The sequence below is a fragment of the Sus scrofa genome, chromosome 16, assembly GCF_054392235.1.
Source record: "Sus scrofa isolate SSC_HxYL_T2T_F1_AM1 chromosome 16, Sscrofa_HxYL_maternal_Yorkshire_Landrace_v2.0, whole genome shotgun sequence".
Taxonomy (NCBI): Eukaryota; Metazoa; Chordata; class Mammalia; order Artiodactyla; family Suidae; genus Sus; species Sus scrofa.
The window spans coordinates 64,821,806-64,874,961 of record NC_139398.1 but is presented as its reverse complement, the minus strand read 5'-3'; the positions used below and the strand labels follow the sequence as shown (position 1 = coordinate 64,874,961).

General features: G+C 53.6%; 1 protein-coding gene across 2 annotated transcripts; it reads left to right on the top strand.

Annotated features, from left to right (window-relative positions):
• Positions 1 to 6,258: 6,258 nt before the first annotated feature.
• FGF18 (fibroblast growth factor 18) lies at positions 6,259 to 41,736 on the top strand. 2 transcript variants are annotated; one of them, XM_003134056.6, is made up of 5 exons: positions 6,259 to 7,309; positions 7,478 to 7,514; positions 22,309 to 22,489; positions 33,874 to 33,980; positions 41,068 to 41,736. In XM_003134056.6, exons 1-5 carry the CDS (start codon positions 7,278 to 7,280, stop codon positions 41,332 to 41,334), a joined length of 624 nt encoding a protein of 207 aa, XP_003134104.1. In that variant the 5' UTR covers positions 6,259 to 7,277; the 3' UTR covers positions 41,335 to 41,736. The 2 variants fall into 2 exon arrangements, with proteins under 2 accessions (XP_003134104.1, XP_013846114.1); XM_013990660.3 differs by having other exon boundaries at positions 7,163 to 7,309; positions 33,879 to 33,980.
• Positions 41,737 to 53,156: the final 11,420 nt, after the last annotated feature.

Here is a 53,156-nt window from a genome sequence, read left to right as displayed (position 1 = left end):
TGGCTTTTCTCAGTTTAGACGAGATAGTACATAACATTTGGTAGGGAGGTTAATTGATTGCATGGAGTGGTTACATGAGGACTTTAGGAACTAATCCTGAGGACCTGTTTATCTTTTACCAAGATACAGTGGCATGATGGGGCTGGATTCCTGTTCCTCTGGTTTTGCTATGATATATCCTCCAGTAGTTTGCTCATACAAGGGAAGAGCATTTTGAGTTTTTGCATATCTGAAAACATCTTTTTTGATGTCAGGTTATGTGCTGCTTTGTAGGCTGAGTTTAAGTGCATCTCTTTTGGCCTAGTCTTTTCTGTCTTTGTATATTTTTTATGCAACCAGTTTTTCTGAGAGCTAATTAAGATTGCTTTATTGCTAGTATCCTGGAATTTTATAAGGTGTCTTGTCTGGTTCTGGGCCATCTCCTGCGAAGATTTAGTAGCTTCCAAATGCTTCTACTTGGTTCTTTGGGGAATGTAGTATCTAAAGTCTGAAGAAACTTTCTCATCCCATTCATTGTTTATTAGTTTCCTACACCTCTAGCCTGCTTATCTTTTATATTAATTAGGAGGGTGGTACTGGCTGACTGTTCCAGATACTTTGATGGGGGTTTTCCAGAGTAAAACTTATTTTTGGAGGGTGAGGAATAATGGTGTATTAGCCAGTAGTATCTCAGTTTTCAGGTGTTAGGTACCTCTTCTAGTCATTTCGTGGATGACTTCTAGTGGATTTCATCATTGATAAGTTTCTTCTCATCGGCCTTCTCTATTGTAGCCTGTAGCATGGGGAAGTCACTGGGCCAAGGATCAAACCTTTTCTACAGCAGTGACAAGGCAGGAACCTCAGTTACTAGGCCACCAGGGAACTACTTATATCTTTACTGTAATGGAAGCTCAGTAGGAGATAGAAAATGTTCTTTGACTGGAAAGGATGTTTTTGTTGTACCTTTGATTTTTTGAAAAATCACCTGCTTTAAATTGATAGGACAAGCCCAAATCACATAACCATCCTACATTTTAATTAGAAAGTTGCTGTGTTTAAATAATGCCACAGGGAACCTATGTATGTTGTAAGTTGAGTCCTTTCTTCCCTAGTGTTGGAGTATGTGATGTCGGAGTGATAATTGTTAGCAGAAGTTACTTAATAACATAATCAGAAATAGAAATATACGTTCTTCATAATGTCTTTTTAAGAAATTCTTTTGCATAATGTCTTGAAATTTAAGTCAATTTTTGAGTTCCTTTATGTAGAAGTTAATTTTGGTTTACTTGATAAGGCTTTTATGTGGCAAGAAACCTGAAAGGGACCTCTAACCGTCTGAGAGCAAGTAATTGGCCTTACTCTTTGTCCAGTTTCTTAGCTCATTAAATAGAGCTAATCAAATGCAGATAGGGCTTGGGTTTTGGAAGGGCAGGAATTAGATGATTTCTCTGTGGCTCAAATCATTAAGATATGAGCCAACTAAATATGATAGTAATTTGAAATCTGAACTGCTTCTAGGGTTGTGACTTGCCTTTGTATGGTACACACTATTAGGTGAGATTGGCCATAGTTAGATCAATATTGGTTTAGTTGAAAACGATTAGGATAACCTACCATGGAAAACACTTTTTATTTTTATTTTTAAAGCTTTTTTGGAGTTTTATGAGACCAATAAAACAATTGCTTTTCCATTGTTCCTACTATTACTCATTGATTTAAAGTAGAGGGAGCTGTAAGAAAAGCTGGTTTATTTGTTTGGGAATTAAAATGCTTTTAGCAGGAATAGTAATTGGTTTAGGTGTGTCTGGAGCTTGAGTCTTTCTTGTTGAGGGAATAACTTCAACTTAAGCTAGTCTGTTGCATATGTTGCCTTGATGGCTTAGTCCTCTGTAACAACACCATGTGTTACTCTACAGACTTTTTTTTTTTTTTCAATCCCATTATTGCCTCCACTTGTGCCTAACTTTGGAAAACTTTTCAGAGCAGAGGTTGATGTCTTAGCAACCCTGAAAGTAGCTATTTCGAGTGTAAGTATCCTAAATTCAGATTTTCATACAGTGGTATTTCAATCCACTGTTGGCTACATCTTTTGGCCAACGGACTCCCCTTCACACTGCTACTAACATCAGACTCCAGTAAGTAGGAAGTAAGAATGGCATTTAGAGACCACAGCCTGGGTGGGAGTGAGGCTCATAATCCTGAGCTCAGGAATTGTTAGCAGACTTTATCTGGGGATGATTAGATCAGACCCCTTTGGAAAAGCAAGAGGAACACTAATAAGCACTAGGAGGACAGAGATAGACTTGTCAGCGTTTGCAGGAAGCTTCTCTCCATTTAGTATCTTAATCACATGCGGTTAAGCCATGAGGAAGAACTCTATACACAGGTAGGTACCTAAGGCCTGAAACAGCACAAGGTAGGTTAGTAAAGTAAGGCCTTTTGGGGGGTGCAGATCCGGCTGTCTGAATTAGTGGGTAGTGCAAATAGTGGTTGATGGGATAAGGGCTTTTTGTCTTTTTAGGGCTGTAGCCATAGCACATGGAAGTTCCCAGGCTAGGGGTTGAATCGGTGCTACAGCTGCCTGCCTACACCACAGCCACAGCAATGCTATATCAGAGCTGTATCTGACCTATACCACAGCTCACGGCAACGCTGGATCCTTAACCCACTGAGCAAAGCCAGGGATGAAACCTGCAACCTCATGGTTCCTAGTTGGGTTTGTTACCACTGAGCCATGATGGGAACTCCCTGGAATAAGGTTTCTAATGGTGTGTCTTAAAGCTTGCAGAAGCTACTAGCTTGAGGCAATGGGCCGGGGCGGGGGGGATGTGTTAAGAGTCACGCCAAAAAAAGTTGGTCTGGGCTGTGGAGATGCAGGGTTATAAATAAAGTTCAGAAAGTCTAAGCCTATTTCCCAGGCAGATCTTAACCAAAGAACCAGTTGCTCCCTGACACATAAACTTGTTAGTAGATCCACCGTTTTTTAGAAACTAAGCTTTTTTTCATAGGGAAGTTCCCAGTCCAGGGATTGAACCTGTGCCACAGCAGTGACTACGCTGGATCCTTAACCCTCTGAGCTACCAAGGAACTCCTGTCATACATTTTAATGCTGTGAAAATACCAAGAGCTGGTTTCCAGACCATTTTCAAGCTGCATCTGTGATAAGGGTCTAGAGTAATGAACAATAAAAAAAGGTTAACCCCTCCAGGGTTTGCCTTCCATTGGGCAAGCAGCATACATTCTCAGCTCCCCTTAGGACAACCAGAGATTTTGCAGATGAGAATCTGCTCAGAAAACAATTTGCTCAAACCTAGAGCTGGCAATTGAACGTAGGTATGCCGTCTCCGAAGCCAAACTAGCACACAGCCACCTGGCCTCAGCTGCTGTGCTTGGACTGATACCATTTTTGTTTTCCTTACTGCTGCTGTTGCACCATTTCAATGTATCACCTGCAGTAAATAAGCTTTTCAAAAAGTAAACTGGAATTTGACCCTTAGTTTCGAAGCCTTTGATAAATTGCCAGGTGGGTATATCCACTGTTGAGTACTACTTGGAGTAATACTGATAAGAGCAACAAGGGATGAGGATAAATCTCAAACAGGCTAAGTCAAAGAAGCCAGACACAAAAGAACATGCACTATGATTCCATTTCTGTGAAACTAGAATCGTGCCAGCAGGTTAATGAGGATTTGAGACTAGTGATGGATATGGGGAGGTTGCTTGAGAAAGGTGTCTACATAATTACATTTGTCAAACTCCAAGTACTCTTAGAGGAGATGCTTTTAAGTATTACATAACTAGTGTCTAAAAAGGCCTTTGAGAGCTACCTGTTGGCTTCTGACAGGTGCCATTACCTGTTTTCACCTTCTTGCCACTCTTGGTTAATTAACCCTGCCTGTCATCTAGCTTTTTCCTGCTTGTAGGCAATTGACAATTTATGCCTAGAATATTTTGCATGGCTTGGCTTTCCCATCTTTGGGTCTTAACCTAAATAGGTCTTTTCTATCCTGTTGGTTTCCTTCAAAGTATTAGTTTGAACTTATCTCTTGGCTTATTTGCCTACTGCCCATCTTCCTTAGTAGAGGTAAAGTGCTTTGTAAAAGCAGAAACCTTGTTAGTCTGCATCCAGGGCCTGACACAAAAAATGACTACATAGTGACTACCAAATGAGTGACCCTATTAAGTGCTATGTGAACATGTCAAATTCAAATAGAAAAGGCTCATTTAAGAAGATTCATCTGGGAGTTCCTGTCGTGACTCAGTAGTAAGGAACCCAACTAACATCCATGAGGACCTCTTTCAGTGGGTTAAGAAGCTGGTGTTGGCATGAGCAGACTTAGATCTTTCTGTGGCTGCGGCATAGGCTGGTGGCTACAGCTCCAATTCAACCCCTAGCCTGGGAACTTGCATATGTCGCGAGTGCAGCCCTTGAAACACCCTCAAAAAAAAAAAAAAAAAACTCACCTGCATGGTAAATTGATGGGTTTGAAGGTGTGAATGATGGAGAAAAGGGAAATGACAGGATTTGGAGTCAAAAGAGATTCTCAACCATAAATTGAGAGTGATCCTACCTTCCAACTTCATGAAATTGTGGAAAAGAAAAAAAAGTGATAATAACCTGGAAAACAATTGGGATTATTAATGACAGCTAAAACATTTGGCACCTTCATTGTGCGCCAGACTCACAACACAACTATTGTTACTTTTCTTAGCCATGGTTTGTCGATGAGGAAGCAGTTACTGAAATTGATGAGTAAATGTTGGAAGCAATACTCAAAACCAGGGCCTCTTTTTTTTTTTTTTTTTCCTGGCTGCACCCACAGCCAAGTTCCTGCACCACAGCTGTGGCCATACGGGATCCTTGTGCCAAAAGGGGACTTCCCAGGACCTTTGGGTTTATACTGTTGCTCAGAATTTCTCTTGACTGGACATTTGGATCAATCTTATTGGGGTGATGGCTTTATTTGTGAAAAACACTATCTGAGTCTTGAAAAAAATTGCAAGCATTTTAGAACATAATTATACACCCATTCCATTCAAAAGTAATAGAAAATAGCAGTAGTATAGGAAACTGGAAGTATGGTTCTTAGCCAGGAGATACTTCAAACACCCCACTTTCGTAAGCCAAAACCACCTCTTGAATGTTCTGTCAGAGGGCTTTATAAAGCAAGCTCAAGGATGGTGGTGATGTCTCAGGCCCCAAGGGCAGCATTTCTATGCCTGTTTTGTGGTTGGTCATCACATCCTGTCTTACCAGTTCTGGCAATGAGAATGTCTAAGTTCAGTCCAGTGCTTCACACAACTTTCTCCATCACTCAGCACTTGGTTTTAAAAAGGTTTTCTACACTTGTGTTCAATGCGGAAACAGGCTATCTTTAAGATAGCTTCAGCTTTGAAAGGGAACTTAAAATAGCTTGCAGGGTGGCCTGATAATCAGAACAATTGCTGATATTTCATTTTCCATGACTCTAGGAAGTAGCACTGTTTGACAGGGCCTACCTTAGTTTTGCTGGAAGTGAAATGGGGATAGCAACCCTAGCCAATGGTGCAAGAAGGTTCTTAACCAAATAGTCTGATTCCTGCGTTTTGCCTTTTGAGCTTGTTCAGTTTCTTTCATGCTATGACTGTTTCCCTTAGTATCAATCAGGCCAAGCAGAGCCTGGCTGCCTGGAGCTATAGACGGTGTGAAGCAGTTGCCTGAGACAAGAACACCCAAATTTTGAGGTTGGTGGGAAGGACAGGAGTCATGCCTCTGAAGAGATAGAGGCGGTTAGGCGAGATGTCCTCAGAAGGGACCTGATTAAGAGTCAAAACGATCAGTATACAAGGAGTAACGAATCTCAGTCTGGAGGCCAGAAGAGGGCCTGCAGTGGTCGCTGACCAGAGTCCTGCTGGCTCCTCCCGGGCCTGCACAGCCCGACTGGGCTGGGCTGCAGCGAAACTTCAGGACCGCTAGGTGGCAGCCGTGCGTTTCCAAAGCTGTCTCGCCTACTGGAGAGCCCAGCTGGGATCCGACCCGGGAGCTCAAGGTGGGGGGGGGGGGGAGATGCGTAACAGACGCCCTGGAGACCCTCTCCCCCTCAACGGCAGGGACAGAGACTGGAAGAGGGCTCACTTGGGTTGGCCAGCCGCCCGAGAGGGTGTCTGGGACACACCACGATCCTGCGTGGACTCAAAGGGCGGGTAAAAGAGACCCCCCCTTAAACGGAGCCGCCCCGAGGGCTGGGCCTGACCCGCCCCCTCCCGGCTCCCCACTCAAGCGCTGGTTGGTGTGAGTGAGTGCGACTAGCGAATGTGGGCGCATGAAGACGTTCCGCACCTAACTGCGTTCTTGGGGACCGCTGCCTGTCCAATTCCGGCAGCGTTGCTCCGTGGCGCGGGTCATTGCGCCCAGACACAGAATTCCGACGGCTTCCAGCGCTCACCAGCTCCAGCCTCGCGGGCTCTGCCCCTTCGGAGCTGCTGGTCCCGTCGCCGAGAGTCTGAGCGCCTCCCTCCAACCCAGGGCCGCCAGGAGAAGGAGGAGGCGGCAGAGGAGAGGCCGCGGCAGGCAGGCAAGCAGGCAGAGCCGCCTTTGATGTGGGCGCGGCGCACCCAGGCGAGCTGAGCGCCCGTCCGGCCGCGCCCCGAGGGGGGAGCCCCCGGGCCCCGCATCCTCATTGTGCCGGCTCGGGCCCGGGCCCGCCCCCGGCCCCCCGCCCCCTCGCCGCCCGCGCGTAGAAAACGCCCCGGCCGCCGCCAGTGGTGGGAGGCGGCGATGCGCACGGCCGGAGAGACTCGGAGGAGGAGACATGAGCCGGCGGGCGCCCAGACGGAGCGGCCGTGACGCGTTCGTGCTGCAGCCGCGCGCCCCGGCCCCAGAACGCTGACCCCTGGCCCCGCGCAGTCCCGCGCCCCATCCGGAGAGCACGCCCCAGCTTCCAGCCCCGCCGTGCATGCTGCCCCCGGAGTGAGCCTGTCAGCCAGCCTCCCGCGGACGCCCGGACGGACGGCCAGCCGGCAGTGAGCAAGCTTCTTCGCACCGGCCGGTGCCTCCTGCACAGCGGCGGCCGCCCCGCAGCCCCCGCGCCAGCCCGGAGGGCGCAGCGCTCGGGAGGAGCCGCGCGGGGCGCTGATGCCGCAGGGCGCGCCGCGGAGCGCCCCGGAGCAGCAGAGTCTGCAGCAGCAGCAGCCGGCGAGGAGGGAGCAGCAGCAGCGGCGGCGGCGGCGGCGGAGGCGGCGGAGGCGCCCGGTCCCGGCCGCGCGAAGCGGACATGTGCAGGCTGGGCTAGGAGCCGCCGCCTCCCTCCCTCCCAGCGATGTATTCAGCGCCCTCCGCCTGCACTTGCCTGTAAGCGCCCGCTCGCGGGGCTGCCCACCCTGCCTGGCAGTCTGTCGGTGTGCCTGTGGTTCTGTCTGCCTGCCCAGCCGTTTCTCCGACTTTCCGACTGCATATCTGTCTGTACCTAGGTCCCCCTCCTTCCAGTCTCACTGACGGCCTCTCCATCTCTCTCCGCAGGTGTTTACACTTCCTGCTGTTGTGCTTCCAGGTACAGGTACGTGGGCTCCTGACTCTGACCTCTCCCCCACCCCCGCAACTGCCTCGCGGTACGTGTCGACCCCCCTCCTCCGGGCCGCGCCCCCTCCCTGCGCCCCACCCCTCCTGGGCGCCGAGCCCAGTGCACCTGTTCCCAGGGCGCGGAAGGGCGGCTCCGCACGCGCCCAGCGCAGGAGGGGGGACCGGCCAAGGGCAAGGGGCTCTGCTGTGGGACTCAGGCTGGCGCGGGCTGGCGGGGCTACGGCTGGGAGGAGATCCCCGGAGCCGGCGGGCTCAGACGCTGCAATGTGCCCGGTTCTAGGCCCCCCGGCTCGCAGCGGGTGAGGAGTTAGGACGTAGGGATTTTCTCTGCCAACCGTCCCTTAACATCTCCGCTCGCTCTTCTAAACAAAAAGGCTCCTTTCAGACGAGTGGATTTGAAGTCCAGGGAGAAAGCTTCAGTTGTAAATTACTCTGTGGTTTCAAAGGCGTTTGCAGCATTGAGAGGCAGAGGGAGAGAGAGAGAGAGACAGAGAGACAGAGAGAGAGACAGAGACAGAGAGAAAGGGAAAGAGACAGAAAGAGGAGAGGCTCGGGTGAGAGGAGCAGAGCAGGGTGCCTGGGCCGAGGGACCACTGCCTGCGAGGCGGCTCCGGAACGGCCGCGCTCCGCACACCCTTGCCCAAGGTGGGGCAGCCCTCAGCTGGTTCCTCGCCTCACTCCCCGCTTGCTCGCTCTCCTGAATCAGAAGAGGGCTTGGCGCTCGGCCTGGAAAGCACTTGCTAAAATCTGATCTGTTACTTCAGCAGCTTTCAGACTCGGGAAGGTCTTGGCACGAAGACAGTTGGAACACTTGGGCTTCCAAAGCCCTGGAAATGAAGGAAACGCGTTGGGGTGGGGGGAAGAGAAGAGGGGCTGAGGGAGCGACTTCAGCCCCGATTAGAACCAGACCAGGCTGCCTCAGTTTGGGGGGGATGGGGGGTGCAAAGGGAAAGGGAATAGGAAGTGCCAGCTGCCCTAGCCCCCCATCCACTTAGAGCTCTGTGGGAGGGGCCCTAGGAGGAGCTGGACTGGGGCCAAAAGAGATTATCTGCCCCTTCCCCCTCTGGGTTGAAGGCAGGTGTCCTCACAGGGTTAGAGAGGATGCTTAGGCTTTAGCTTTCTGCATTTGGGAGGTGCCCAGGGAGAGCACAGAGCAGGAAAAATGTGATTCTCCTAGGTGTGCGTGTTGAGTGCTGTTGAGACTCTGCGGTCTCTTAGAGCCGGTGGTGGTGGTGGCGGCGGCGGATCTGCTTATCTCCCCTCCCGCTGCTGCCCAACAGGATGGGCACTGAGCTAGTCGGGGCTGGGGGCTGGACAGACGGATGAGTTCTTTCCCTCTTTTGGCCAGGCTGGGGTCCCCAGTGACTCTTTGAATCAATACCACTGGAGTCAGTAACTTAAGACTGGCTGTTTGCCAAAGCAGATGTGACCCTGTATGTGGCGGGGGCGGGGTGGGGAATGGCTGGTGTCAGAGAGGCCAGTGCCAGGCATGGTTTGCAGCTGAGTCCCCAAGCAGAGAGCAGACCCCAGGGTCACTCCGGGGCACTGTGTTTGTCCCACCAGGGTGAGAGCTCTTTTTCTGTGTGCTGAGCCTCAGGGTGGGGACGATGAAATGGGCATGAAGTAGAGCCTTGGCTTTGGACCTTGTTGCCTGCTGCCTCTTGGTCCTTGAAGTGGGGCCCTGGAGGGCTGCTGTGTGGTCTTTGTGTTCTCTGGGGGAATGCGAGGGAGGACTTTGCATCCCACCTCCCCGTTCTGGCCAGAGCTAGAGCCAGCCTCTCGGGGAGAGAGCTGGGTGGTCTCCGTCTGGGTGAGGGGGTCCATCTGGCTTAGGTCTTCCAGCAGGTGAAGGAAGGCTCCTCTCCCCTTCTCCTACCCCCCTCTTCCTTTGCAGCCTTTCCCCTTCCAAACTGCCTTCGGACTGACCAATGTTTTTAACTCAAGGTCTTTGCACCCTTCAAATATCTAAGGATGGGATGCTGGGGGGAGGGGTGGTTCCTGAGACACTTGAGGGCAAAATGGTGCCCAAATGTACTGCGGCGGGGAAAGGGTTTCTAGGCTCCCCATAGAGTTTTGAAAGCACCTGTGATTGCTGAAAGATAAAGCAGCGCTACCCTAAGGGTTATAGGCAACATTGGCACCATCAAGTCCCCCTTCATACTCTAGGGACAAGGTGGAGTGGTCATTGGAGGCGAGGATGAGGGGGTGGGACCCCCGTGTGTGTGCTAGTTGCAGGAGGTCCCACCCCGGGGTCTGCTTTCCACTGTGGTGTTGGACCGATACTGGGAGAGCAGCTACTTCCTTTAAGGGTGCGTTTGGAGGGTGGCAGTGAGAGCGCCTGTGGTGATCAGGGCCCGGGGGGGGGGTGCTCTCTGCCCCATGGGGGGAGCTCAGGGCTTTGGCATCCTGAGGGCTGGGCCTGAACCCCAGCCTCATCTTTTCCTATCAGTAGACCTAGCTTCCTCATTTGTGACAGGGGTGGCCCTGAGGCGGAAATGGTCCATGATAGGTGTGGAAGAGGTTTCTCGAATTCTCAGCCCCCTGGGAGGGCGCCTTGCTGTGCTGGGAACTCTGTACACCTGTGCCCTTCCTTCCCCCACCTCCATGTTTTGGGAAACTGGTCCAGTCCTCGCAACAAAGTTTCTGGGCTCCTCCCCTCTTCCCATCCATCCCCAGCCACCAAGCCCTGAACGGGCCCCCTGGCCCCAGCCACATTTCCCTGAGCACAGTCAATGCCAGACACAGCCCTCCCACCCCCATGTGGCGAGCCCCGCCCTTTTGCATCCGCAACCCCCTGGGAGTGGGAAGCTGGGAATTTAATAAAATCCCTTCTCCACACGACTTGGGACACCGTGGATATCTCAAATCGGAAGAATTTTAAAAATTTCCAAGGGGAGCAACCGGCGTGACCAGTAAATTGCTTTTCTGCACTTGGCTGAGCGCTGACAATGACACCGGGCTGGGCCTTTCACACAGCTCACCCGGCACCTGCCTGACATTGTTCCTGCCGCCAGGCTCGGCTAGGTCCTGGCCTTCCCCAGACAGGCCGGGCGTGAGGCAGGCCAGGGCAGGGGGGCTTCCACCGGCCCCTTGTCCATCCCTCCCACAGCGCTGCTTCCTCCCTCCCTGCGAGCCTTGTTCAAGTTTGGAAGTTTCCTTCCACACCCCCCTTGCCTGACCCCCCACACCTGGGCTCTTCAGGTTTAAAGCCTTCCTTCAGGCTGGCCAGGATGGGAAGCTAGAGACAGAGTCCTTTGGGACTTGAGGAGGACAGAAAGCGGTTCTCTTGGCTCTTTTCATTTCTTTTCTTTCCTTTTTTTTTTCTTTAGGGCTGCAAGTGTGGCATATGGAAGTTCCCAGGCTAGGGGTCGAATCGGAGTTACAGCTGCCGACCTACACCACAGCTCACGGCAACGCCGGATCCTTAACCCACTGAGCGAGGCCAGGAATTGAACCTGCGTCCTCATGGATACTAGTCAGGTTCTTTTCCACTGAGCCGCAAGGGGAACTCTGGCTTGTTTAATTTCTTAAAGCAGCGACTCATCCATCCATCTGTCCAGTCAGGTATTCAGTCAACAGATACTTGCTGGGGGCCTACTTCTTGCTGGCCCTTGAATAAGACTAGTCTATTCCCGGCCTCAAGGAGCTGCCAGTCTAGAGAGGGAGAGTTCTAGATAAACAGGGGTTCTTCAGTCCCCTCTCCCCACACTGCGGGGTGTCCAGAAGCAGGGAGCATCCTTCTGACAGAGGAGGAAACCAAGGCTGGGGAGACGGGACCTTTTATTTGGAGAAAAAGTGCTGCTTATAAGAAGTTCACAATGGCTCTTGCGTCTGGAGGCTGATGGCTCTTTTTCTACCATTCTGCAAGGGAGACTGCAGGGGGAGGGGATAAGAGTCCCGATTCACAGGTGGAGAAACTGAGGCACAGAGTGGAGAAGGGATTTGTTCTAGGCCATGGGTAAAGACTCAAGACTCTGAAATCGAGATCTTTTATTCCTCCCACGCCAGGCAGACTTTTTCAGAAATACTGAAATTATTCAGAAAGAATGCTGAGGAGAAGCCTCAAGAGCCAGGCTTTGGGTCCTTGGTGAGAGATCCAGTGGGATCCTCATGATAGGCCCGTGTGGTAGGGGATGCTCAGAGGCCAGGTGGGCGTCTCTGTGGTTGAGGGCTCTGACTTGGTGTCTGCAGGCCCTAATCTGCCTGGAATATTCTGGTCTGAAAGGGTTTCGGAGCCAGAGGTGGGTGTTTTGGGTGGGTGGGGGCCTGGGGGATCCAGCGCTCTTCTCCCAGCTTCTTTCTCAGCATGGGGGGAGGGAGGAGGGGAGTGTCACCCGCGTCCCACAAGTGTCACCTGTTCTGAGACCAAGAGGTGGACTTTGAAAATGTCTTGCAGTCAGCCTGGCCAGTGTCCTGCAGGCTCTGGGCAGTGTGTCAGGGCCATGGCGCTGCCTCTTCCCTGCCCTGGGCAGCCATGAGGGCACAGTGGGCCCCCAAAGGGAAATGGAAGGGGACAGGGAGGACACTCCTTTTGATTCTGACTTTGACCTACAGCAGGGAAGTTGTTGGCATGGGAAATTAGGGTGCAGATGGGTCATGCTCACAACTATACTGGAAGCTACCGCCAGGTATTACTGTCTCATTGTGTGACTGACACGTTCTCACAGCATCTGGGTGGTGCCTCACAACCGGCCTGGAATTAGGGAATTCTACAGGAGGAAGAAAGTAAGGTTCAGAGGCATGAAATAATCTGCCTTTGGTCACACAGCGAGAGAGAGACAGAGTGGGTTTCCACTCTAAGGGGCCTAACCTGGGACCCAGGCTCATTAAAGGCTCTAGAGTCTGCTGGCCTAGTTCAAATAGTCACTCTGTCTTGTCTTGGCTGTGTGACCGTAGACAAGTTACTTGACCTCTCTGGGTCTCAACTTCTGCATGTATAAAATGGGAAGAAAACAACCAACGAAACAGTCCCTACTTCCCAAGGGCATGGAGCAGGGGAGGGCGCAGCGCCCAGTCGTTCGAAGTCTTGTCTGCATTTCAAGACCTAGTCCCTGTGCCTCTTGCTCTGGGAGGGCCTGCCCTGCCCCCCGTCAGCGGGATAAGCTCCCCTTGCCCATGACACTGCCACCTCCTGGTGACTGAGGAGAGGAGAGGTGTTGATTATTTCCTTTCCAAGGGCAAGGGTTGTCTGATGAGCATCTGTGTGCCCCAGATTTGGGGCTGGGTTGGGTTTGCCCCCGATTCCCAAGGATCCATGGCTGAGCACTTAGGAAAGGGCAATGCCAAGGGCCCTGCCAGCGTGGCCCAGGCTGGAGGAGAGCCACTGGGCCTCGGAAAGGGCTGAGGCCTGCTGTTGGCACCTTGGGTCTGAGTATGGGGATTAGTTCTGAAGCATCAGTGGGTAAGTGGGTCCCTCAGGCTTTAGACAGGCTTGCCGGTTGTGGCGGGGAGAAGCTTTGAGTTTTCTTTGCTCTGACATCTAAATGGAAAAGGGCCTCAGGCACATTTAAAATGATGCTGTGCCAAGGATGGGGCCAAAGACAAGCCTCCCACGGGCCACAGAGCAGACTCTCGGGATGCCTGGGTTGGAGTCCTGGCTGTCACTGGCTCATTGTATGACCACCCTCTCTGTGCTTTGATTTATCCACCTGGGTATCTTTGAGGTGAACGAGGTGGCCTCTGTGGTGCTTGAATGTGGGGACTTTGGCATAGGAGAGGCCTTGGTTTGAATTTTGTCTTTGCTGCTGTGCAGCTGTTCAACAAATTCCTTCCTTCTTTTCTTTTCTTTTTTTTTTTTTTTTTTTGTCATTTCCAGGCCGTACCCATGGCATATGGAAGTTCTCAGGCTAGGGGTCAAATCAGAGCTATAGCTGCTGGCCTACACCACAGCCACAGCAACGCCAGATCTGAGCCATGTCTGTGACCTACACCACAACTCATAGCAATGCCGGATCCTTAACCCACTGAGTGAGGCCAGGGATCGAACCTGCAACCTCACGGATACTAGTTGGGTTCATTACTGCTGAGCCTCGACGGGAACTCCCCAGCAAATTTCTTAAACTTCTACCCTATGCACCTCAGTTTTCCCCACCTGTACAATAGGGTAATGAGAGGTACCTACTTCTTAGGGGTTATGGTGAAGACTAAATAGGATCGTGCACACAGAGTAGACCTCCCTGTGGCCAACCCTCTGTAAATAATTGAGTAATTGCTCAATCAATGATATGCTGTGTGTGTGTGTGTGTGTGTGTGTAAGATGCTACAGGGTGCTGAAGAAAGCTAGGAAGGACACACTCCTTGCATTAATGGCATCAGGCCCCCTCTAGCCTGAGCATAGGCCTTGGGTTTTGGTCTGGATTTAATCCTCACTGCACCACTCACAGGCTGTGTGGCTTTGGGAAAGATCCGTAACCTCTCTGAGCCTCTACCTCCTCATCAGTTGAGAAATAGGAATAGTAATACCACTCCTTGGGCCTGTTGGGAGGTGTAATTGAAGCCATGTCTTGGACCTGGTATGCAGTAGGTACTCAATCATGGTGCTGCTCCTCATGAGCAGTCAGCAAACATTTGTGGGGTGCCTCCTGCCTGGCTGGCCCTGGACTGGGTTTTGGATGGGATGAAAACACATCTTAGGCTTCAGCGTTTTCCCCAGTGTTCCCTGTGAAGAGCTGGCCGGTGCTTTGGGCAGCTTTATTTACCACTCTCCCCATCCCCATCATGGAACCCCTTAGCATGTTAATCAGTGCCCTGTGACACAGTGTGTTCTCTGCTGGGGCTCCCAGGGATGTATAGGAGCTCAGGCTCTAGACCCAACCCACCTGGGTCGTACCCCACCTCGGCCACTTGGTCGCTGCATGACCGAGTGAATTCTCTTTGCTTCTCTGAGGCTCATCTTTAAGGTGGGCATCAGGATGAAATTACCCTCTTGGGATTGCTGGAGAGGTGAGTTCTGGTCACTGGTGGAAGCGCTTGGCCCTGCGCCCGGATAATTGTAAGTGCTTGGTAAATGGGAGCTGCAGTGACGCCTTTGACTCTGCTGTGCCTAGAGGCCTGCTTGTCTGCCAGCTCCTGGTTCCTGGAAGTCAAGGGAGGTCTGGCCCATCCTGAGGGCCCTGTGGCACCTGGCACAGACCTGGCCTGCAGCATGAATATTGGGCCAGTGAGTGGAGGGGTGAGGAGCAGCTTCTCTGGGGGCTGGGCACCTGGATTGAGCCCCCAGCCCCACCCCCAGTATGAGGCACAGGGCACGCAGGACCTGTCCCAGCCCCCAGGGACTCGAGAGAAATCCGAAGGATCTGTGCAGGGGGACAGAGGCTCAAAGATGCAGCGGGTAGTGTGATAAAGGGTCCTGAAGCCAGACTCAGGGCAAGGATGAGGATCTGGCCAGGGAAGGTACCCCATTTGGATCTCGAAATAGGAGCAGCAAGCTGGGTAACGACTGTGAGCCTGTGTGTGTGTGTGTGTGTGTATGTGTGTGTGTGTGTGTGTGTGTGTGTAAAAGCCCTTGCAGGCACATGGACCATTTCTACATGGAGCAGCCCAAGGGGCTCAGGGACTCCAAGCCCGTTGGGGTGGCTGACACAAGTTCAGGAATGGAGGTGATGCAAGAGGCCACGGTGGGCATTGAACGCTGGAATAAAGGGCTTGTCTATTACCTCTTTAGCAGGCATGGACCACGCCTCACATGGGCTTCAAGTCAGAGGGACTGGAAAGAAGGAGGAAGGGAGGAAAGAAGGGAGCGTGGGTCTTCAGGGGTCCTTCCCCCTCCTTCAGACTGGCTCCAGGGTTGCCTGGCCACAGCACCCATATTGACAATCTGTACAGAGAAGGCTGATGTATGGGGAGAAGGCGCTCCCGGTCAGCGCCTTGGGTGGGCAGTGCCCCTCCCGTGCGGATGGCTCAGCCCTGCCAGTCAATACGTCGATAGCCCCCGGAGCTTAATGGACAGGCGGGGGGGGGGGGGCAGGGCCCTTTGGAGCCTCACTCTGTCCTGGCTGGGTGGGGAGTGGGGAGCGTGGCAAAGAGAGAGGAGCGGTCTGGGGCTGAGAGGTGGGTGGGGGCATCTGTCTGCGGGAGCCAGGCTCGGATTCGGGGCTGGGCCCAGCCTTCCTCCTCCCGTTTCTGTCCAGGAGTGTCAGCGACAGGAAGCTGAGAGCCAGAGATGGGTCCACTTCTTGGCTCCATGAGTTTCTGTACCCCTCGGGCAAATCCCTTGGCCTCTCTGTGTCCCCCTTCATCATGGGGACAGTAGCCGTCCTGACCTGCGAGGCGTGAGGAGACAGCGCCTGGAAAGTGCTTAGCTCGGGCCCTGGCATCGAGCAAGTGCCCTCGAGCGGGGAGCCAGCATTAGTTTCGCTCTCAGCGACAGTAATCACGCACCAGCACTGTGGCTGGTATCCACTCCTGGGCCCGAGTCCAGGCCTGCTCTCGAGGAAGAGGTTGGAAGCTGCGTTTCAGGGGGGAGGGGGCCTGACTCTCTAAGGGACCACTCCTGGAGCAGGGTGCCGGTCTCAGGTTCGAATCCAGAGTTTGGAGAAGCCCCGAAAGGCCTGGGCAGGGCTGTCCCCCGAGGCTGCTGCTGGGGGAGGAGGCAGGCGGTGGTGGAATGTGGCCCGAAGTCTGTGGGCTGCCCTCTCCTGGGACCACGGAGACCCTCCCTTTCTGGGCAGGCGGCCTGGAGACAGCGGCACAGATTGTATGAGGCTTCGAGGATGGGGACCCGGGCGGGAGGGGGCAGTGTAACCCCATATCCTCCTCTCTGGGGTTCGGGGTGAGCTCAAGGCCTTCCGTCGTTTTCTGTTGAATCCTCCACCACGGTCCCTGCCCCATGTCTGGCTTGTGGCAGGGGGCAGTGGCTCTCCTGAATGGGTGAAAGGAGATGGGTGACAGAGAGAAGGGAGGCTGAAGCAGGCCAGGGGGAAGCGTGGGGAGCGTGGGTTCTAGGCTGAGCTGAATCGAATCTCAATTCTTTTTCGAACCCATTCTATGCCTTCTGGACGAGCAGTGTAACCTCTCTGAGCCTTAGATTCCTCATCTGTAACATGGGGATAAGAGTCACACCAACCCATAGGGCTGCTCTGGCGATGACCTAAGATAAATGCCCACAGTGGCTCTCAGCACAGAGGACGTGCCTCGTAAGTAGTGGCTGTTTAGAAAACAAAACAAAAGAAAAAGAAAAAAAAATAAGATACTATTGTTATGAATGTTTATCTGAGATAAACAGTTGTGAACCGTTTTATTCTGCTGGTGAGAAAACTGAAGGTTAAAGAAATCTAATAAGTTGGGGAGTTCCCGTTGTGGCTCAGTGATAATGACCAGATTAGTATCCATGAGGATGCGGGTTCAATCCCTGGCCTCACTCAGTGGATTAAGGATCCAGTGTTGCCATGAGCTGTGGTGGAGGTCGCAGGTATGGCTCAGATCCAGCATTGCTGTGGCTGTGCCATAGGCTGGCAGCTATAGCTCTGATTCAACCCCTAGCCTGGGGACTTCCATCATGCCTCAGGTGTGACCCTAATATTAAAAAAAAAAAAAAAAAAAAACCAATAAGAAATGTATTTTTTTAAAAAAGACATCTCATAAGTTGGTGATTTAGCATGGAGCCAGGTTACCCCTGAGGTCAATGAGCGCGAGTTATCTTGTTGTTTTCTGTACATTTTATGTATGTGTATTTTGGCTGCACCACAGCATTGGGAAGTTTCTGGGCCAGGGATCAAACCCACACCACAGCAGTGACAATGCCGAGTCCTTAACCACTAGGCCACCAGGGAACTCCTAGTTATCTTGTTGAATGGATGTGATGAGGGCGTGCTGATATAACGTGTGTATATAGATGATGTGTGATGTGGCAGGTGTTGTGGGGAGGTGGGCCCCGGAAGAAATACGAGCCCCCCCCCAAACATGCCTTCAGAGCCGTGAGTGGGTCAGCGAGGCTGAAACCTTTATTAAAGGGAACAATGGTGGCTATTGGAGGCCCCATTGGGAGGGGGGACCTGGGTTGATGTCTTGAAGCCAGCCCTGGGTGGGGAGAGCTCACCCAGGCTCTTTCCACCCCACGGTAGGTTCTGCACAAGGTGACTGAAAGAGAAGGCCTGGAAGGTAGGCAGGGCTGGATGGGAAGAGACCACGTGTGGTCTCTGTGCTGTAGGTGGAGGGGAGCCCAGCAGATTTTGGAGCAGGAAGCCCCCTCACCTCATGCGCTAGAGAGCTGCACTGACGAGGCCAAGACTGCAGGTGGAGGACGGCGGACGGTGGGAGTGGGAGGGTCTGTCTCACGGAGAACCACATCCAGCATCCCTGCTAGGGTCTGGGAGGCAGACCTAGAGGGGACAGTTGGGTGTATTGAGCCCTTGGTGCCTCGGTGCAGTTCCTGGATCAAGGAGTGAATGTTTCTACCTGAGTCCCAACCCCCAGGGAAGGGAGGGGGCCACCTGGGGGAGAACTGGGGTTTCAGTCAGACTGCAGGGGGACCCCACTATAGGCCACCCTGCTGTGGGAAAAGCTCCCTCTACCCAGAAGATAACCCCTGAGTATGGGGTCGGGGGAGGAGAGACTTTTGTAAGGGACCTTGCTCTGCCCCAGGAGACACCGGTCTGCTGGCCCTGCTCACCTTTCAAGAGCTGCAGCATTTGCATTTCTGTCACCTTGCAGCTTTTCTGCACCCCTGGTGATGATGCATCTGGACACGTGTTAGCCAGGTGGAGAGCTGCCCTGACTGTTCTAGGAAGGCCTGGAAGACAGGCTCCCTCTTGGGCAGCGAGGCCAACTGACCTGCTCCCCAGCTAGTGGGAAAGAAGGAGGGAGAGCATGCTCCTGAGTGGCCTTTGCATGAGCTCTGCAGGCAGGACCCTGGAGCTCTCTGGCCCCGGGCAGGTGCCTCAGAGGTCCAGTTTGTGGCATGGATTCTAACTGGTGCCTACCTCTAGGGGTGGTCAAGGGAATTTGACCAGGTATTATGTCTTGAGAGTGTCTCAGAGTGCCTGGAACAGAGGAAAGCTTAGCAATTGATAAGCTTTAAAAACCCTCTGTCGGGAGTTCCTGTTGTGGCACAGCAGAAACGAATCCGACTAGGAACCATGAGGTTGCGGGTTTGATCCCTGGCCTCGCTCAGTGGGTCAAGGATCTGGTGTTGCCATGAGCTGTAGTATAGGTTGCAGACACGGCTCAGATCCTGCATTGCTGCGGTGTAGGCCAGCAGCTGCAGCTCTGACTCAACCCCCAGCCTGGGAACCTCTATATGCCACAGGTGCTGCCCTAAAATAGCAAAAAGAACCCCCCAAAAACCAAAACACAAAAAAGCAATCCTCTGTTGGGCACTCTGCTTGTCTGCGTGGTAAGGTGATAAATGGTGAGGCTGATTTTGGCTGCCTGGTTTTCCCCATCATAGCCATAGTTATCCAGCCAACATGTGCTGGGTGCCTCCTGGTGGAAGAGCTGGAGATTCAGGGATGAACCAGACGAAATGGACTCTGGGGACAGTAAGCCATGACAGTGGTGTCCAGAGGCTGTAACCGAGCCTGAGGCTGGAGGGCAGGAGGCACTTCCAGAGGAGGTACCTGAGGACCGGTGTCAGCCAGGCAGAGGGGGCCAGGTGCCTTTGGCGGAGGACCCGGCATGTGCAAAGGCCTGGAGCACCCCTGTCCCCGCCCCCCCAACACACACACACACACACACACACACACACACACACACACACACACACACACGGAGGTCTTGCCCAGGAAGCCCAGGGGTCTCCCTGCCTTTTCAAAAGGACAGACTCTGTTTCCATGTCAGAGGCCACCTCTGCTGCCTCCTTGGGGATTGATGCGGCCACAGAGTGTGGCTTAGATGGTGGAAGCTGGGCAAGATGGATTGTTCCCCCACATCCCGGGGAAGGGCCACTGGATAGCCCCTGCTGACCCTGGGTCACCCGTGCTGCCTCTGTCCAGTGGGCCAGGGAGAAAATCGTTAATGGGAGGCCGGCTTCTGGGCCAGGGCTGCTCCCCTCGGGGGCCTGGGGTGAGGAGATTGGTTTGACCTCTGGTCGATAAGGTCTCCTGTGAGCAGGAGGAGATCCGGAGGACAGGGAGGAGGGCTGGAGGCCTGCCCTTGGGGGAGGGGACAGGGCCGGACCACCTTGGGAAGCCATTCCAGAAAGATCGCGAGCCATGGGGTGGGATGGGGGGCATCTTTAGGACACCTGCCTGCCAGGTGTGGGCCTCGAGGGGCCCTGCGGCTCTACGGTCCCTCAGCCTCAGGATGTGAAATGAGGCCGGTCCCGGGGTCAGTTTGGGTCGTGAACAGGCTGGCCATTGCCGGGAATGGAAGTGAAGAGTATACATACTTGGTGGGCCAGCGGCCAGGCCCGGAGCCACCAGGCTGTGCAGCTCAGAGCAACCTACTTAACATTTCTGAGCCTCAGTTTCTATATCTGTTAAATGGGGGCAAAAAACACTCCTGTGTCCTAGGGTTGTTGAGACGATCAAAAGCACTAACATCCTCCCAGACTGTAATCTGAGCAGCAGAAGGGCCTCATCTCTAAGGACGGGCGCGTGTGGGAGCGTCTGTATCCTCTCAGTAGTTATTTCTACCGGGCAACTGTTCTAAGACTTTGTATGTTTAATCTCCGCAGCAACCCACGCGGCGGGTGCCATTGTCACCACTCTCCTTTTGTAGGGGAGGAAACCGAGGCACAGAGAGGTCGTAACTTGCCCAGGACCCCTTCGCTAGGGAGTGGCTCGCCCTGGGTTTCGAACCTGGGTCCGGCTCCTGATCGCACTGGTGGGGCAGGTGCGGCCCAGTGAGGTGGGGCTGAAGGCAAGCACTTTGGGGCCACAAGGCCTGGGGCGGACTCTATCATTGCCTGCTCTGTGGCCTTGTGGGTTCCGCTGCGGAGCCTCAGTTTCCTCATCTGGGCTGTGGGAGGATGCTTCTACTCTGAGGATGCTAGCAAAGGTTAAATGATGTGGTCCAGCTGAGGTGCCTGTGGGGAGGGGTAGGAGGACATGGGCAGGTCACCCAGGGCTGGGGTGGGAGGACACAGAAGCCTGGCCTGGGCATGGGGTGTAGTGATGAGGAAAGCACAGTCCTTGCCCTGGGGAGCTCACAGCTGAGGGGTGAGACAGCGCTCAGGCTCCCCTGATTCCAAGAGCTCCCCAGTGGCCTGAGTGGCATCACGATCTGATGGGAATGGGGTCTTGCAAGCCTAGAGCAACCCAAGAACGCTGTCTAGACTTGAAGGATTATTCAGCTTTCTGGCTAAGATGGCCTGGGACAGGCGAGCAATGAGCAGGGCAGAGGAAGACCTAACTTAATGCTAGATGGGATAAGAGGAGTTCAGATCTTCTCAGAGTTCACTTGTTCATCCCTCTATTGACAAATGTTTGCATTTCTACTGTGCTGTGTGCTGGGGATATAGCAGCACACAAGTGGCGGGGCAGGGGGTGGGCAAACAAAATCAGATAAATCGATGTTATGTCAGGTTGATCGATGCTAAAAAGCAAAGCATAGTTGAGAGCTGGAGAGTGACAGAGGTGACAGAGGTGGGGCTGCCTCAGAAAAGTGGTCAAGGAAGTCCTGCCTCAGGATGTGACATTTGAACAGAGACCTGAATGAACCAGAGGAACCAGAAAGCAAAAAATCTGGGAAAGAACTAGGAAGTAGAGGAAAGAGCAAGTGCAAAGGCCCTGGGGCATGTGTGCCTTTTGTGTTTGGAATGCTCAGAGGCCCAATAGGGCAGCCGGTGTAACTGGTGGGGCGAGAGGAATGGTAGGAAAAACGTTGGGAGCTCACCTTGCAGGCCCTTGAGGCCTTGGTGGGGACTTTTATCTAAACATGATGGGAAGTCCTAGAGAGTTTGGAGGGGGAGGATTACATAAGGTGACTGGCTTTGGTGGAAGATGGATGGCAAGGGGGAAAGAGGAGAAGCAGGAGGCAGGTGAGGACGCAGGTGCAAGTTGTCCAGGTGAGGGGCCGTTTCGGGGAAGGGAGCTTGGAGAGATACATGCTGGTATAGCCAGCAGTGGCTTCCTGGCAAGTGTGGTCAGGCATGAGCTCAACCTCTAGGGATAAAGGGAATTTCAACGTGAGCTGCCCAGCAAAGTCTTCTCCATGAGGGCCTGAAGATGTGGGCAAATGCTTGGTGGTGGTGGGGAGTCTGAGGACTCTTGGGGTACGGAGAGGAGACACCCCACCCCCAGCATGAGCTCTTGGGGGAGAAGTGACAGTGGGCTCTGGGGCATTTGTTCCCAAAACGGAAGTTGCCAGGCCTACCTCCTCCCACCCAGGACCTAAACAGCCATTATAGGCCCTCTGTCCTCCCTCTCCCATCTCCATACTGACTTTGGTACCTTTCTTCCCATGTGCTCACTTCATCCTCACAGCCACCCTGGGTTGTGGTCAGGGCAGGGGCTCTGCCCCACTGTTTCACTGGGGAAGAATCTGAGGCAGAACAGACCGTGTGCCCAAGGTCCCGTGGAAGTCCTCTGCGCCATATTTCTTGCTTTCATTTGGGGTCATGCTGGAAAGATAGCAACCTTTGTCAGCAAATAGACCTTGAACCTGAATCTTAGCTTTGCCACTTCCTGGCTGAGCCACCTTGGGCAGGTGCCTCACCTCTCTGAGCTCCAGTTGCCTCATCTGTGACATAGGCGAGGTAAGCGGGCACGTGCCAATGCCTGGCCCAGAGCTGGCACAGGAGGAGGCCCTGGCTCTTTGCTGTGAATGGGGTTCCTGCGCACAGCGACGCTCGACTTCCAGGGTGGCTCACTGTCACCCCTTTCCCTGCTCAGGTGCTGGCAGCCGAGGAGAACGTGGACTTCCGCATCCACGTGGAGAACCAGACGCGGGCTCGGGACGATGTGAGCCGTAAGCAGCTGCGGCTGTACCAGCTCTACAGCCGGACCAGCGGGAAGCACATCCAGGTCCTGGGCCGCAGGATCAGTGCCCGCGGCGAGGACGGGGACAAGTATGGTAGGTGCCAGCCCCTCCTTCCCCCCCTCCTCACCCCTTGCACTGTGAACCCACTCTGGCCTCTGAGACCTCCAGTTCAAATCCCAGCTCTGCCACGTCCTGGTGCTGAGCCTTTCTGGGTCTCGGTTTCCTCATCTGTAAAATGGGGATGCAGTCGTGCAGCCCTGAGAGCCTTGTTAGGAGAGTAATAACGGAAGACACCCTCTTGCTGGTAAATGCCCCATTAAGGCCAGTCGTCCTGGGTATCAGTGGCTTGCCTGATGGCCTAAAAAGGTTGCTGCTCCCGGTGGCATTGCTCACCTGCCCCAGGTTCAGATACTCAGAGAGGGAGGAACTCTGGGGACTGCTTTTTGGATGCTGCTGTTGGTGGTGGAAATCCGCCTGGTGTGAGTGTGTGCACATATGTACATATGTGTGAGCTGTGTGCGTATGTGCTCGGGGGGGGCTTGAGCTTGTGCACCTGTGGGGCATGAGCACTCACAGCACTTTGGGCCATGGGGTCTCCTTGACCCGCCCTTGACCCCGGAACTGCCCAGCTTTCCTCTGGGGTGTTTAGGAACCATCACCTGCCCCAAGCTTCCTCTGCAAGGGGTCTGGGAGATGTGCGACCCTGACTCCCTTCCCTCCCCAAGCCCCCCACCCACAGAGACCCTCAGCAGTGGGGGAAGCAAGCAGGACTCCTCCTTCCTAGAGCTTGGAGGGTGGATTTGGGGCCAGACCCTGAGCAAATACTGACCGTGTCTCTACTACTTCCTGGCCTCCCAGACCCAAGCTCTGGGAGGTGTCTCAGGCCCCAGCCTGAGCTGGGGGGAGCTGGGGCTGTGGGTGGCAGGCTGAGGCCAGGGTCCTCTGTGTGTGAGTGTGTGTGTGTGTGTGTGTGTGTGTGTGTGTGTGTGGCTGAGCCTGCCAGCCTGGGCTTTGCCGAGATGGTGCCCCGCCTGCCCGCCAGCCCCTGCCCATTGCCGTCAAGACATGACAACAAGACAAATACTTTCTGGGACCTTTTATCTTGGACACCATTTATTTTCCCTCAGCCCCGGGGCAGGACTGACCTCATGGTAGGGCCCAAGTGTGGCAGCTGCACTGCCACTGGGGGCTGGGCCAGGCCGGGCAGGGCTGGGCCACGCCGGGCTCCCGCTTCTCCAGGCCAGCTGCCTCCCCTTCTCCTCCTGCCCCGTGTCTCTTTCCGGCCTCCGTTCCCCTCCCTCCCTCTGCCCCCTTCTTCTTTTCTGGCTTTACTGGCATTTCTCTCTTTGAGTCGTTCTCCCCTCCTGGTTCTTTCTGCCCATCTCCCAGTCTCCCCCCTCGCCATGATCTGTCTCTCTCCCTGCCTCCCTCCCTCTGACCACGGCTTTCCATCCCTCCCCCCACCCCACCTCTCCCAGGCCCTCTGCTGGCCGCCTCTCTGGGGCCTCGTCTCTCTGGGCCCCCCTCCGCGGGCGCCTGGCTGTGCGGGGCAGATCCAGGTGCGGGTTTTCCCTGGGATCTGCTGTCCAGTTGCTGCCAGGGAAGGGGCAGCTGGCTGGCTGGGGCGGGAGGGAGGTGCCCGCCTGGGGAGTCCCGGGAGCTCTCGCTGGCCCCTCCGGGCTGGGAGAGTACAGGGGGGTCAGGCTCTGGTCTGGACCATCTGTCCAGGCTCTGAGATAGGAGTCAGGAGTTTGGGAGGGAGAAGGGGCCAGAAATGGCTGGCCCCCCGCTCCAGAAACCACTTGCCGCCTCGTTCCCTCTGCGCAAGCTGGAGAGTCAGGGGAGCTCACCTGCCGTGACCTTGTCTTCTCTGGGCCTCCCTCTCCCTTCTGACATCACATGGGCGAGGCTAGAGCAGTGGCTCTTACACATCAGCGTGCCTCCGAATCCGAATCACGGAGGGAGCTCGTTAAAATGCTGATGCTGCTTTGGAGGCTCTGGGGTGGGGCCCGAGCTCTGCATTTCTAACGAGCGCCTTGGGGCTTCGGGCCACCACCCTTGGAGCGGCCACGGCCTTGCCCATCTTGGCTTCTCCTCCAGCTCCACAAACTCTCAATCGAATGATTCTCTGTCGAGGCATATGTTTATCACTCCTCCAACCCCCTGACACCCAGTGCAGCAAGGGGACCTAGCTGGCCGAGGAGGCTGCTCCCTTTAAATGTCGCATTAGAAACGCAGATGAGGCGAAGGGACCCCATCTGTGAGCCCTGGTAGAGGAAGTGAGACAATGGAGCCAATTGAGGCTTCCAATCTAGATAATCAATACAAATATTATTGGGAGGGTGATTTATGGGGCCAAGGCAGCCAGGAGGATGGGGCTGCGTTAGAGGGCGGCCCTGCCTATGGGGGAGGGGAGGCTAGGGGTCCTTAGTCAGGCCAGGGGGCCCAGGATGGTCCAGGAACCCACGGCCTCCTTCCCAGAGCTCTGTCCAGCTGAAAGCAGGGAGTAATCTGAGACCCGCATTCATACACAGTGAGAATGCCGTCTGGGAATTTCAGCAAACATCAGGTCTAAACCATCCCAGTAAATGCTTGCAGTCTGGAATCCCCACAGACCCTTGGAATCTCAGATGTGAGTCTGTAGGACCTGCAGAATCTCAGATTCGATGGCCTCCTGAGGCACTAGCCTCCACGGGCAGGGGCAAGACCCAGGCCCACCTTTGTCCGGGGGCCCTGCCCAGGAGCTCTCGGTCGGCTTTACAGTGGCAAGCAGTCTTTTGTGAAATCTGCATCGATGTAGCCAGGCTTCTAGACCAGGCTCTTCTCCAAGAGGGTCTCCCCATGGCTCCTGAAGCTTTCCCAGAGCACTTGGAGGGCCCTGAGGGTGGCTATTTCACATATGAGGGACTTTCTTAGCTTTGGCTTGGAGAGAGAGGTATGGTAGCCAGGGGGCTCGAGGTTTAGGTAGTAAGTCCCCCTGGCTATGCGGGGACACGGGGTGGGGGGGGGGAGGCCCCCTGCCCATCTGGGATTATTACATCGCCCCTCCCTTTCCTGCCCTTGGTCCTTCCTGGTCCCTGCTGTCTCGCAGGTAGGTGCTACCTTGATGAAACCGCCCTGGACCAGCAGGCAGGATCCCTAGCTTCAGTGGCAGCTCTGCCATGGAGCAGCTCTCAGTGCCTGGGACGGGCATGTCTGGCTCTGGGCTCAGTTTCTTCACTTGCCAGAGGAGGAGGAGAAGGCTCTACTCCACCTGCCTCCAGCTGGGATGTGGGGGCATCAGCACCCCCTGGCTGCAGGAAGCAGGGCTGCTGGGTGATGAGACTTGAGTCTTAGCAGAGGAGAGGTCACCCGGGCCAGCCTTCAGGGAGGGATGGGGGCCCCCCGCATAGGGGATGGTGCTGTGGGGGCCCTTTGGCTTTTATAAGTCTTGTGATTGGCTGTTCCTGCCTGCTTTCATTTCAAGAAAGGACTTCTCTACTTGATAAGAACAAAAACCCCGAACACCCAAGGTTTTGCAGTAGGCCAGCCTCCAAGACTGACAGTGGTCAGACAGGCCTGAGCAGACCCCTGGAGGTGCTACGACAGCCAGGGAGGTGGTCTCTGGCGAGGCTGAGCCTGTGGCCTCTGGAATCAGAAGGGATTTGAAGCTCGGCTCCATCACTTACGAGCTGGAGACCTTAGCTGTGAGTTAGCCTTTCTAATCCTGGTTACTCTTTTCCAAATCGGGGTATTTGAGATGAGAGGCTACCTTATGCTCAAAGATGATATATGATTACTAGAGCAAGACCATTCATAATAACACCTGGACTCATTGCTGTTATACGGGGACTGGGAGATCCGTCGTGGGCTCAGATCAGGGTGCCCCTCACGGGAACGGGTCCCTGGAGCTTCCAGAGGGATGCTGCCTCTCTCTCATCAGTGGGGCCTGGCGTGCTGCAGGGAGAAGAGGCTCCTTTAGCATAATTCCACGCAGCAGGGTTGTCTGGCCGCGCTCTGGCTGCCGTCTCAGGCTGGATGTGGAAGAGTGTTTGGATCCTTCTGTTGGGTGTGATCTGGTCTCTCAGGTCACACAGGGGTCCCTCTCTCACTTGGTGATACAGCGTTGAGGGAGACACACCTGGTCCCAGTCCTCAGGAGCTCCCAGGCCAGAACCCTTGCTCTTTCCTAGGGGCTGACTCTCCATTAAGAAGAGCCTGGGCCCCTCACTCTCTGGGTCCCCTCAGGCCCTTCCTGTCCCTCCCTGCACCTGGGTTTCCTCACGTTGTTGGGGAGGCAGGGGGCGAGGCATAGAGCTGGTACCCCTGGGATTCCTCCAGCTTGGCCCTGGCTTAGTCTGTGATTCCTGCTGTGTCGCCGTTGCTCGCTCAGGGTCACGGGGTGCCAGCCTGCCTCCGGCATGGGCTGTGCCCCACGAGGCACCCTTCCTGAGCCCACCCTGGCTCACCCTTGCCCCTCTGAGAACACGAGCTCCTTGAAAGCAATAAACATTTTGCAGACAGAACACTGTAAACCAACTGCAATGGAAAAAGTAAAAATCATTAAAAAAAAAAAAAGCTTTTTGCCTAGTACATGGTCGGTCTGTCAGAAAGCAGGTCCTCCTTAAAAGTTACTAGATGGGAGTTCCTGCTGTGGTGCATTGGGATCGGGGCATCTCTGGAGCACTGGGACACAAGTTTGATCCCTGGCCCGGCATGGCTTGGCACCGCGCGGGTTAAGGATCCCTCGTTGCTGCAAGCATAGGTTGCCGCTGCAGCTGCATCTGATCCTTAGCTCAGGAACTCCATATGCCGTGGGGCGCCCACAAAATTTTAAAAAAGGTTACTAGGCGAATGAGTAAACGTAATTATGGGGCAACGCACAGCACAGTCAGAGGCTGACTTGCGTGTCTCGCCCAGGAAGTTATGTGGGGTCTTTCAGAGCTTTTGCTGAGCTGGTGATGGAAGTGGGAGGGGGCCCTCTAGTCTCCTTTGCCTCATCCTGGTACCTGCTGTAGGGCCGTGCTTCAGCAAGGGGCCAGGTCCTTAGGGCTGCTTGGTGTGGCTGAGGCAATATACACCCCTGCCCCAGCCCCCCAACTTTCTCTCTGAGTCTGATGCTCCATGCAGCAGTCCAGAATGTGTCAGTCAAAGGCTCTCATCTCATTCAGAATGAAATCCAAGTCCTGGCATGCCCTGGCTCCTGACTAGCCCTCTAACTCTGGATTCCACTGCCCTCCTCCTCGCCTGCTCTGCTGCAGCCCCATCCAGCATCCTGCCCCTTGAACATGACTCGCCAGGCCTCTCCCCAGCCAAGGGCCTTTGCTCCAACCTCAGGCCAGAGTGCCCTTGCCTTTCTCCCGGACGTCCTCAGCCTTTTGCTCCCTCCCTTCACTCAGACTACTGTTCAGTTGACCCCTTACCAGAGAAATCCTCTCTCTGTCCTCTCTTCCTAGCCCTTCTTGCTACCTGCCATTCCATTGTGTATTGGTTACTTGCTCTCTGCATTTCCCGCTAGAGTGCCACCTCTAAAGCTAGGCGGCTTCTGTCTCCCCATGCGCAGAGCCAGCCACAAAGCAGTGCTCAATATATGCCTGAGCTGGTGAATTCGTGGGTGACCCATGAGTGCCGCTGGGAGTGTGGACGGCCCCCTGCCCCCTGCCCTGGGCACAGAGCTCAGCACACAGTAGGTGGTTGGGGAATCCGTGCTCCCTCCCACCTCCTCTCCCGTCCTCCCTCCCACCTCCTCTCCCGTCCTCCCTTCCCGCCAGCCTTGCATCACGCAAAGGTGTGCGGTGAGCCACAGAGCCCGAGGGCTTCTCCCGGCTGGGAAGGGGCATTCAGATCTCCATCTCAACCCCTTGCCCTCTGAGCACCTGCCCCATGACTTCTGTCCCCAGTGAGGAGTGGCCACCCACCCCTGCTGACTCTGCAGCTCAAATGGCCACATGAGGGCTCCAGCTAGGATTAAATATAGCTCCTGATCAATCCTATCGATTCTTTCCCTCTTTCTTTCCAGCAAGCCCACGTGGCCTGCCAACCTCCTTGGGGGACGTTAGGAGAAAGGGAACCATGAGCACCTTTGGAGAAAGGCCACAGGGGCGGAGGTGTGTGTGTGTGTGTGTGTGTGAACAGCAATGTTGAAACATCTCCAGAAAGGATCCTTCCCCCCGCCCCCACTTCTCTCCTCTCCCCTCGACCTGGTCCCCCTTCAGAGGGGAGGAAGGGAGCACTGATTCCGTCTGACCTTCCTGTGCCTTTTGTAGCAAGGACGTTTCCTTGCTGGAGGATGATGCCTGGAAAGTGGCCAGCAGCCCTGTCAGCATCTGAACTGTAGCGGCCAGCCGCTGCTGGCCACCCTGTGCTTGGCCTGGGTGCGGGCCGGCTCTGAACAGCATCTCACTGGCTCCCGGCTCCTCGCTGCTCTCTCAGGTCTTGGGGGCTTTACCCCGAGGCTTGGGGGAAAAAGAAACTGATTCTCCAGCTGAGTTTCTTCTAGTTGCCTTTCTCTGGGTCCTGTCTCCTGTGTTCCTCTTTGTATGTGTCTCTCGGGGTCTCTGCCGCTCTGTATTTCCCCGCTGTTTCCTACCCTTCAAACCCAAAGTGTTCAAGGCGAGGCCCTGGATTGCGTGCAGGGAAGCACGGCTAGAGAATCCTACCGCAATCGGCCAGTCAATCCAGCAAAGTCAGTTCTCCTTCCTCTGCCATCGCCGGCCTGCCTGTTCCGCTCTGCCTACTTCTGTCTGAATCTCTCTATCTCAGACTAGCTCCGGCGTTACTCTGCCTGTGTTCCGACTCCTGGTCCTCCTGTGTGATGCTGGATTGTAACTTAACTGCTCAGTTTCTTCATCTATAAAATGGGCGTGAGAGTTCCTACCTCATAGGGTTGTTGGGGCATTTCATGTTCAGGCTCTAAGCACAGGGTCTGACGAATGGTAGATGCTCAAATAAGAATTAGCAGTTATTTTGTTCATTGTCATTGTTACTCTGGGCATTTAAGAGAAATCTGGGGTGGGGCGGGAAAGACAGTGTGGGTTTTTCTAGAGAGCCTTTCTTTCCAGCTCCTTTGCTTTCTCCTTCCTCTTCTCCCTTGTCTGCTTCCCTCTCCGATGCTGGAGAAGGGACTGGGCCCTTCGAGTTCCCAGCACCCAGCCATGGGCAGGCGCTGGGCTCCTGCTCCGTGGCCCCTGGTGGGCCTGGCCCTGTGGCCTTTCCCTTCGGGGAACTGAGCTGTGGGGGCCCCCCCATCCTGTCCTTGCTTGTCTATCTGGTGCATGCAGCCTTTCCTTCTGGTCCAAACCAGATCTGAAGCCATTTCCTACCTCTCTGGCTGTGGTTTAAACCCAGACTTAGCTGCTCCTCTAAGCTCCCCCCATATCCCAGAATCGTCTAGAAGGTACCTTCCTCAGGATGACCGTAGGCACCCCTTCCTCCCTCCGGGTCCTGTGGGGGTGGAACTGGGGAGGTCTGGACCCCAACCTTTGGCTCTTTGGGCATCCCCACCCACAGACCTCAGCCCTAAGAAGCTGAGGTCAAAGCCAAGACCTTTCCTGCCCGCCCTTGGTGTTTGTTCATTCTCTGCTCCTGCCCTCTGCAAAGGGAGTGGCATGGAGGCAAAGTGACCGGCGGGGGAGACAGGCTAAGACCCAGATTTCTGGGTTAGCAGCCTGCCTGGGTGTGAATCCTGCCTGTTTTTATTTATTTATTTTTTTTAATTTTATTTTTGCTATTTAGGACCGCACCCGTGGCATAGGGAGGTTCCCAGGCTAGGGGTCGAATCAGAGCTACAGCTGCTGGCCTACACCACAGCCACAGCAACGCCAGATCCAAGCTGCATCTGCAACCTATACCACAGAGCACAGCAACACCGGGTCCTTAACCCACTCAGCGAGGCCAGGGATGGAACCCGTGTCCTCATAGATACTAGTCAGGTTCATTACCACTGAGCCACGATGGGAACCTCCTGAGGAGGTGACATTTGAGTTGAGATGTCAGCCTAGGAGATGAGAAGCCGCTGCTTATGGGAAACTCTGGGCAAAGCCAGCTCCAGGTAGAGGAGAAGTGCAAAGGCCCTGGGGTGGGTGTGTGCTTGGTGTGTTAGAGGAGGAGCACCAAGGGGGGGTGTGGCCAGTGGGCTGTGAGTGAGGGTGGGAGGTGGGGGCAGGCAGCAGGGGCCAGATGGAGTGCCCCTTAAGGGTCCCCGTAAAGAATCTGGCATTTGAGTGGGTTGGAGATCCTTGGGAGGCTTTAGCAGGGAGGGGACACAGTTCGTTTTCTACTTTCACAGGATCCCTCTGGCCGATGGGTTGAGAGACTGCCGGGGGGCAAGAGTGGCAGAGAGAGGAGGAGGGGATGCCAGGCTGGGGAGGAGGGAGATAGTGTCCCCCCCACCCCCCACCTGGCCTGGGACAGACGTGAGAATGGATGCGAACGGAGATGAGGTTTCTAGCTCCTGAGGGCTTCATCTGGGGGCCTTGGGGTCTTAGGTCATGAGACAAGGGGCGCGTGATGCTGAGAACCAGGCAGGCTCTGGGGCAGACCTGGTCTGGGTGGGCGGAGTCTCTCTTTCTCTCTTTCTGAGAACTGCTGCTGCTATTGCTCCCCAAAGACTTTACATAATTCTGGCCCGGCTCCCTCCTCATTATGTCATGCGCCCGAGCGGAGTCTAGGTCACTCCATGGCTTGTTGCGGTTGAGGGGGAAGAACAGATTTCTGGCCCCCTGGGTGCAGACTCTCCCCACACTGGGGTGGGGGTGGCGAGGCTTGGGGGGGGGAGGTGCAGTCGAGCCCCTCCCCAGGCCCTGCGGATGGCTTAGGCAGAGGCCAGCGCTTCCCCGACGTGCCGTGGTTGAGCAGAGGTGGGGGCTGTGCTCTGAGCCAAGTCTCCCTAGAGCTGGGGGCCCTCCTCTGGGATCCCGGCCGCAGCAAGAAGAGCCAGGCAGAGCTGAGGTCAGCCCTTCCAGCCGGGTTGCTTCTCCGAACCTCAGTTTCCTACACTGTAAAAAGGGAACCAAGACACCCACCCTCCCTGGGGATGTGCAACTTTAGCATGCAGCCGGAGCTGTTCTGAGGACAGAGGCCCTGGCAGACAGAGCTGTTTCCCTCTGGGACTCACTTGGGGTCCTGGGCCTGGCCCCTGCGGGCTCCCCCTCTTCTTACAGTTTCCTGTCCCTCCCCCTCTCCAAACCGGGAGACAATCAGAATAGGGTCAAGCCCCATCTCCACGGCAGGGGTGAGGAAACTGAGTCTCAGAGGGGTGTGGGGCTTGCTCAAGGTCACGCAGCCAGGATGGCCGTGGCAGAAATGGAATCAGACCCCATGAATCCCAGCCTAAGGCATTTTCCGATAGACTCTTGGTGTGGGGTACCAGCGACCCTGGAGGATGCCGAGGAAGTTGGGGACAGTGGGAGCACCTTGGGGAGGCCAATTCTGCTCTGCCTCTGCCTTTTTTTTCCACTCTTTTTTTTTTCTGGGAAAATAGTTTTGTTTTACAGTCATTAGGAAACTTAAACAACAGTTACTGAGCTTCCCCTATCCGAGCCTCTGAACCCAGGGTGCTGGATCCTTTATATCATTTTAGGGAAGCCTTGAAATAGCTGTTGACAGTAGGGATGACTGACTAGCCCCATTTGACAGGTGAAGAGACTGAGGCCCAAGGTCAGACAGGTGGCAAGTGGGGTCAGGAATTCAGAGCCATATCTGTGCACGCCAAAGCTCTCACCTTTCCCTTTACATACGCTGCCTTCATCAGAAACTCCTCGGAGTTGAGGACCCTTCTGACCCCCCAACAACCCCCATCCCATGGGGGCCCTGAGCTTTGTGAAGAGATACAGAAGGCAAGTCCCAGAGCTGCTCTGATGCTTGGCCCTTGGTTCCCAGGGACCAAGCTAACAGGAGACTTATAGGGCGTTTGAACTAAGGGGAACAGGCAGCCTGAAGGGCTTGTAACCCCTTATCTCGATGTTGGTTAATATTCTCAACTCCGTGTTTACTGGGGATGGGGGAAGGTGGAGAGAAGAATGTGCCCCCCACCCTTGTTCCTAGAATTACTAAATTCTTGTTAGATCTTTAAATTTTATGTAAATTCTTCTTTTTTCCCTTGGAAAGATGGGTATCATATTTTAATTAGTCGTGGTGTCAAAGGAGGGCTAGATTAATTATTGGAAATCCTGAGTTCCAGATGGTTTTAATTTTCACAGCAGGGCACCAGGGTATATATTTAAAAATTTTTTTTATTAAAATCATACCTAGTGTATTTTAGGGGCACGGAGGTACACTCTTTGTGGCTCCAAGGATACTGTATTTAGGGCTATGATTTTTGTTATGGAGAAGCAAGTCCCTTGCCACTGAAATTACAGTTTTGTGGGTGAGGGAGGGGCAGGTGCTGGGAAACAAAAGGTCAAAGGAGGGAGGGACAGAATGGGGGGGTCATAGGCAAAGAAGGCAGTTTTGGAGGGGTTGGAGGGAGGTGGTTGCGGGGCGGGGGAATGGGCCTAGGAATTCAAGCTCAGAAAAGGCACATGACCCACCAAAGTCACACGGCACCCTACTGTACAGAAAACGTGGAGTGGCAGGGTGACAGGGAGGGGGCTTGCAGTATCCCTAATTGAGGCAGTCACCCTTTGGCCACTTGATGTCCTTGTTCAGTCAGGCCTTTGGGGATCAGCTCTGGACACCCCTAGTCCGGAGGGGGGCTCTATGAAGCATGGGTGGTTTAGCATGGGGTCCCCAACTCTGGACTAGGGGATGTTGGGTCCTAATTGGGACTTCTGGGCTCCTGGGAGTTGGTTACCCCTCAGCGTCAGTGGCTTTGATTGAGGAAAGTGAAATTTTATGCAGAGAGCATCCTTTCCCCAGGGCCTCGAACCACTGCTCCCAGGCCCTTTCCCACCCAAGTGGACAGGGCACTCCCTCGCCTCCATATCCCCGGGGGGAGGTGGGGAGGGGATACTCCAGATGTTTGCCCTGGAGGAAGGGGCCTCTGACCTAAGTTTTGGAGGAAGTAGCTTGGCATTCCCCAAGGCAGTTTGTGTGTGTGTGTGTGTGTGTGTGTGTGTGTGTGTGTGTGTGAGCTCACGAGCATCTGTCTGATCCCTTAGGCCAGAGACTCCTGCTTCTCTGGGGTTATTTGTGTGGCTATCGGCCCTGTTTTGGGGAAGGGAGTTAAAGGGGGGTGGTTCGTGGGTGATGAGGGCGAGAGAAGGCACACCGATCTTTGGATCTTTCACCACAAGGGACAGAATGCCCCTCTGGCTGGAGCGATCTGGGTCCCAAGTAGAGTCCAGAGGAGCTGGGGGAGGGGAACAGGTGTCAGGCAGCTTCTCTCCCTGCCTGAGGGGCAGGGGGCTCCCATGAGACCTGTCAGAGCGGTCCCCTGGGCCCGATTTTGGGCAGTGTGGGGGTCCTGGGACATTGTCGGGAATTCTATTGCTGAGTCTTTAGGCCACGCCACTGTCCCCGGTAAAAAAATGTGTCTTGTTCTCCTTCTGCCTTTCGAAGCCCAGCTCCTAGTGGAGACAGATACCTTCGGGAGTCAAGTCCGGATCAAGGGCAAGGAGACGGAATTCTACCTGTGTATGAACCGGAAAGGCAAGCTTGTGGGGAAGGTGAGTGATGGCCTGGAATTGGGTGGGTCCCCTCGGCAGCTCTGGGTAGCTGGAACAGTGTGTCCAAGGCCCGGTCAGCTTCAAATGGAAGCACCTGCGAGAGACAGAGAGAGAGAGAGAGAGAGAGAGAGAGAGAGAGAGAGAGAGAATGTGTGTGTGTGTGTGTGTGTGTGTGTGTGAGATCGCTTCCTCTCGCCACTCCCACCTTGTCTCTGTCCCCCCAGGCGGAGGGATCCGTGGCTGTGACCCAGGGGAGCTTACAGCACTCTGATCTCTCCTGGTGGAGGTGGAGCTTGCTCTTGAGTGGGAGAATCCTTGAGGGGTTCTGGGGCTCCCTGCCCGAATGTACCTTATGTCTGGGAACAGGGAACCAGCAGGCCAAGGGCTGGGGGCTGCAGCATTGTTTTCACAATCATCAGGGGTTTACGATTCCTGGAAGCAGTGCCTCCGGAACCCAGCAGCCTCATCAGTGCTGGGCCTTCTGATTCTAGCCTTTCAGGAGGATTTTATTTCTTTGGGACAGGCTAGAGAGCTGCACAGAACACATTACACAGCAGGGGTGAGGGGTGATGGTGGACCCACAAGCCAGGGGTTCTGAGCCTCCTGCTTTTGCTGTGTGTCCTTGTTGGTGAAGCTCACACACTTGCTTCCTTTGGATGTTCCAGTGGAAGGTGTTACTGGCAGTAGCTCTATGATGGAATCAGGCCCCATGTTCCCTTCTCTCTGCAGGGACCCTGCTCACCCCCTTTCCAGCTTGTACAAGGGTGATTTCTGCTTACAGGTGGCGTGGGGAGTGGGTAGAGGGCAACCCCAGATTCCAAGGAGGACAGCTTCTGCTGCTTGGGGGCAAGGCCCAGGGTGATGATTTGCATCTGTTACACCTTGTTGGAGGGAGAGAAGCCTGATCTCAATTCCTGTTTAAGCCAGTGGTTTGGGCTTCCTGAAACCCCCAACTTTTAGTCCTCTTCCCCTCCCCCATACCCAAGTGCCCAGAGAGCCGGTAACAGGCCAAGGACCCCAGCCAGGGTATTGTCACTTATGATTGCTTCATAACAACAGGTACCAGTAGGCTCTGTTAATTGAGCACCTACTTTCTGCCTGGCCCTGGGCAGAAATGCTCCCAAATAATCCCGTGAGGTTGGTACCACCACCATCCCCCTGGCACAGATGAGAAAGCTGAGGCTTGGCCACGACCGGGCACTCCTCCCAGGTCCCACATTGGAGCGAGGCAGGCTTCAAAGCCCGGTTTGGAGTCCAGCCGCCCTGCCCACACCAACTGAAGCTTCTCAAAGAGCAAAATAATAGTAATCCGCAGAGCGCAGCCCTGGGATGCCGAGGAGTGGTTTTCATTAGTGATTCACTTTCCGCGCGTCCCGAGGCGAAGGCGAGCCGGCCGGCGAGGGGGTCTGGGGCAGGGGCGGCGGGCGCGCCGGGCGCCGGGTCCCCTGGCCTGGCCGTGCGTTTCCTGTGGCGGCGCAGCCAGCCCCGCGTCAAGGCGCTTTGTTCTCCTGCCCGCCTGGGCCGCCTCCCAGGCCCAACCTGCCTGCAGTTGTGGACTCGGCTTTCTTTTTCTTTTCTTTTTCTGCCCCCCTTTTTCGCTCTTTTTCTGTGTAAAGGAGGAGGCGCACGCAGCCCGCCGTGCCAGTGCCCGCGCGCCCCTCCCTCCCCGTCTGCGCGGTTCCCGGCATCCTGACCCCAGGAGGGCCGGCCCGGGGTCAAAAGAACAGCCCCGTCCCCTCGGGCCGCTCCCCGCCGCCGGCCGCCCTCCACCCGCCCGCCGGCTGGCCGCTGAGTCACCGCTTCCACAGGAGCCGGCTCCGATTTCCTGCCCCTCGCCCTCTCGCCCGTCATTAATATTGGGGACGGTTCAGCTGGCGGCGGGGCTCGGCGCAGCCCCGGGAGCCCCGGCCCTCCCTTCCTCTCCCCTCCTTCCCAACCCCCTTGCGGCTGCTCCCCCCATCATCCCTTCCTGCTTTCCGGGCTGGCCTGGGAGGCCCCAAGGGCATCCCCCTCGAATCCACCTGTCCCAACTTTGCCCCAGGGGCAGGTTCCCCCTGTTGGCCTCTGCCTAGCCCAGCGCCCCTCTCGCTCTCCGGCTCCCGCAGCTGGAAGCCCCAGATCCTTGGGTCCCTCTTCTGTCACAGACTCCTGAGCCAGTCAGGCCGGGTCCTGGGATTACCCTTGATGGCTGATGTGTGTTTGCTCCTTCCTCAACTCCTGCCTCTTCTGGCCTCCTACCATTGCGAGAAGAGTGTTCTTCTAGCTGCCTCCAGGCCTTGCCCCACTGCCCCCGCTCAACTTTCTAAAGTGCCCAAGGATCAGGTCTCTGCCCCCCAACCCAGCTCAGAACCAGTTCCTGGATCCTCACCACCTACCTGAGAAAGGCTGCATTCTCTGGGGAGAGGCTCTCTGCCCTCATGTCACAGACACATGGCACTGCCAGCCCCCGCTCCCTGGATGGGGACTTGAGGCTTTGTGTGTGCTGTGTGTGCCCTCCGCCAGGACTGCCCTTCCCTCCACCATCTGCCCTGAGTACTGGCTCCTTCTTCCATAGCCTCTAGTTCGTGCACCCACCCCGGAGCCCACAGCCCCTCACACAGCCCTCTCTTGCTGGTCTGCTAACCTGGATTGTCACTGTCTGTCTTTGTGCCTGCCTCCCCGGCTAGGCTGGCAGCTCAACGAGGGCCAATTCTGGATCTGTCGCACACCTGCCCCAAAGGCTGCAGAGACACCAATGAAATAGTCACGTGGTGCCTTGCTTTTTGAGGACTGACTTTTCACCTACAGCCAGAATTAGCCCCATCAGGCCTGGGAATCAAAGTGCCCTGACCTCACTGAGTCTCAGTACCCTCACCTGTAAAATGGGAAGAGAATGCTGGCACTTATCTTAGTAGGCACTTACTTAGTAAATATTAGTTACCTTCCCTTTGAAGCCGGGTCCTTCACTTTGGGGCCTCTTGACCTCAGCTTAGGCCCTGGCTCCTTTGGAGGAGGACAGCTTTCTCGGCTGCTCTTGACCCTGAGTGTTGGTCTTCATGCATCTGGCCACAGCTGGACACATCGTTGAGCCCCCAGCAGAGCCTTTTCCCATGCTGCAAGACCCTTGGCGGTGCTGCCCTCTCTGCTGCATTGAACCCATCCTATGCCAGAGCTCTTCTCCTGAGCTCCTGGGAGATAGGTGGTCCCCCCTCTCCATGCCACCTCTCTGGGTCCCACATCCACCTGACCCAGGGAGGCAGTACTTCCTTTCATTCCATACATAGTTGTTGAGTCGAGTACTATGTACTAGGCAATTTTTCGATTTTTCTCATCTGCCCCCTCCTGTGTGGTCACTGGTGTGTCCTCTTTGGGGGCAGCATAGGGCCCCCGACCCTTTCAGGGCAGGGGGTACCATGCCCACCACCCCATCTTTGTGAAGATTGCTTTGGTGAGAAGCAACTGAAACCCAATTCAAAATGCCTTTAAGCAAAAAAAAAAAAAAAAAAAAAGAAAGAAAAAAAAAAAAGGAATTTTTTTTCCCTTTTTTTTTTGCCTATGTAACTAAAAACATTCAGGGGGTAGTTCTAGTTTCAAGTAAGACTAGAACTAGGGGCCAGATGATGTCATCATTATTCAGTCTTCAGATCAAATAGAAGGAATCGGACTCCAGTTTGGAAAGACGGAGGTTGGAGGTGGTAGAGTGGAGAGATGATCAAATTCTACTAAATCACCAAGGTTCTGGGATGGGCTATTCCCGTCCTCTCTAAATATTGATGATCTGCCTTGCCTGAACCAATTGAGTCAGCATTTGGGGGGATGAGGCCCAAGCACATGTGTTTTTTTTTTTTAAAATCTCTACAGGGTTGAAGAGGTAGTCAGGGCAGAGGGTCAAGCCCCGGGAAGCCTACTGTTCGCTGCTTATCTGCTGGGTCTGAGTTTGTGGTGGGGAACTCGTGACTGTCATAGGCCCCATGGCTCCCCCAAGGGGCTTCTGACCTCTGGAGCATTGGGAACCTCAGCTTGAAGCCCAGCTTCTCAACCCAGACGTGTATGAGCACGTGTGCCAGGCACCATGCTGGCCCTCGAACCTCCGAGAACTGGCTTCATGCTGATGGTGGCTCTGTGGTCCTGGGGCAGGCGAGGTGTTTAGATGGGCAGCACCCACCGTTCCATAGGCTTTCTCCTCATGAGCCTGCCTGTCTGGGACTAGACAATAGAGAAGCGAGCTGCAGTGGCAAAGACAGGTTCAGATCCTGGCTCTGCCACTTAACAAACTCCATGACCTTGGGAAAGCCATTTTTGCCTCTTTGAACTATTTCCTTCTACCAGCTAGAGGCTACCTCAGCAAGTTAGGAGGATTAAACGAAATAGTGGGTATGAAATGCCTGGCCTATAGTCGGCGATCAATAAATGCTAAATGAGGAGTTCCCTTTGTGGTGCAGCGACTAGTGACCATGAGGTTGCACGTTCGATCCCTGGCCTCGCTCATTGGGTTGGGGATCCCGTGTTGCCATGGGCTGTGGTGTAGGTCACAGCCAGGCTTGGATCCTGCGTCGCTGTGGTGGTGGTGTAGGCCGGAAGCTGAAGCTCTGGTTCAACCCCAAGCCTGGGAACCTCCATAGCCATGAGTGCGGCCCTAAAAAGCAAAAAAAAAAAAAAAAAAAAAAAAAAAAGCTACATGAATGAGTGAATGACTGGGGAGACCAAGGCAGGCAGGCAGAGCGCACCACCCCTCTACTCACTCTGTCCCCTTCTCAGCATATCCCCCAGAAGGGGCCTCTCATAGCTCATGACAGTCTCAGGGACATTTGTAGGGGATCCAGGAGGCAGATTTTCTTTTTGGAGGAGAACCCATCTTTTGGTGTCCCCCCCACCCCCATCATTTCTATCCTAGGAGAACTCTCATCCATTTACCCACAGATGCTCTGAGCACCCCTGTCTTGGCTGGAGACCTGTGCTAAGCTGAGAGAGCAACTGACAAGCAACCCCGACCTCCTGAAGCTCTAGGGCTGCTGAGGGGAGGCGGGCAGATAGAGAATTGCTCTCTTGGGAGGTGGGAGGAGGAATGGATGTTGAGGGGGTTCAGATGAGGGGGTGTATGAGTCCAGTAAAGTCTGATGCTTAAGTAGAGGCTTGAAGGAAGAGGAGGAAATGGCCAGGGAGCTAGGTGGCAGTCAGGGACGGCTTCCCAGGGGAGGCGGTCCCTGACCTGAGCCTTGTAGGTCGAAAGCAATTTTCCAGGCAGATATTCTAGGGTGGGGAAACAGCCATAGAGCAGGCTTTGTCCAGTTTGCTCCGACTGTTCCATTGAGACTGGCCAAGGGACCTGGACTCAGGTTGGACAGACAGCTTCCAGAATTACTCATGAGGGCTCCCCCCTCCCCCAGTCCAGAGACCCCTGCTTTCTATCCCCCTTGAGGCTCATAGGCCCCTCCCCCGGCCCTCGGCTTCCCTCACGCAACCCCTCACTGCTGACCCCGCCCATAATGTCCTCTGGGGCCCGCGTGTGTGTCTCCCAGGCCCGCCCCCTGCCCACTCTGCAGCCTCCTCGAAAGGTCTCTGCTCCAGAGAATGTTTTCTTACCCCGTCTGTCCCTTTACTGCAAAGTTCAGCACTTTGTCTGCAGGGCCCGAGCTTGCCCTCCGCTCAAAGGTGAACGTTCCTGGAAGCTCCAGCCCGTTTTCCACTTCAAACAAAAGGCTGGAACTCGCACCTCAGTCTCCACGCACAGCCAGACCGCTGGGCTTCCAACTTGGCTGGGCATCTGTCCGTAACGAGGAGTGGGCCCGGCCTAAATTTGGAGATGTTCGTTGGAAACTCGAGTGCTGCTAATTCAGGCCTTCCAGCTTTGTGTGTTTCCCACTCTTCCACATGGAGCAATTTGCCTTTCTCAAGGAAGAGATTCAAAGCCTGCTTCCCACCGCCTTTTGTGCAGATCGGATCCAAGGAGGGAGGCCAGACCGACCAAATCACCTGCTCTTCAGAAATGCTTTAGCGAGTTCCTACTGCGCGCCAGGCCCATGGATACGCGTCATTCCCCATAACATCTCTGTGAGGCAGGAGGCCTTGTCCCTGTTTGGTCCAGGCGAGGAGTCCAAGGTTTAGAGAGTGGAATCAACTAGCCTGAGGTCACAGAAGGAAGTGTTAGAGTTGATGCAGCTTCGGACTCTGAATCCAGTGCTCCTTGCCTGGCAGAGTCCCCCAGGGGGTTCACCTGGGACCCAGAAATCTCAGAACCATGAGTACAGGCCTTGGAGTTTGGCTGTGCTAAAACTATTTTTAGAGGCTCCTCTCCCTCTTCATACCAGATATTAAGATGGAGCACATCCCACACGAAATGTAATTTACAGTTAACTGTGTAACGGCGGAGTTGAGTGGCAGTTGAGGAGTTGACTTCATCTCAGGTTTATTGCCCATCGGTTGGGACACCTTTCCATTGCATGTGATAGACCACAGTCTCAGCTCTTTTAAAGGAAGCAAGATATTATTGGCCCACATAACAGTGAGGTAACTTGAGCATTGGAGGCAGCTCGGTCCAGAAGCTGAAAGATGGGAGGAGGACTTGGTTTCGCTCATCCGCTTCCTCTTGGCTTCGCTTCCTCCAGGTTGGCTTTGTGGTCGGACAGAATTTCCCCTCGTGGTGGTACAATGGCTGCCTCCACTTTAGCCTTACGTGTTGTCCAAGTTTAAATCGGCCTTTGTTTTGGGGGATCACTTTATGCAGGGATCTTGAGCAACACGGATTGGATGGCTCAGGCCACCTGACTTGCTCTGCACCAGTCAAAAGGATGTTTTGATGGGTCATGTCTCCGTCTCTTGTCCTAGCGGAGCTGGGGTGGAAGCTCCTGGCTGTAGGTGGAGAGTGAAGAAGAGATGATTCCTTAAATGATGGGGGGAGTCTGTCAGTCCCCTGATGGGTGAGTGGGGAGGATGCAGGGGCCAGTATGACAGATCCAGGGAGTGAAATCGCTGAGGCCAAAGCTTGGGTCAGGTCCTGTCCACTCGGCTATCCCAAGCCTTGGCCACCTGCTATTGCCCACTCGCCGTAGCTCTGCCCCTTGCCCCTGCCCGCCCCCGTCTCACCTCCTCGTGCTCTCTCCTCCTGCAGCCCGATGGCACCAGCAAAGAGTGTGTGTTCATCGAGAAGGTCCTGGAGAACAACTACACAGCCCTGATGTCAGCCAAGTACTCTGGCTGGTACGTGGGCTTCACCAAGAAGGGGCGGCCACGGAAGGGCCCCAAGACCCGGGAGAACCAGCAGGACGTGCACTTCATGAAGCGCTACCCCAAGGGACAGGCAGAGCTGCAGAAGCCCTTCAAGTACACCACAGTGACCAAGCGGTCCCGGCGGATCCGCCCCACGCACCCCGGCTAGGCTGGCCCCGCCGTGGCCCCGCCAGGCCGCCCCAGCCCACACTCACACTCACGGAGAACTGCAATCAGAGGAATATTTTTACATGAAGAAATAAGGAAGAATTTCTATTTTTGTACATTGTGTTTAAAAGAAGACGAAAACTGAACCAAAATTCTTGGGGGAGGGGGCGCGCTAAGGATTTTATTGCTGACTTGAAACCCCCTATGACAAAAGACTCACGCCAAGGGACTGTCGTTACGCACAGGTGCTTGTGTCTCTCTGGGGACAGACAACTCTAAACTCGTCCCCAGAGGACTTGAATGAGGAAAACGACACTCTGAGAAACCAAAGTCCTTTTTCCCAAAGGTTCTGAAAGCAAAAAAGCAAAAAAAAAAAAAAAAAGCAAAAAAAAAAAAAGAGAAAGTGAGAAAGTAGTACCCCCTCCCCCCAACAATTCCTCTCCCCCCTTTTCCCCAATCCCCTCTCCCTGCCCCAAACTCCAACAAAAATCGCTCTCTGGTTTGCAGTCATTTATTTATTGTCCGCTGCAAGCTGCCCCGAGACACCGCGCAGGGAAGGTGTGCCCCTCGGAATTCTCGGCGCCTCGACTTCCGACGACAGACGGCCTCGTCCAATCCTGGTGACCCTGCATTGCTCGCAGTTCTGGAGGATGCTGCTAATCAACCTTCCGTGACTCACGTGACCTAGTATACCAATGAATAAGGGAATATTTTAAAACCAGCTATATTATATATATTATATATATATAAGCTATTTATTTCACCTCTCTGTATATTGCAGTTTCATGAACCAAGTATTACTGCCTCAACAATTAAAAACAATCAACAAATTATTTAAAAAACCAGGAGGCGAGTGGTGGCCCGGGGGCAGGGCTCAGGCACCCTTGGTGTTTCATTCTTTTTGGTCTGAGGTCGTTTGCTCCTTCATTCATTCAGGCATTAGTCATTCATGCGTCTAGTCATGCCTTCCTCTATTCATTCATTGACTCAGGCTATGCTCCAGGCACTGTTCTAGGCACTGAGAACGCAGCCTTAGACAAAGCAGATGGAAACCCTTGCCTCCGGAAAGATTAAACTGTAAAGAGTCATTGATTCGATGGTTGACTCAGTCATACGTTCACATACACGTGTTCTCACATACATTTACTCGGCACCTCCTATGTGTCAGGGCTGTTCGAGCCACTGGGGATTTATCAAAGAACCCAAGGGAAAAAAATGACAGCCCACAGGGAGACTGCACATAGAGTAATTCTCTTGACAGCCATGATTCCTTGCTGCCTTCATTGATTTATTAATGGAATTGTTTATTCAATTGCATATATATTTTTTTAAGCCCTGACTAAGTGCCAGGTACTCATTTAGGTACTGAGAATTCATCAAGGAACAAAACAGACCCCCCCAAAAAAAAAAAAATGTGTATCTCCCGGAGTTTGCTGTCCAGGGCTTATGGATGGAGTCATGTGTGGCGCTCACACCCGGGTTTTGCCAGGCACAGGCTGAACAAGGCAGTGCTGGTGGTTACTGACCTCCTGGTGATGGAGCGGTCTGAGGGCCCCCGTCAGGAGGGGACTTGGTGTTTCTCTCCTCAGACTCTCACGGGTTGGAGCACGAGGAGGATGTCTGGCCTTGAACTTCCAGGGCCCTTTTCTTCTAGTTTCTCAGGGCTGACCCAGGATGTGAAGGGGGGGCAGGGGGGGATGCCGCGTTAGTCTTGGGGTGGAAAGCAGGTCAGGCAGGAGGTTGAGGGGAAGGTGCCTCTTCTAGGGTCCTGCTGCTGTCGCTTGCCTCCCTTGAAAATGCCCCCTGCCACGAGTGGCCAGAAGAGGTCCCCCTGCGGAGAGAAAGGGACAGGGGAAAGTGTAGGGGGCAGAGGGCTCCCGGGCAGGGAGGCAGCTTGGCTTCTTCCAAGCTGCCCGCTCCCTCTAGGACCTGCCTCAGTGCTCAGGCCAAACACCATTCTTGGTTCTGAGCTTCATCCCTGGGCCCTCGTCTCATGTCCTGCATGTGCCTGTGACAGCACATCTCCAGGGACTTTTGTGAAGTCCTTTCAGACACACCATCTCCTTGCGACCTTGGGATAACTGGGGAGCAATGTACTACCATTATGGCCAAGGTATAGATGGGGAGACTCAGAAAAGTTTAGCTGCTTTCCCAAGATCCCAGAATTAGTGGTGGGGCTGGTACCCAACCCTGTAGCCCCTCTAGGATTGCCATAGCTTCCACTTGGTGAGTGCCTGTGGGGTGTCAGACCCCAGCTTCCTGTCCACCTCCCCAGCTTCCAGAAAACATCCCTTGTGTGAACTGAGGTCCCTCTGACTTTCACATTTGACAGATGAACAGCCTGGGGCTCAGAGAGATCACCCACGTGCCAAGGCCTCAGTGAGCAGCTGACTGAGTCTGAGACCCTTGAGGATAATAAGTGTGATTGTAGTTGTCATTTATGGAGCACCTATTATTTGTCAGTTTCTTTCACCCTCTATTACTTAAGTGAAACAATAACCCTGTGAGATGGATATGTCCTGTCTTGGGCACTGAAAGTTTCAGAGAAGTGATAGGACCTGTGCCGAGCAACCCAAACTAGAAAATCATGGTCCCAGAATTCAGTCAATCATTCATTCATCCAGTAAAAATGTGGTTCATTCTGTGCCTCATGCTGTTTCAGGGGCTAGAGATACCGCAGGGAGCTGCACAGAGCCCCTGCCCTCTTGGAGCTTACATTCCGCTGGGAAAGATGCAGGAAGCCAAGCAGATATAGAACATGATATCAGATAGAGGTAAAGTGTAGGAAAAATAAAATGGGGTGAGGGGGCTATTTTAGATAGAATGGTCAGGGAAGGCCTCTGAAGCGGGGACCTATGCAAACACTGAGGGGAAGAGCATTCCAAGCACAGGGAACAGAGAGTGCTAAGGCCTGGAGGCATGTCTGGAATACGGAGGGGCCAGTGGGGCTGTGGCAGAATGAATGGGGGAGGGAGGCAGAATTTTGGAGGGGGCCAGACCGTGACTTGAGCTTTGATTCGGAGTGAGATGGGAGCCACATGTGATGTGCCTTACACTTTACAGGGACTGCTCTGGCTACTGTGTGGCGAAAGGTGGGCAGACTCCAGCCTGGGGCTGCCTGAGGCCAAAAGGACCCTGCACTGCCTCCTACTGCTGGCTTTGCCTGCCTCCTACCCCAGTACATCCCCCAGGGTCTCCATCCCCAATCCACAGGCAGCCGGCACCTCCCAGACCCAACACCTTGCCTTTGCTCCATCACAGGGGACCTGAGGCCAGGGGTGACTTCCTTTCCTTGGCCCTCTAAAGACTCACTGGCTGCCCAGCAGCGAGTTTCTTCGCCCGTCTGAGTCTGACTTTGGGAGATGGAGACAGAGATTTCTGGACATTTCCTGAGCTATGAGGAATGCATTAATGATAAGCAGTGGGCTGGTGGGAAGATTTCTCCATCAAGGATGACGTCTTAGGATGCTTGCTTTGGGGCAGGGGGTGGGGTGGGGTGCTGAGTGAATGTTTCCACAGTCCAGCTGAGTAGAACCCTAGTAAGAACAGCCACCACTTTTGAAGCCCCTACTATGTACCAAACACAATCTTTTGCTTTTTTTTTTTTAGGGCCACACCTGCTGCATAGGGAGGTTCCCAAGCTAGGGGTCTAATCGAAGCTACAGCTGCCAGCCTACAGCAGAACCACAGCAAAGCTAGATCCGAGCCACATCTGTGACCTCCACAATGGCAATGCCGGATCCTTAACCCACTGAGTGAGGCCAGGGATTGAACCCGTAACCTCATGATGCTTAGTTGGATTCGTTTCTGATATGCCATGACGGGAACTCCCCCAAGCACAATCTTATTGAACCCACCCAACCAGTCTTTGGGGTGGGCATTTTTAGCCTCACTTTATAAAACAGGCTCAGAGAGGCGGAATCACTTGCCTGAGGTCACACAGTAAGTAGAGAAGCTAGGTTTTGAACCCAAGTCCGTCTATCCCGAGAGCTATGACTTGATGCCAGCCTGGATGCTTGGAGCACTCAACATCTGTCCAGAGTTTCCGTCTTTCCCCCCAACCCCATGGGTCCTGCCTCAGTGTCCATCACCCCCCAACCCCCCAGAGGAGGGAGACAGATATAAACCACATTTCAGGTGCCTGATGACAGCCCATCCTTGACCCCATGGATCCTCCCCAGGATGACCGTGTCCTAGAGGTCACGGGGATCTGGGACTTAAGGCACCTGCATTTCTTTTCTGCTTGGTCACTTTGCCAGCTGTGTGACCTTGGGCACGTCACATCTTCTTTTTTAGCCATGTCCCTCCTCAAGCCAATTGTTTTTACCTTGCAGGGCCCATGTAATGTTCAAAAGAGATAGCAGGGCAAATAATTGGGGATTATGCCTGCCCAGCAAGAGCTGGAAGGCAGGCGTTTTATCCTCAATCTTTTCTTGCCATTTTCCTTCAACCTCCTCACTTTAGACAGGAAGGGAATCATGACCCAGACAGGGGAAGAGACCTGCTCCAGGGCACCCAGCGAGTTCATGACAGAGCCCGCTAGATGACCAAGGAGCAGTGGTGATGCCGATGATAAATGCAGTGGGGTATATGGGCTGCAGCCGAGGGAGAGGAGGCAGGGCTCTTTCATGGAGGTCAAAGTCAGGGGGCCCCTCCAGTGATCAGCGAGGTCCCTCTTAGCATCCTTCCCAAGTTTGCTTCTCTGAGCCAAAGAGGCAGAGTGTGGGAGAAGAGGGCTGAGGTCTCTTGATCCCGGACTCTCATCCCCTGCCCCCAAGCCCTGCAGTGGTGACATGTGCCAAGCGTTAGAAGTGAGTAAAGGGGTGCCTTGCCTAGCATTTCAAGGGGCCAGCAGGCAAGAACAGGTCCCCACACTGGGAAAGAAGTGGGTTTGGGGATGAGGGTACGCTCTCTCCTTACCTGCCACCCTTGGCGTGGTTTGAATCTGTCTCCTCCTCCTCCTTCTGCTTCTTCTTCTTCTTTTTTTTTTTTTTTTTTTGTCTTTTGTCTTTTTGAAGGCCGCACCTGTGGCATATGGAGCTTCCCAGGCTAGGGGTTTCATCAGAGCTGTACCTGCCAGCCTATGCCACAGCCACAACAACACCAGATCCGAGCCACGTCCGCGACCCACACCACAGCTCATGGCAACGCCAGATCCTTAACCCACTGATCGAGGCCAGGGATTGAACCCGCAGCCTCATGGTTCCGAGTCAGACTCGTTTCCACTGCGCCATGATGGGAACTCCTCTGTCTCCTCCTTCTATGGCCACCCCTCCCCTGACTACTTGGGTAGGAGAGGGACGTGACACCCATCAGACACCTCCTGTGGACGGTGGCGTGCACACACCCTGTCCAGGATGGTTCCTGGTGCAGAGGGAGCATTTGGTACCTTGGTTTAATAGTAGTAATCTGTGATCACATTTGATCGGCACAAGAACCTTGCAAGCTAGGTGTCAGGAAACCCATTTTGTAGATGGGGAAACTGAGGCCCATAGGAGAAGGCAGTTGGCCCCGGGTTTCACGGTAGAAAGTGACGGAGCCAGATGTGAAGCTAGGCCTCCTTGTTCCCATCTTCTACTTCCTCGCTTCATCCTCTTCATCCCTGCTTTTGTTGGGGGTGGAGAGGAGAACAGAACATGGAAACTTGGGGCAAGAGAAATAAAGCCTTCCTACTGGGCGGGTGGAGAGGACGTGACAACCAGAGGAGGCTGGGTCTGGGGGTGTTCCTGTCAACCAGGTGGGGGAGGGGTGGTAAAGCCCCAGGCCGAGTGCAGGAATGAGATGCTCTCCCGGCTCCCTGCCCACCTGGAGCCTAACAAGGCTGGGCTGGGATGCCTCGGGCTTGAAAGCCCCGTAAATGGGCAGAGCCCTCCCTCCACAGCCACAGGATCGGGGCTTCCAAAGAAACAGTAGTGAATGAAGTGCTAAAGATGTGAAGGCTGCTCCCCAACCATGCAATTAGGGAGTGGGTCTGTTACAAACATTAGGGGGGGAGTTGGGGACCAGACGGCGGCAAGGATCACCCTGCTCATCGTGTCCCGGAACCGCCTGGCCCCCTGGCTGAGGTTTCCAGCTCTGGCAAGGAGAGAAGGTGGCAGGTAGCCCCGGCGTGTGGACCCCCCCAACAGAGCAGGCCAGCAATTAACCAGGCATTCCTCCCCTCCCTGGGCAGCTTCACCGACCTAATTAGCACTTGCTAGAGTTTCTGCCAAGCTCCTCTGCTTGCTTACTTGCAGAAGGAGCAACTCTTCGAATGTTCTAGCCTGCCAAACTGACCACTGCAGCTGCAGGCACCATTGTAGCCTCTGGGGTGGGTCAGAGGTGCTGGCTGATTTTATTTATTTATTTATTCTTTATCTTATGCTTTAGCTGCACCCACAGCATGTGGAAGTTCCTGGGCCAGGGATAGAACCCGTGCCACAGCAGCAACCTGAGCCAGATCCTTAACCTGCTGTGCCACCGGGGAACTCTAGTGCTGGCTGAATTTAAAAGACTGTCGTAGACTGAAGTTTCATTTGCCGAAGCCATGCAGGGCTAATGGTCACTGAGCACCAGCTTTGTGGGGGCATTTTACCCAATCCTCTTATTTAATTTTCTTACCATAATCCTCTGAGATAGGTGTTCTTTTTTTTTTTTTTTTTAAGAGGTGCACATGTGGCATATGGAAGTTCTCGGCCTAGGGGTCGAATAGGAGCTGCAGCTGCCAGCCTATACCACAGCAATGCAGTATCCGAGCTGTGTCTGTGAGTCTGTGATCTACACCACAGCTCATGGCAATGCCAGATCCTTAACCCACTGAGCGAGGCCAGAGATTGAATCCACATCCTTATGGATAGTGGTTGGGTTTGTTACCACTGAACCACAATGTGAACTCCTGAGGTAGTTTTATTTTTTTATTTTTTATTTATTTTTTTATTTTTGCTTTTTTTTTTTTGCATATGAAGGTTCCCAGGCTAGGGGTCGAATTGGAGCTACAGCTGCCAGCTGATGCCACAGCCACAGCAACGCAGGATCCAAGCCACCTCTGACCTACACCACAGCTCACAGCAATGCTGGATCCTTAACCCACTGAGCGAGGCCAGGGATCGAACCCTCATCCTCACGGATTCTAATTGGGTTCGTTACCACTGAACCACAACGGGAACTCCTAAGATAGTTATTTTTATCTGCTTCCTACCAAGGAGGGAACTGAGGCTCTGAGAATGTCAAGGTCAGGAAGGTCAGGTCTTAGTCAAAGTCATCCATCAGACTCCCTGAATCCTGCCTGTGACTCTTGTTACCACAAAGCAGCCCCCACAGGGAGTTGGTGTTACCCTCTTCTCTCCAAGGACAGAGGATCAGAGGGCAAAGTGACATTCTCAAAGTCACTCCGTTATTAAGTAGTGGAGCTGGAGGTGGGGGTTGGAGGGATGAAATATTCTAGGTAGAAGCAGCATCATGTGCAAAGACCTGGCTGAGAGAGCAGGGCTTCTGGGAAAACACAGCAAGGGGGCCAGGGGAGGGTTTATGATTTCAACATAGGAGTGGCCACTTGGCTGGCAAAGATGGAGGAGGGGGTGTTACTGGAGGACTCGCCCTGGGTCTCTGTTTTGTTGGGGAGCCTGGGAACCCGGGCCAATGGACATTAACGATGGTGGTGATACCACACCTTCCTCAAGCACCTCTGGGGGCTGCTTTAGAGTCCCATGTGTTTCTAGTCCCCATCAGCTCTCACCTCATGGTTTTCGCAGCCACTGAGGATCACGGTCTGCATCAGTGGTTCCCAACTAGGGTGACCTCCGGACACTGGGCTGTGTGGGGGGACACTTTGACTTGTCACAGTAGGGGGCTTGCTACTGGCATCTAGTGGGTAGCGTGCTAAACACCCTCCCATGCCCAGAGCAGGCTCTACAACAAAGAATTACCTGGTCCAAAATGTCCACTGTGCTGAGGCTGGAAAACTTTGGCCCAGATCCATTCTTTCAGGAAAGTTTGGGCAAAATGGTGATTTTCTAATTCTATCATGTCTTCTGCATCGATCGACTGGGATTCTTCTGTACACAGGAACTTTTCTCCCTAGAGACAATTACTGCAGGAAAAACAAGGGCCTGATTCTTTTTTTTTTTTTTTTTTTTTTTTTTCTTCTCTTTTTACGGCTGTACCCGTGGCACATGGAAGTTCCCAGGCTAGGGGTCGAATCAGAGCTGTAGAGGTCGGCCTACGCCACAGCCACGGCAACATGGGATCTAAGCCGTGTCTGCGATCTACACCAGGGCTCTCGGCAACGTCGGATCCCCAACCCACTGAGCGAAGCCAGGGATCGAACCTGCATCCTCATGGATACTAATGGGATTGTTTCCATTGAGCCACAACGGGAACTCCTGGGCCTGATTATTTATTCACCAATTTTCAGAATAATTAATTAACTAGCATCCTCCAAAGATAACCAAAGTCTTTTTTTTTTTTTTTTTAAAGTATCACCAGCGGAATTTTAAGAAATTTTATGTCTTTCAATCCATGACAGTGATTAGTCTTTGCGAAGTTCAAGTTCTTCCATCTTTGACCGGTGACGACTCCAGGGAGACAAGACTGGAGACATTTCAACCATTTGACATGAGGGTCTTGTGTTCTTTTGTCCCTGTCCTAGTGTTCTGGTAGCTTCTTTGCTTCCAGGGGTGATGAGGTAGCTCTGGTTCATCTTGTCCTTTTTTTCTTTTTTTGGCTTTTTAGGGTGGCACCCTCAGCATATGGAGGTTTCCAAGCCAGGGGTCAAATTGGAGCTGGAGCCACTGGCCTATGTCACAGCCACAGGAACACAGGATCTCAGCAGCGTCTGTGACCTACACAGCCGTGCACAGCAACACCGGATCCTAACCCACTGGGCGAGGCCAGGGATTTTACCTGCATCTTCATGGATACTCGTCAGATTCTTAACCCACTGAGCCACAACAGGAATTCCCTATCTTGTGCATTTTAAAGCTCTTAGCACAGTGCCCGGGGCGTCCCGAGTGCTCATTTAATGCTGTGACTATCGTGAGAACAGAAACCAGCCCCTCCGAGCTGCTTTCCTTCAACCCCCACGGCATTTGGACACTTGCTTCCTGTACCCCCAGATGGTCTGGGGCAGGTCCTGAGCGTGATGAAGATTCACGTTAGCCAGAGACGGTGGCAAGCAGTGGCTTTGTTGGGCAGTGGGACCTGCCAGCCAAGAGAGCACATCTATTAGAAGCCAGGGTAAGCCGGCAGAAGAGAGGGGCAAATTAGCTAATTCAGGAGTCAAGGCCTTGCTTTTGTTTTCACTGTCAGTTTTAATCCTGCCGTAACCTTTGACCTCAGCCTCGGGGCAATTAGTGCCTGCAAGTGAAGTGGTGGCGGGTTTGAACCTCTGCCATCATCCCCGGGCTGAGTCAATACCTTTGCATTCTATGACATGTAATTGAGGCAAAAGGGTTTATTTAAGCTAACAAATGATTATTTCCCACAATAGAGCCTCCATCCCAGTTAGTGAATTGGCTCTTCCAGGCATCCTATGTTTTGTGTTCGACCAAAGCCTGGATTTCACTGACCGCTTTGTCCTCTCCTCTCCTCTTCCTTTCTCCTCTCCCTCCTCCCACCCCTCCCCTTTGCCCTCACAATTCATTTCAGTAAATTCAAAGTCACTAGCATTCACGGGGCACCTCCCCTCCATTAGGCTTAGGCTGTAGGCAGGCCAGGCCCTTAGATCCCAGGACAATTCTGGCTCACCCCCGAAGGATCTCACAGCCTCGTGACAAAGACAGACACATAAACAGATAAATTATAAATTATGCTGTGATGTGATAAGTGCAAAGTAATTCAACAAGTCTAGACAAAGAAGATAGATGGTGTGGAGGGGTCTTTGTGCAGAAGAGTCTAGAAGGGAGACAATACTGTAGACATTTGAACCATTAGACATGAGGTTTCCATGGGCCAAAGAGGGATTTTGTCCAAGTGGCCCGAGGGTAGTTATTCAAAAGAAGGTGGCACACTTGTCACTACGGAACACAGATTTGGTTCGGGTTCCCTGCTCCCCTTATGGGGTCTTATACTTCAGAGAAGTCTTGTGCCAATCTCATGCTTAGGAGCTGAGTCTTGATTCATCAAAGCCCATCATGCTAATTGCATTCCCCCTGCCAGTGACCGGCTTAAGACAGGGCCACCTGACTCTATTCTGGCCAATGAGCTATGGCGGGGAGGGGGGCATCTGAAGTAGTGGGAGAGGGGACATGTTTCTATGGAAGTTTCTTAACCCTTAAAAACAGACACAAGGAAATCATGATTCCTTTTCTGAGTCTGGACTTTGGTGAGGATGTGATGGCTGGAGCTGTCATAGCCTTCTTGCAACCATGAGGAGAACCTGTTGTTATATTGAGGGTAGCAGAGCGAAGAGATGGAAGGATCCTGGGTCCACGATGCCATTGTTCAGCTGCTGAACAAAGCAATCTGGGGCTTTCCTGCCTTGAGAAGTCTCATGTTCAGAGATAACAAAATGTTCTCTTTCAGCTGGATTTTCTGTTATGTGCTGCCGGAAACTTCCCAACTAACAAGGAAGAGGAGGTAGAATTTGAAGAATGAGTCATGAGAAGGAATAGGGCATTTCAGGAAGAGGATACAGCCCAGATAATGGTGCTGAGATAATGGTGCTGAGAAAATAGGAAACGTGCATCATAAGTGCACGGAAGGCTTAGTTCTGAGAGGTCAGATAAGGCTCCGCCAGGTTAGTCAGCATCCCATTTCCCCTCTGTCTCTGCCTCCCTCTGTTCCTCCATTCCTCCTGAGAGGTTCCTCTTCTTCAGGCAGCCTCCTCTCCAAAGGTAAATGGGAGGGAGATGCAGTTAGCAGCAATCTCAGCCTAGACATAAAACGTTATTGAGTATTCATTCTTGGCCCAGGCTTATGCTAGGCTGTCCCCTCTGGACAGAGTGCCTAGTCCAGGGACTGCGACAAAAACGTAAAACCTATGTTTCTAAACATGTGATCATTTTCAGAAGAGTGGGGTTTTAGATGATTCATGGGCTAATATTTGTTTTTGTTTTTTTAATTTGAACAGCTATGAATTTATTTTAATGATCACTTTCTATTCATGGCAGAAATACACACTTTCTTTTTAAATGTATTTAAGCAAAGGAAAAAAAGAGTTCATTTAAGGAAAATTACCTGGTAATATGGTAAAACTTGTGCAATGAGAATTAAATAGCTTGTACATGCATGTGTGTATGCTCAGGTTTTTTCCTAATCATTTGAGAATAGACTTCCGGTCCCTTAGGAACTACTGTTGTGTGCATTTTATGTCCCATTACTGGGAGATGTCATGCACATATATGATCATCCATGCTCTTACCGTATTCAGTTGGTCCAGAATTTTCACTCAGGATTTGTCAGACCATGAAAAGCCTCTCTCATGTGACAGAAGCTATGAGACATGAGACTTGGGAGCTGTTGGCCTGTTCCTTGCCCTGCCAAGGACCCTGGGCTGGAGAGAGGAGGCAGGCAAAGAGAAGGACAAATAGGAGATAGAGTAGGTTCTCATTATTCCTGGTAGTTATGTTCTACAAAGTGACCGCAAACTGAATTAGTGACTATCCAGCCGTTGCTCCTAGGGGAAATATGGGGTTAGGTTCCTATGAGGCCCTGGTCACAACATTTTCATCAACTGATCAATGCATAGGCTTGTTTTGCTTGTGTTTCTGTTTAAAGACACCTTATTTAACATCACAGTTGATTCACTAAACTCACAGCCAGTGGCACTATAAACTCAAGCCTGAACGAATCTTATCTAACACACATGTTTTCTCTCTAAGGCTCATGGCAGCCTTCTTGCACTTA

Bases quoted from the DNA above. Each gene is read 5' to 3' on its own strand.
- FGF18 (XM_013990660.3), top strand. From the start codon at position 7,278: ATGTATTCAGCGCCCTCCGCCTGCACTTGCCT. The intron at 7,515-22,308 runs GTACGTGGGCTC...TTCCCTGCTCAG, and splicing joins TGTTGTGCTTCCAGGTACAG to GTGCTGGCAGCCGAGGAGAA. The intron at 22,490-33,878 runs GTAGGTGCCAGC...TTCGAAGCCCAG, and splicing joins CGAGGACGGGGACAAGTATG to CTCCTAGTGGAGACAGATAC.